This window comes from Salmo trutta, chromosome 15, assembly GCF_901001165.1.
Source record: "Salmo trutta chromosome 15, fSalTru1.1, whole genome shotgun sequence".
Taxonomy (NCBI): Eukaryota; Metazoa; Chordata; class Actinopteri; order Salmoniformes; family Salmonidae; genus Salmo; species Salmo trutta.
This window is the reverse complement of record NC_042971.1, coordinates 49,981,826-50,053,914: the sequence shown is the minus strand read 5'-3', so window position 1 is coordinate 50,053,914 and position 72,089 is coordinate 49,981,826. Positions and strand designations below refer to the sequence as shown.

General features: G+C 42.0%; 2 protein-coding genes and 1 pseudogene across 2 annotated transcripts; 1 reads left to right on the top strand and 2 right to left on the bottom strand.

Moving 5' to 3' along the window:
- Window positions 1-9,193: 9,193 nt before the first annotated feature.
- Window positions 9,194-10,530, top strand: LOC115148329 (relaxin-3 receptor 1-like). The gene has a single exon (XM_029690253.1). The coding sequence runs from the start codon at window positions 9,194-9,196 to the stop codon at window positions 10,454-10,456; it is 1,263 nt and encodes a 420-aa protein (XP_029546113.1). The 3' UTR covers window positions 10,457-10,530.
- An 18,866-nt stretch (window positions 10,531-29,396) lies between these two features.
- Window positions 29,397-50,537, bottom strand: LOC115148328 (membrane-associated transporter protein-like; annotated as a pseudogene).
- A 7,231-nt stretch (window positions 50,538-57,768) lies between these two features.
- LOC115148327 (alpha-methylacyl-CoA racemase-like) lies at window positions 57,769-62,250 on the bottom strand. Its single transcript, XM_029690252.1, has 3 exons — window positions 62,241-62,250; window positions 61,362-61,499; window positions 57,769-58,363 (listed from the first exon to the last, which is right to left on the bottom strand). Exons 1-3 carry the CDS (start codon window positions 62,248-62,250, stop codon window positions 58,182-58,184), a joined length of 330 nt encoding a protein of 109 aa, XP_029546112.1. The 3' UTR covers window positions 57,769-58,181.
- Between the last annotated feature and the right edge of the window lie 9,839 nt (window positions 62,251-72,089).

The window sequence follows — 72,089 nt, the reverse complement described above, 5'->3', positions numbered from 1 at the left end:
GGTCCAGAGCCTCCAGCGGCGGTCCAGAGCCTCCAGCAGCGGTCGGCAGTCCAGAGCCTCCAGCGGGGGTTCCCAGTCCGGAACCTTCTGCGACGATCTATGGTCCAGAGTCTCCGGCGACAACCCACAGTCCGGTTCCTCCAGCGACGATCCACGGTCCGGTTCCTCCGGCGATGATCCACGGTCCGGAGCTTCCGGCGACGATCCCCGCACCAGAGTCGCCACGAAGATGGCGGATCCGCGAGCGGAGCGGGGTCTACGTCCCGCACCGGAGCTGCCACCGAGGCTAGATGCCCCCCCGGACCCTCCCCTATAGAGTCAGGTTTTGCGGCCGGAGTCCGCACCTTCGGGGTCGGGTACTGTCACGCCCTGACCTTAGATCCCTTTTATTCTCTATTTGGTTAGGTCAAGGTGTGACTAGGGTGGACAATCTATGTTTTCTATTTCTTTGTTGGCCGGGTAGGGTTCTCAATCAGAGGCAGCTGTCTATCGTTGTCTCTGCTTGGGGATCATACTTAGGCAGCCTTTTTCCACCTTTAGTTTGTGGGATCTTGTTTTTGTACTGTTGCTTTCCAGCCCTACAGAACTGTTGCGTTTAGTTTTTTGTGTATTTGTTGTTTTTTCGGGGTCATCAATAAAAGTAAGATGTACGCCTACCACGCTGCACCTCGGTCCGATCCTTCCATCGACGAACATAACAAGGGATTACAAAAAAACAGTAACTGTAATCCATTACATTACCAGCAAAAATATTGTAATCAGATTACAGATACTTTTGAAAAACTAGATTACTTTTAAATTGAGAAAGGATGTCTGCGGAAAAAAATCTTTGACACTTCTCTGATTTCTCAATGACATTCAAATCAGCATTGAAAAAAAGGGCAATTTTAAGTTTGTTCCACCTGAGCGAGTCTGACCACAAGTCAAAGACCACTACGATGACACACAAAATGTGTTTGATGGAACGCGGGAAAAGAACAGGACAAGGCTTTTGTAGGCTACAGTCCAAGCTATGTCTTCCAATGGTATGACTGCTGTCAGCATCCAAAGATTATCCAACTTGAATAAATGCTTGGAGATATGAATGAAAGCAGTGGTTTAGTCTACGGCAATACAGATATCACTTATTATTGATATCCAGTGGCGGATTTAGGTATAGGCGACATGGGCAGCCACCCGGGGCGGCATCTTGCCGGGGGTGGCACGTGGTGCCCGCACAAAAAAAATGGAATGGTGACATTTGCGCAATCGGTTTTCTATCGCTCATTTGCATGTCACGTCAATGATATCATGTCACCATGTGGGCTGTGTTCAATTAACCCTGTCGGAGCAGGTGCCCTGATTCTAGTTTGTGAGCTAGGCAGGCTACTGACTGGGAAGGTCTCCCACTCCAAAGTACGAGATGGGGAGGGGGGTGGGGGTAGGTTGACCTCAGGTCTCCCCACTGGAAGCCGAGGTAGGGGGAGCGGGGGAATCTATCAAATAGCGCACCTCTAACTTTGTACAGTACTAATGCAATTAGTAAAATCAGTCACAGTACGAAATTATACCAAATAAACCACAATTCATTCATAATACCGTGAATATATAGTTTCACAGACATATTGCTGCATTTTTTTCTGGTTTGTGCGAAATCGTGAAGAATAATATAAAACCAGTCTGCACACCACCAAGGTGAATTACTTTAGTCTTTGACTCTTGGTTGACAGTGTTGGGGGATGGGTAATGTATTGATGCTCGAGTGCCTAATCAACACAAATTTGTTCCTATTTGTCTTTGTTACTTCTTTTTAATATTTTTTAGTATATATATTGTTTTATATTTGTATAGTTTTAAATGATTTGTGTTGTTCCAAATGTCTGAATAAAAATGACAGTTAGTGCAGAATGGTGTTTTTGGGGGGGGGTTCGCCCAGGGAGCCATACAAGCTAGAACCGCCACTGACTACATACAGTAGCGCACTGATGTGAATCACACTGCTGCTCTCTCATTTAACTATTTGCACATTACTGATTGTGGTTGTTGTGGATGGCTGTTTCAAATCTAAATGTGTTTTTGAACACAATAATTGTTGAATTCAAGAAGTTTAAGCTGCCTGTCAATCATTGTTTTTGACACCAGTGGACAGCCAGTGAAAAAACGCGCTCTTGCAACAGCTGCATAGTGCGGTTCCAAGCCTATGGAATAAAAATGGGGCTTTTCATGCTCTATCTAATTCATGCTGATCGAAATAATAATGGACTCATGCTCAAACTTGCACACTTTTGATAGACTTAAAAGAGCAATCCGTAATTGCTACATACATTTTTAGACTTATAAATTATATATATATATATATATATATGTGTATATGTATATATATGTATATATATATATATGTATATATATGTATATATATATACTTATATATATACTTATATATACATATATGCTTGTTTTATAAAATATAAGCTTGTTTTATTCCAATGTTTGTAAACATTATAAATGTAAACAAGCACTGTATAGCCTCATAACATGGTTAAAACAATACTTTTTATATCATGGATGGTCAGTCCTATTAATCTGAAAGTGGTTACATTTCTCCAGGCCCATCTCTCAGCTTTTTACTAAAACAGAGGCGGTATAATCGTTTTGTTATTGTTTCATCTGTGGATTTGCCCTCTAAACAGCTGCATATTATCAAGATATCAAAGTGTCACCAACAAAAAGGTAAACAATAGGCCTCTAGCAAATGCAGCATTTGGCATTCTTTTTTCACATGTAAATAGCACTTTTCAGTAGTGCTCAAAGCATGCCATTCCATGAGCACAGCATTTATTTTTCAACTTGAATCAATGAGCCCAATCAGTACTCCATAACAACAAAATCACAAACAACAGAGTAGGGCTGGCTAATAAGTCCTTAGTTTTGGGGTCATGCTCATGTAAAACAACTTGGCTAATCTATACTTACATATTTCCAAGTCCTATTCTTGAAGATCAAGGGTTATAACATTTTTTGGAAGGACTGGAATACTGATAGACTTTGGATTTTAATGTAAAGATTAATCATATTATTTAATCGTATTATTATATGTAGTAGAAAGCGATGGGTTAGAAGAAGCCTACTGTACATAACCAACCCATAAAGTAAAATGTGACATCCATATATGGCCAGCTATGTAAACTTTAACATTGATGTATCCTGCAATAGATGACATTCAATTGGCAACATACATCTTTGTCTTCTAATGCCTCTTAAGGGGAAAGTAATGTAATTACGTTACTGAGTTTGGGTAATCCAAAAGTTACGTTACTGATTACAATTTTGGACAGGTAACTAGTAACTGTAACAGATTACATCTAGAAAGTAACCTACCCAACCCTGTGTACACTTACAGTTTGTGTCACAGTAAAGGCCTTATGTCTCCACAGGTGACAAGGGGCTTTATGCAAGTAAGAGCGCCAAAGCCCTTATTCTGGGTCTAATGATGTGAGACCCTCAATAAGTATTGTGGTAAAAATAAGAAAATAAAAATGATTTCCTACTAAGCAGAAGACAAATTGATTCGACTGAGTATGTGTATTCAAAGCAAGCAAGTACAATTGAAGGAAAGTAACTTATTTTAAGTTGCAATGCCTCAAGAGTATGTGACAGAGGTTGGCAGGTGACAGTGACAGAAAAGAGGATTGCTGGATGTGAACTATTGTTAGAGCCCATTCTGAAGAGGAGATGGTAAACGATAACAAACATGCCTTCAAGTGAGACACACACCTACACAATACACCAAGTGTGTGTGTGTGTGTGTGTGTGTGTGTGTGTGTGTGTGTGTGTGTGTGTGTGTGTGTGTGTGTGTGTGTGTGTGTGTGTGTGTGTGTGTGTGTGTGTGTGTGAGAAAGCAAAAGAGATGTGGGGGTCTTGATATGGACTTTGGACATGTGTTTCTACCATCGAGGAGCAGGTCTCATGCATGTTTTTCTCCCCGGGGCTAAATCAAAGCTTTTTATTCAGAGGTGAATATAACCACACTGTGCCGCTCAAAGGTTTTACCAGCAAAGCACAGTTCTCTGTTAACCCATAAGTTAACCTTTCGCTTTGTTTTATTTGAAAAACAACTGCTTTCTTCTTCTTTCAACTCTTACTTTTCATCACTGCTCAAAGTACAACAGAAAGGACAAACCACCCATAGCCACGGGAAGTAGGGGTGCTGAGGGTGCTGCAGCACCCCTGAAAAATCGTGATATAAAATATATATACAGTGCATTCAGAGCGTGTTCTACAGTTTGTTAGATCACAGCCTTATTATAAAATGTATTAAATTAATAATGAGGGTAGCTGAGCAAGACAAAATACTTATGTGCTTTTGAACGGGGTATGAATCAACTGTTTCCGGTGAGTATCAAGAATGGTCCACCACCCAAAGGACATCTAGCCAACTTGACACAACTGTGGAAAGTATTGGAGTCAACATGGGCCAGCATCCCTGTAGAACTCTTTGACACCTTGTCAATATTAGGAAGGTGTTCCTAATGTTTGGTATACTCAGCGTATATAAATGGTTTGTATAGACAATATGGACAGATATGAATAGATAAGGTGTGTACAGCTGTAGTTATATAGGATGAGCCATGACAGACGACAGTATACTCATAAACAGTGGGTAAAACAGTATGTAAACATTATTAAAGTGACCAGTGTTCAACGACTCTATTTACAGTGCATTCAGGAAGTATTCAGACCCATTACATTTTTGCACATTTTGCTACATTATAGCCTTATTCTAAAATTGATTAAATCGTTTTTTTTTATTCATTAAAAAAAAATGTCTAAGCAGTCTACACACAATAGCCCATGACAAAGTGAAAACAGTTTTTTTGAAAATGTGCAAATGTATAAAAAAACTAAAACAGAAATACCTTATTTACATAAGTATTCAGACCCTTTGCTATGAGACTCGAAATTGATCTCAGGTGCATCCTGTTTCCATTGATCAAATCAAATCAAACGTATTTATATAGCCCTTCTTACATCAGCTGATATCTCAAAGTGCTGTACAGAATCAAATCAAATCAAATCAAATGTATTTATATAGCCCTTCTTACATCAGCTGATATCTCAAAGTGCTGTACAGAAACCCAGCCTAAAACCCCAAACAGCAAGCAATGCAGGTGTAGAAGCACGGTGGCTAGGAAAAACTCCCTAGAAAGGCCAAAACCTAGGAAGAAACCTAGAGAGGAACCAGGCTATGAGGGGTGGCCAGTCCTCTTCTGGCTGTGCCGGGTGGAGATTATAACAGCACATGGCCTAGATGTTAAAATGTTCATAAATGACCAGCATGGTCAAATAATAATAATCATAGTAGTTGTCGAGGGTGCAACAAGTCAGTAACACAAGAGTGTCAGTTCGCTTTTTCATAGCCGATCTTTGAGAGTATCTCTACCGCTCCTGCTGTCTCTAGAGAGTTGAAAACAGCAGGTCTGGGACAGGTAGCACGTCCGGTGAATAGGTCAGGGTTCCAGCAGGTCTAGGACAGCAGGTCTGGGACAGGTAGCACGTCCGGTGAACAGGTCAGGGTTCCATAGCTGCAGGCAGAACAGTTGGAACTGGAGCAGCAGCACGGCCAGGTGAACTGGGGACAGCAAGGAGTCATCAAGCCAGGTAGTCCTGAGGCATGGTCCTAGGGCTCAGGTCCTCCGAGAGAGAGAAAGAAAGAAAGAAAGAAAGAAAGAAAGAAAGAAAGAAAGAAAGAAAGAAAGAAAGAAAGAAAGAAAGAAAGAAAGAAAGAATTAGAGAGAGCATATTTAACCTCTCTCGGGTATGTGGGACGAAATCGTCCCACCTAGTCAACAGCCAGTGAAATCGAGTGGCGCGATATTCAAAAACCTTAAAAATGCTATAACTTAAATTTCTCAAACATATGACTATTTTACACCATTTTAAAGACAAGACTCTCGTTAATCTAACCACATTGTCCGATTTCAAAAAGGCTTTACAACGAAAGCAAAACATTACATAATGTCAGGAGAGTACCCAGCCAGAAATAATCACACACCCATTTTTCAAGCTAGCATATAATGTCACAAAAACCAAAACCACAGCTAAATGCAGCACTAACCTTTGATGAGCTTCATCAGATGACACTCCTAGGACATTATGTTATACAATACATGCATGTTTTGTTCAATCAAGTTCATATTTATATCAAAAACCAGCTTTTTACATTAGCATGTGACGTTCAGAACTAGCAAACATACCGAAAACTTCCGGTGAATTTACTAAATTACTCACGATAAACGTTCACAAAAAACATAACAATTATTTTAAGAATTATAGATACAGAACTCCTTTATGCAATCGCGGTGTCAGATTTTAACCTCTATGTCCCACCTACTCAACAGCCAGTGTAATCCTGTGGCGCGATATTCAAATACCTTAGAAATGCTATTACTTCAATTTCTCAAACATATGACTATTTTACACCATTTTAAAGACAAGACTCTCGTTAATCTAACCACACTGTCCGATTTCAAAAAGGCTTTACAACTAAAGCAAAACATTAGATTATGTCAGCAGAGTACCCAGCCAGAAATAATCAGACACCCATTTTTCAAGCTAGCATATAATGTCACATAAACCCAAACCACAGCTAAATGCAGCACGAACCTTTGATGATCTTCATCAGATGACACTCCTAGGACATTATGTTATACAATACATGCATGTTTTGTTCAATCAAGTTCATATTTATATCAAAAACCAGCTTTTTACATTAGCATGTGACGTTCAGAACTAGCATACCCACCGCAAACTTCCGGTGAATTTACTAAATTACTCACGATAAACGTTGACAAAAAACATAACAATTATTTTAAGAATTATAGATACAGAACTCCTTTATGCAATCGCGGTGTCAGATTTTAAAATAGCTTTTCGGTGAAAGCACATTTTGCAATATTCTGAGTAGATAGCCCGGCCATCATGGCTAGCTATTTTGACACCCACCAAGTTTGGCACTCACCAAACTCAGATTTACTATAAGAAAAATTGGATTACCTTTGCTGTTCTTCGTCAGAATGCACTCCCAGGACTTCTACTTCAACAACAAATGTTGTTTTGGTTAGAAATAATCCATAGTTATATCCAAATAGCTTCGTTTTGTTCGTGCGTTCAAGTCACTATCTGAAGGGTGACGCGCCGGCGCGTTTCGTGACAAAAAAAATTCTAAATATTCCATTACCGTACTTCGAAGCATGTCAAACGCTGTTTAAAATCAATTTTTATGCGATTTTTCTCGTAATATAGCGATAATATTCCAACCGGGAGACGTTGTATCCGTTCAAACACTGAAAGAAGAAAATGGAGTCATCACATGCACGCGCGCACCAGTGTCATTGTTCTCAGAAGTACCACTCTCCAAAACCCCTGCTGTTTTTCGCCCAGAGACTGCAGAGTTATCATTCCACGTTCTGGCGCCTTCCTAGAGCCAATGAAAGCCTTAGAAAATGTCACGTTACAGCAGAGATCCTGTATTTTCGATAAAGAGGCTACAGAAGGCCAAGAAATGGTCAGACAGGGCACTTCCCATATAGAATCTTCTCAGGTTTTGGCCTGCCATATGAGTTCTGTTATACTCACAGACACCATTAAAACAGTTTTAGAAACTTTAGGGTGTTTTCTATCCAAATCTACTAATTATATGCATATTCTAGTTTCTGGGCAGGAGTAATAACCAGATTAAATCGGGTACGTTTTTATCCGTCCGTGAAAATACTGCCCCCTATCCCAAACAGGTTAACCGGCATAATATCTATTGTCAAAATGAATACGCCACCGCAAAATGTCTGAAATTCAATACATGCCATAGATAATTTTGCCTTCAGGTATCAACATTTTTTAAAACAAATTATTTAATAAAATATTGAATTTCGCCTGAATACCACATTCATGAATGGCTAAAAAGGCAGTCAAAAAATAAATAAATAGGATTTGAAGTGTCTGTCCAATATCTAGGACATTTTTGGGTTTTCTTGGACATATATTTAACCCTTTATTTTGTTGGCACAAAACTACCTCCATATTTCCATTCGTTTGTATGGATTACCTTCAGAAGGATTGTACCATCGTGTTCGTGAGAATCTCCCCTTTCCATAGTGGGGTCATATTAGTTTGTAGCTCAAACGGTTCATACGCTACAGACAGAAGTTGCCATATCAGCTTTACCAACTTCAGACGAGTCCCGAGACACGTGTTGGAGACGTAGAGCAGGGCGACGTGCCTGGTAAAACATGAGGAGGATAAAGATAATTATTGTTTTATTATCTCACTTCATCAAATCAATCAACTGCATTATATGTAGTAATGCCTTTTGCATCAGCATTTGTCAAAAAGGGGTTTACAGTTGATGATTGAGATAACATTTTTATTTATAATCAAAATAAATGTATGTAATGTACTGGAAAGCCTAACTGGAAGGCATGGCTCTCACACAACTGCAGATCACGTGGCAGTGGAATTGAAGCCACAAACTTACGTTTACCTCATACGTTTTGCAGGTGATATGGAGCGCTCCAGGATTAACGGCAGAGTAATACAATTATGGGTCTATGATATAATGCATGAGCTCAAATGGTTTATGACTCCATTTTCGTTCCATTAAAGATGTACTGCAGCGGGGAGAAGAGATTTGGATAGATCCATTTGATTTGGATAGATCCATTGTCGCTCATGTAAGCAAACTACCTAAAACCAGCACTGCGGACAGCGCCATAAGTGCACGTGCGTAAAAAGGCACATCGTCCAATCCCTGCGGAGATGTTTAAATAAGACACGTCCCAGGTAGATCCTTTCAAGTCATACCCCACTTAACACACAGAGGAAGGGTCCCTTCATTTCCTCATGATGATATAACCGTTCACACAATATTAATGCTTTTACGCATTATGTTTCACTGATAAAACATGAATAATTTAGTTTTTTTATTCAAAACTTGATAATGGATACACGTATGAAAACATTTTTACTTTTGTTAGTTGCCATCTGGGATCGCGATTCGACCATTTCAAAGCGGATTTGGCATCTCGTAGGTTGTTGTGTGTGTTTCAGCAAGACGCAACAAGAACACTACCCATAACATTGTGAGAGAGACCAAGCTGCAGCAGGTGCGTCTCTACACTTGGGATACCCATAACATCCGAGGCAACTGTCAGGACATGAGATGGATTTTCTGAGCGGCAGCAGTGCGGGGCTGAGGTCGGAGATGCATGGGGAACAAACCGAGGAAGGTTCAGGATTATATCCTGTTTCTGACTTGAACTTCTCTTTCATGCTTAACGAAACGAACCAGTCCTTTGGAGAGTACGCTCACTTGTCTGATTTGGACAAAAGTGATTTATTCGGGGATGGATCCGCCGTCCTGAGAATAATAATCTCTGTGATTTACTCTGTGGTTTGTACCTTGGGGTTGATAGGAAACATCCTTGTCTTATACCTCATGAAGTCTAAACAAGTATGGAAGAAATCGTCCATTGACCTTTTCGTGACGAGTTTAGCGTTGACTGATTTCCAGTTTGTATTAACTCTTCCTTTTTGGGCAGTGGAGAACGCTTTGGACTTCACCTGGCTTTTTGGAAAAGCCATGTGCAAGATAGTGTCTTACGTGACAGCGATGAATATGTACGCAAGTGTGTTTTTCCTGACTTCTATGAGTGTGGCACGGTACTGGTCGGTTGCATCGGCTCTCAAGAGCAGGCGGCGCCGTCACCGCTGCTGCTCCGCGCGCTTTATGAGCATTGTCATATGGGTTGCTGCTATTTCCGCAGCTTTGCCCCATGCGGTGTTCTCCACAACGGCGACTGTCTCCAACGAGGAACTGTGCCTTGTTAAATTTCCAGACACTGTTGACGCACAATTCTGGCTTGGACTTTACCATAGCCAAAAAGTACTGATCGGGTTTCTAATCCCGTTGGGGATCATCTCCGTCTGCTACCTGCTGCTTTTGCGGTTCATCACATCCAGGAATGTGAACACCTCCAGCGCAAAGAGACGCTCCAAAGTAACAAGATCTGTGACTATAGTGGTTCTGTCATTCTTCCTCTGTTGGTTGCCGAACCAGGCACTAACGGCGTGGGGGATTCTCATAAAACTCAACGTTGTGCATTTCAGTTGGGCATATTACACCACGCAGGCATATGTATTCCCAGTGTCTGTCTGTTTGGCGCACTCTAACAGCTGTCTAAACCCCATATTGTATTGTCTAATGAGAAGAGAGTTCAGAAAGGCTTTGAAAAAACTTTTTTGGCAAATAACTTATCCATCCGTGACCAACATGAGACCATTTACGGCGACGACCAAGCCAGAGCAAGACGAGCATGGACACGCGTTGGTACCGTTAAGTCCGGCAGAGCCAGCTTTGGTTTTCTATCCACCTGGTGTTGTCATTTACAATGGGAGAAACAATATGCTCCCGAACAGTACGTAGCCTACCAAGCTGTCAACGGTGCCAAGTCGACGTGTTTGCATGTATTAATGTGTTGATCGATTTATTAATTAATTAAATATGTAAACATGTATTTATTTATTTCTATCAACACTATTTTTGTCAATTTTACGCATCAGTGAGAAGTGACATGCCCTGGACTGATTGAAGCCAAAACTTGCCTAGACAGATTCAGAAATGTGTTGTAGAGACCTTTTCCAATGCCATTCAATCATCTTCGAAATGTATTTCATAGATGCACATCATTCATGTGTAAAATCAGTCAGTCGGTTAATCTTATGTAAATTGTGGGCTTTAATGTATATGTGTGGCACATCAAAATAAAGACCTGGATCATCTTGACATACACAGCTTGATAGATTACAACTGTGATGTGGTAAATAAATCTTACACATGCTCCTTGGTTTTACATGACTTGCACTGCCTTTTTACAATTACTGTGATATATCTAACCGGTAGTAGGGATTGTATTCAGTTGTGCAGAATCTATTTAAGTTGTGCAAAGATGTTATAAGTCAGTAATTGAAGTGGAAACAAACAGTGGGCTATCTTAGCCTTTTCTCTCCCCCCCACATTTATTTGAATGTCCTGTCCTTCAATGTCTTTCAGAGTTCAATTTAGAGGCGCAGTGTGTGAGATAGTTATTTCACATCACTTGTAATCAGCACTATTATAAGAGCATACACCAGCAGTTAGTCCTTTATTCTGAGCTAATTGCTTCTAGGAAAAATTGGCATGCCAGAGGTGTGCAGTGACCTGTAAAATTGCTTGTGAAAGGTGGGGGGTTGACAGACATCTACTCACTCTGCACCAACTATAAAGAGCACTGCAAGGGGCACATCATTGACAATAACCCTCAGGGCAGACCGCATGACATACTGCATCTCTGTGCATGCATACCATGCAATAAACTGCACAATACATGCTTCTGTGTAAATCTCTTTCAGAGGTGTTACATTTCTTAATTTGTATTAATTACATTTCGATTTATGTGCTTGGCAGAATTCATCTGGAGCCACTTGGTTCACGGATTAGTCTTTAATAGATGGATTGATGTTGGAGAGTAGTCAGGTTAAAAGCCTCGCCTGAGGGCACAACATTAGAATGTCTCATATGTTTTCATCAATACCTTTTTGAGAACATCGACACCAGAAGAGAGGGAGGTGGAATGGAAATCATTGATCTGCACACAGCTAGTTCTGCCTTGCTCAGTAACATATACAGTTGAAGTCGGATGTCTGCATACACTTAGGATGGTGTCATTAAAACTCGTTTTTCAACCACTCCACAAATGTCTTGTTAACAAACTATAGTTATGGCAAGTCGGTTAGGACATCTACTTTGTTCATGACACAAGTAATTTTTTCAACATTTGTTTACAGACACATTATTTCACATATATTTCACTGTATCACAATTCCAGTGGGTCAGAAGTTTACATACACTAAGTTGACTGTGCCTTTAGACAGCTTGGAAAATTGCAGAAAATGATATCATGGCTTTAGAAGCTTCTGATAGGCTAATTGACATCATTTGAGTCAATTGGAGGTGTATCTGTGAATGTATTTCAAGGCCTACCTTCAAACTCAGTGCATCTTTGCTTGACATCATGGGAAAATCAAAAGAAATTGTAAAATAAATAAAAATTGTAGACCTCCACAAGTTTGGTTAATCATGGGAGCACTTTCCAAACGCCTGAAGGTACCACGTTCATCTGTACAAACAATAGTACGCAAGTATAAACACCATGGGACCATGCAGCCTCATACCGCTCAGGAAGGAGACGGGTTCGGTCTCCTAGAGACAAACATACTTTGGTGCGAAAAGTGCAAATCAGTCCCAGAACAACAGCAAAGGACCTTGTGAAGAGGCTGGAGGAAACAGCTACAAAGGTATCTTCATCCACAGTAAAACAAGTCCTATATCGACATAACCTGACAGGCCACTCAGCAAGGAAGAAGCCACTGCTCCAAAACTACCATAAAAAAGCCAGACTACGGTTTGCAACTGCACACGGGGACAAAGATTGTTCTTTTTGGAGAAATGTCCTCTGGTCTGATGAAACAAAAACAGAACTGTTCGGCCAAAATTACCATCGTTATGTTTGGAGGAAAAAGGGGGAGGCTTGCAAGCCGAAGAACACCATCCCAACCGTGAAGCACGCGGGTGGCAGCATCATGTTGTGGGGGTGCTTTGCTCTAGGAGGGACTGGTGCACTTCACAAAATAGATGACATCATGAGGAAGGACAATTATGTGGATATATTGAAGCAACATCTCAAGACATCAGTCAGGAAGTTAAAACTTGGTCGCAAATGGGTCTTCCAAATGGACAATGAACCCAATCATACTTCCAAAGTTGTGGCAAAACAGCTTAAGGACAACAAAGTCAAGGTATTGGAGTGGCCATCACAAAGCCCTGACCTCAATCCTATAGAAAATTTGTGAGCAGAACTGAAAATGTGTCTGCGAGCAAGGAGGCCTACAAACCTGACTCAGTTACACCAGCTCTGTCAGGAGGAATGGGCCAAAATTCACCCAACTTATTGTGGGAAGCTTGTGGAAGGCTACCCAAAATGTTTGACCCAAGTTAAACAATTTAAAGGCAATGCTACCAAATACTAATTGAGTGTATGTAAACTTCTGACCCACTGGGAATGTGATGAAAGAAATTTCAGCTGAAATAAATCATTATGTTTACTATTATTCTGACATTTCACATTCTTAAAATAAAGTGGTGATCCTAACTGACCTAAGACAGGGATTTTTACTAGGATTAAATGTCAGGAATTGTGAAAACTGAGTTTAAATGTATTTGGCTAAGGTGTACATAAACTCCCAACTTCAACTGTATAATGCAGCTTTTGAAGCCATTCACAAAACCCTTCAAAGGCTTTAAAGAATAGAGGGAGACCAGGTTTAAGGGTCTTCGTAAATATCTTTATTAAAAGAGATTATTCTACATATCTGATGAAGAGGGCGATGAACAGACAACCAAGTAGAGACATTGTTGATGTGAAGAGGACCACCACAATTACACTTCTTGCCATGTTGACCAACAGCCCAGTCCCGCCCCTACGATGTCTGAGCCAGCTGCACAATCCACGCCGGTGCCTCGATCCTGTCCAGCAGGATTACCTTTCCCCAGGTTCCTCTGCACCTGGTGGAACGATGGAAGACGTGCCATTTTTATACGTTTAATGTCACAAGAGGAAAGAATTAATTTCAGAAATTCCATAAGAAACACTCTCACACTCAAGTGTGCACACAAATATGCACACACGCACACACACATATGCACACATGAGCGAGCATGCACACACACACATGCACACTCAACAAAATGTATTCATGACAAACGTATTCACAGTTCGCACTATAAAACATGTAGTGAAAAGCATGTGGTAAAACTGAAGGGAATGGGAGACGTGGTGACACAATACTTGAATAAGAGTGGCTGGGGAAGAGTCTTGTGAATATGACTGGTAAGCAGAATTAGAAGCAATGCCTCATCTCCAAATCAATAAACTAGTTAACACAAATCCCCTTCATGTCCTGCTCTATACTGTAGGTGTCACATCTGCTCCTGTTCCTCCCCTCCAGCGTACGGCGTCGGCAGAATATTAACCACCGGTCCTGGGATTCATCATTACGCACACCTGGCACTCATCATTACGTGTACCTGGGAATCATTATCATTATGATTCACACCTGGACTCCATTACCTTCATAATTTCCTCCTCTTTATATGTCAGTCCCCATTTCACTTACCAGTTTGTATTGTTCTTGTGTATCGATGTCCTGCCTTATGTTAGTGTTGTGTTCTTGGTTTTGTTGTTTTATTAAAACGTTTCACCTGCTTCCGACTCACCGCCCCATCATTACAATAGGGAGTAAATAGATTGATAACACAATAGATTACTAGGCAATGGAGCTGAAACACGATGAGATATTTAGTTTGAAATAAATCAGTGTAATTGACTAATCTATCAGAGGGGAGAGTGGAAAACAGGCACATTAACAAATGTGTGCTCTATGGTAGTGAAATTGAGGATTTGTGTTTATTTATTTAACCTTTATTTAACTAGGCAAGTCAGTTAAGAACAAATTCTTATTTACAATGACGGCCTACCCCGGCCAAACCAGGACAATGCTGGGCCAATTGTGCGCTGCACTATGGGACTCCGAAGCACGGACGGATGTGATACAGCCTGGATTCGAACCAGGGACTGTAGCGACGCCTCTTGCACTGAGCTGCAGTGCCTTAGACCGCTGACCACCAGGGAGCAAGGGTGGGAAAATCTTTTGCTTTGTCACTTATGGACTTTTTTGGAATCGTTCCATCTGTTTTATTATGCAGTATTAGTATTTCCCCAATTTATAGTTAAAGCAGTGATTTAGGGATTATCTCTACTGAAATTAATCAGCCTCGTGCATCGGCAGACTGGACTACAGTTAGTCATTTGGGACTTTATTGCGGTGCATTATGTTCTCAGGTGGATAATACAGATAATTTAAGATAGTATGGGTAAAATAGTAGACATCTTTAAACTCAGGAGAGTTTTGTTCCAAATTTGAATTTGATCGAAATAATTTAGATTATGCTAATTACATTTCAAAGAAAATGGAAAGTATGATTTTTCATTGAGATATATTACCATAATCAATCTAAATGATTTAGATCAAATTCAGATTTGGATCAAAACTGTCCTAAGTTTATAGATATTTTCACTAACCAGTGAAAAGTGCTGTCCAGAGATGTCCTTACTGAAGGTGACAGGAAGGGTTGACTATAAAGTAAAATGCAGATTAGCTGAAGTTAATCTCATTAATCACTTTTTCCATCCAAAGCCAAACCTTTCCCTATTTACATCCTGAAAGGCTGTGTTCACTTCTAAACCAAAACACTAATAGAAAAGCATTATGTCTTAGCGAGGCCTGTTTCACATCTGGGTAGTTCCATGTCATTTCAGAAAATCATGACACCCACCACTTCTGATTGTTCTGAAATCGTTTCTGTAGTTAGAAACCGATAAGATTAGCATTTCTGCAATGTTATTTTATTGAAATATAATATAAAATATAATTGGCCATTTTAATAGGATTCATATAACATTCAATAAATATAGTACCTATCATCCGAATTGGGCCAAACTTTTTTCTGACAATGAGTAAGACATGAAGCATCTAAAGAAATGGTGAAAAGCCATCCATGGACCCCGCATGCTAATCCCACCCCAACAACAAGTATATATACACTGAACAAAAATATAAACGCAACATGTAATCATTTAAAAGATTTGACTGAGTTCATATAAGGAAATCGTCAAAATTCATTAGGCCCAAATCTACGGATTTCACATGACTGGGAAAACCAGTCAGTATCTGCTATGACCACCATTTGTCACATGCAGCGCGACACACACTTGAGTTTGTTTGAGTTTATTTTATTTTTACAGGGACAGTGCACATTAATCAACGTTTCAGTAAAGGTGCCGGTTTTAGCCAGCCGGCTAATTTTCAACCGCAGTCCCTGGGCAGGTTATTAAAAACAATTACAATATAGACAATCATAGAACAGTGAGCACACGCAGAGTAACATAGGACAAGCAAGACATAGCATACAGACAGAGCAACATAGGACAAGCAAGATGTAGCATACAGACAGAGCAACATAGAACAAAAAGCAACAAGACAAAATCCATAAAAACAAAGTGTTTCCACACCTCACAAGCTACAGACAACAGACAACATGGAAAGCGGCAATACACAGCTAGGGATTATGTTCACAAATCTGATTGACCTTTAGCCATGTCTTCATGCATTTTGTGAAAGTGTGATATGTGGTGCAGTTATGTGTGTCTGATGGCAGTGTATTCCAGACATGGGACGCTCTCACAGAGAAAGCGGATTTACTAAAGGTGCTTTTCCTTAAGGGAACTATACAGTCACCTCTCATGGCAGACCTTGTGGATCTGCTGCCATATGTTTGGATTTTCTGTTTAACAAAAGTACTGAGTGGAGGGGGAGCTAGGCCATTTAGGATCTTGAATACAAGACATGCGTCGGTGTATTGCACCAGATTTTCCCAACTCAGGAGCTCATGCTTTCTGAGGATGTAACAGTGATGATGGCTATTGGGCTTCCTATCGAGCACTTTGAGAGCCTGTTTGTAGACAGACTGAATAGGTTTTAATGTTGTATAGCAAGCTTGGGTCCAACTAGTCAAGCAGTATGTTAAGTGGGGGAGTATCATCGATTTGAAGTACAGTCTTGCTACCTCTGTGGTCAAACAATTTCGTATAAATCGGAAATTAGCTAGGTTGAATTTGGTTATTTGAATTACCTTTTTCACATGCTTTTTAAAAGAGAGGTTGGAATCAAGTATGATTCCAAGGTACTTAAAATCAGATATCACCTGGAGCTTCTCCCCTGACACATTGACATCTGGCTCAGTAGCATCTGTTGCCCTCTTTGTGAAGAACATGCAAACAGTTTTTTTCACATTGAGATGCAAACACGAGTCACTGAGCCACTTTGTAACCTGGACCATTACAGTAGTGAGTTCTTGTGCAGCTTGTTGTTTGCTCTTTGCATGCACATATATCACTGTATCATCTGCATACATTTGAACTTCAGACCCAGTGCAGACGGAAGGCAGATCATTAATGTACAGGCTGAACAAGAGGGGCCCCAGTATTGACCCTTGGGGCACGCCCACATCATAGCTAAGAGTGGGCAACAGCTCATTGCTCACTCTGACGCTGAGTTCTGCCTTCAAGGTATGATTTCATCCATCTCAAGGCATCGGGGGAAAAGTTGAACTTGGACAATTTTGTGATGAGAATCTCATGGTTAACAGTATCGAAAGCCTTCCTTAGGTCCAGAAACACAGCCCCAACAACGCCCCCTTTGTCCATCTTGGACTTCACATTTTCCAGAAGAAAGCAGTTGGCCGTTTCTGTGGAGTGTTTCGCTCTGAAGCCAAACTGCATGGAGTGTAATGTGAAGGGGCTGTTGTTGAGGTGGGAAATCAGTTGTTCTGCTACACACTTTTCAACAACCTTCGACACTACAGGTAGTATACTAATGGGCCTGTAGTTACTCACGTCAGCAGGGTCGCCCGATTTAAAGATGGCCGTTATTATGGCTGACTTCCATACCCTTGGAAACACCCCCAGACCAATAGATGTGTTGGTGACCTTAGTAATGGGGCCAATGAGTGACTCTTTGTAGTTTTTAAGAAAGGTAGAGTCCAGCCCAAACACATCTTTGGATTTAGAGTTCTTTAGTGAGCTAATCACCTTGTTCACCTTTGACTCAGAAACTTCACACAGCATAGTTGATCAGGCTGTTGATTGTGTCCTGTGGAATGTTGTCCCACTCCTTTTCAATGGCTGTGTGAAGTTGCTGGATATTGGGGGGAACTGGAATACGCTGCCGTACACGTCAATCCAGAGCATCCAAACATGCTCAATGGGTGACATGTCTAATGAGTATGCAGGCCATGGAAGAAATGGGACATTTTAGCTTCCAGGAATTGAGTACAGATCCTTGCAACATGGGGCCATGCATTATCATGCTGGAACATGAGGTGATGGTGGTGGATGAATGGCACGATAATGGGCCTCAGGATCTAGTCACGGTATCTCTGTGCATTCAAATTGCCATCGTTAAAATGCAATTGTGTTCATTGTCCGTAGCTTATACCTGCCCATACCATAGCCCCACCACCACCACCACCACCATTGGGCACTCTGTTCAAAACTTTGACATCAGCAAACCCCTTGCCCACACGATGCCATGCACGTGCTCTGCGGTTGTGAGGCCGGTTGGACTTACTACCAAATTCTCTAAAACGACATTGGAGGTGGCATATGGTAGATAAATTAACATGAAATTATCTGGCAACAGCTCTGGTGGACATTCCTGCAGTCAGCATGCCAATTGCGAGCTCCCTCAAAACTTGAGACATCTGTGGCATTGTGTTGTGTGACAAAATTGCACATTTTAGAGTGGCCTTTTATTGTCCCCCAGCACAAGGTGCACCTGTGTAATGATCATGCTGTTTAATTAGCTTTTTGATATGACACACCTGTCAGGTGGATGGATTATCTTGGCAAAGAAGAAATGCTCACTAACGGGGATGTAAACAAATTTGTGCACAATATTTGAGAGAAATAAGCTTTTGTGCATATGGAACTTTTCTGGAACCTTATATTTTAGCTCATAAAACATGGGACCAACACTTACCATGTTGCGTTTATATTTTTCTTCAGTGTAGTATTAGTTTGCTATGTCTGACAAGTAGTATGTAGCTGTGGCCAATAGTATTATTTCTTCATCCTGCGTCCTGTATTCTCAGTGAGTTGTGGGATTTGTTTTCCTCTGTTCATTGAAATGAGTCATTGAAGATACTATGTTTATGTCCCATCCTACATTCTGATATTAGGGATAGTTCACCCAAATTACAAAATTACATAGGTTTCCTTAAGTGGCACAAATCCAATGCAAGTGAATGGTACTGTACCTACTGTAAATTAGCATTTTCGTGCTTCATATCCAAATCATCTATAAGTAACACAATTGAGTTACACAATACATTTTTAAATACTTTTTGATGATTTGTATATGAAGCATGAACACAATAATATACAGTGCATTTAGAAAGTATTTAGACCCCTTCCCTTTTTCCACATTGTTACATTACAGCCTTAATCTACAATGGATACAATTATTTTTTTCTCTCATCAATCTACACACAATACCCCTTAATGGCAAAGCGAAAACAGGTTATGAATTTGAGCAAATTTATAAAAAATCTAAACAGAAATACCTTACTTACGTAAGTATTAATACCCTTTGCTATGAGAGTCAACATTTTGCTCAGGTGCATCTTGTTTCCATTGATCATCCTTGAGATGTTTCTACAACTTGATTGGAGTCCACCTGTGTTAAATTAAATTGATTGGACATGATTTGGAAAGGCACACACCTGTCTAAAACAGGATTGTGTCGAGGCATAGTCCTGGGGAAGGGGACCAAAAACATTTCTGCAACATTGAAGGTCCCCAAGAACACAGTGGCCTCCATCATTCTTAAATGGAAGAAGTTTGGAACCACCAAGACTCTTCCGAGAACTGGCCACCCGGCCAAACTGAGCAATCGGGGGAGAAGGGCCGTGGTCAGGGAGGTTACCAAGAACCTGATGGTCACTCTGAGAGATGTCCAGAGTTCCTCTGTGGAGATGGGAGAACCTTCCAGAAGGACAACCATCTCTGCAGCACTCCACTAATCAGGCCTTTATGGCCACTCCTCAGTAAAAGGCACATGACAGTTCGCTTGGAGTTTGCCAAAAGCCACCTAATGGACTCTGACCTTAAGAAACAGGATTCTGTGGTCTGATGAAACCAAGATTGAATTCTTTGGCCTGAATGCCAAGTGTCACGACTGGAGGAAACCTGGCAGCATCCCTACGGTGAAGCATGGTGGTGGCACCATTAATCTGTGGGGATATTTTTCAGCGGCAGGGATTGGGAGACTAGTCAGGATTGAGGGAAAGATTAACAGAGGAAAGTTCAGAGAGATCATTGATGGAAACCTTCTCCAGAGCGCTCAGGACCTCGGACTGGGGCAAAGATTCACCTTCCAACAGGACTACGAGCCTAAGCACAGATCCAAGACAACGCAGGAGTGGCTTCGGGGCAAGTCTCTGAATGTCCTTGAGTGGCCCAGCCAGAGCCCGGAATTGAACCCAATCAAACATCTCTGGAGAGACTTGAAAATAGTTGTGCAGCGACACTCCCCATCTATCCTGACAGAGCTTGAGAGGATCTGCAGAGAAGAATGGGAGAAACTCCCCAAATATAATCAAGCTTGTAGCGTCATATTGAAGAAGACTCGAGGCTGTAATCGCTGCCAAATGTGCTTCAACAAAGTACTGAGTAAAGGGTCTGAATGCTTATGTAAATGGGATATTTAATTTTTTATTTTTTATAAATTAGCAAAAATGTCTAAAAACCTGTTTTTTCTTTGTCATTATGGGGTATTGTGTGTAGATTGATGAGGGGGGAAAGTATTGAATCCATTTAAGAGTAAGGTTGTGACGTAACAAAATGTGGAAAAAGTCAAGGGGTCTGAATACCTTCCAAATGCACTTTATGTACAGTTGACTTGCGAAACAACATTTGAAACAGTGGCCAACAAAAGTATCAGATTTTCACCTAATAGAGGGACCACCACCATCTATTGGTCAGAACCTGGTAATATCAGGATGTGGGGTGGGACATAAACCTAACAACTTCAATTACTAATTTCTCTGAACATCACCAAATTCACTGAGAATATGTTACATAGGGTGAAGAAATAATACGCTGAGCTGCAGCTTCATACTACTTGTCAGACATAGTGAACTGATACTATATACTCGTTGTTATGGTAGGATTGGCATGGGGTGTCCGTGGGTGGCTTTCAACATTTCTTTGGATTCCTAACTCATTGTTAGAAAAATCGGATGTTAGGTACAATATTTATTAAATATTATATGAATGCTATATATTAAAATGGCCATTTTAGGTGCAATCAATTAGCTTAATTTCTCAGAGATCTAATTATATTTTGACAAAATAATGTTGCAGGAATGCTAATCTTATCTGTTTCTAACAGAAACGATTTCAGAACAATCTGAGATGGTGGGTGTTGAAATCCTCTTTCTTGTACTTTTTCAGCTGGGATGACCCATCTGTGGTAAAGGTAAAGGGTCAATCAGCAGTTGCCACATACATTTTTGGACTTATGAATTAATGATATGTACCCATTGATTCTTGAAGAATATAACTTATATATGCCTCATGAGTGTAGTCCATCAGAACCCCAAATAACAGCTTGTTTTATTTCAACGTTTTTAAAAAAAGAAAATATTAACAAACACTATATAGCCTTAAAACATGGTTAAAACAATAATTGTGATATCATCCATAGCTCTGTCTATGAATTTGAGTGGTTAAATTTCTCCAGCCCCATCCCTCAGCTTTTTACCGAACCAGGGCCGGGGAGACGGCTTTGTTATTGTTTCTACAGCTGATTGCTGATTTAAGGAGAGGAAGAGGTTGTCCTGTGTGTCTGTAGAGAGGGGAGGGTATTTGGAACGTGTGTCTGTTGTGAAGGCCACACCTGCTCTTAGCATAGGTCACATACTGACCAACAAATTGTTGATCACTCAGCATTGACAGGCTCAGCAGGTAACGCTGAACTATGGCCAGACTAATATAGTCATGTGAATTGGGAGTGGGGAGATGGGGGTTGGAAGGACAGAAAGTCAACCATCTCACGGAGATCGAAAGTAACAATGTAATCACGAGCAGCTCTAGTGATGCACTTGGGTCCACTCTGTCATCTCACTGTATTAAGACACATTTGGATTTACTCCAGCATAGCTTTTATGCCATGGGTAGAGATGAAAATGTCACTCCTCACCACTCCTTGTCTTATAATATAGGGTGATTCTATGCCAGCATGGCCTCAAAAACATTTTCACATAGAAACATTCATGGGTAGGAAGGATGTTTGATATACTTTTTACATTTGTAACAAACAGGTTTTTTAGAAAATCATGATGAAAGTAGCCATTTTAGGCCCTTTTTAGACCTATACATGTAAGACCCAATGATCCTTGAACAGTACATGATACAGACAATACCTTCGTGTCATTATACTCCTAATAGTGTCCTCTAAAATATAGAGTATTGCTACATTCTGAAATACAATTTTACACGTTAATTTGTTCAAAATGAAAGTATTAATATTAACAGGGGTGCAACTTCCGCTGGGGACAGGGGGCGGGGGGGGACATGACCCCCCACATTCTAAAATTGCATTTTTGTCTACCCCAGTTTTATCATTGCACTGTGATACCAGAAGCGCCATTGGTGTGCTTTAGGACCATGTAGATGCGTCAGAGCAGTCGGGTAGGCTGTTTGCCGGTTTCAGCAAGCTGGACAGATTTAGTACCACGCGGACACCACAGAGCGTGCGGATAGGCTGTGTGAAGGCAAATCTTCTGAAAGACACTCTGCAGCTGCTGTCGCTGTGTGTGTTGAGCATTTTCTCTTAGTTGTAAAAGCGAGCAGAGCAGAAACTGGCTACTCTTTATTTGACTGATGTAGCTGGCAAGGTAACTGCTGAACTAGTAGTGTAACTGACATGTAACTTTAGCTATGGTGATGTGTCACTACAGACACCGTGGTTCGAATCCAGGCTGTATCACAACCAGCTGTGATTGGGAGTCACATAGGGCGGTGCACAATTGGCCCAGCATCGTCCAGGTTTGGCCGGTGTAGGCTGTCATTGTAAATAAGAATTTGTTCTTAACTGACTTGCCTAGTTAAATAAAGGTTAATTAAAATAAATATATAAAAAATTCCTCTGCTGAAGGTGTAAAACACATAATGGGACACATTTGCACGTTATCATCTTGTGAAGGCTGGCTGAATTCTCACAAAGAGCATGTTCTTTTATCTCAGCATGTCTACCGATTCAACCTTCTCCCTGTTTTTGTTTGCTTGGAAATGATGATACTGGAGACTGTTATTATAAGAAATTGTGTAACCTAGCATTTATTGCATATTAGAAATGCATTGCCATTAATTGAAAGGCTGGTTGTCCTCCCACAATGTCACGATGGATGGCAGAAATGTCAAGTTAAGTATCACACGAGACCTGTTTGATTTGCGCCTGTCTCAGTGGACTAATCCATTGACGAAGCCGCGGGGATGACAAGGACCAAGAATATGGGGATTGTGGCTCAGATGCACAAGGTACGTCTCTCTCCAGGATGTGCTCACTACCTCCTTTTTGTGCGTATTCATTGTTTCATAACTTCATTGTGTGCATTGTTTGCTGTCTATCAATTCCCCATTACATATATTTATTTATTTTTTATTTATTTTATTTTTATTTCACCTTTATTTAACCAGGTAGGCAAGTTGAGAACAAGTTCTCATTTACAATTGCGACCTGGCCAAGATAAAGCAAAGCAGTTCGACACATACAACAACAGAGTTACACATGGAGTAAAACAAACATACAGTCAATAATACAGTAGAAAAATAAGTCTATATACAATGTGAGCAAATGAGGTGAGATAAGGGAGGTAAAGGCAAAAAAGGCCATGGTGGCAAAGTAAATACAATATAGCAAGTAAAACACTGGAATGGTAGATTTGTAGTGGAAGAAAGTGCAAAGTAGAAATAGAAATAATGGGGTGCAAAGGAGCAAAATAAATAAATAAATAAGTACAGTAGGGGAAGTGGTAGTTGTTTGGGCTAAATTATAGATGGGCTATGTACAGGTGCAGTGATCTGTGAGCTGCTCTGACAGCTGGTGCTTAAAGCTAGTGAGGGAGATAAGTGTTTCCAGTTTCAGAGATTTTTGTAGTTTGTTCCAGTCATTGGCAGCAGAGAACTGGAAGGAGAGATGGCCAAAGGAGGAATTGGCTTTGGGGGTGACCAGAGAGATATACCTGCTGGAGCGCGTGCTACAGGTGGGTGCTGCTATGGTGACCAGTGAGCTGAGATAAGAGGGGACTTTACCTAGCAGGGTCTTGTAGATGACCAGTGGGTTTGGCAACGAGTATGAAGCGAGGGCCATCCAACGAGAGCGTACAGGTCGCAGTGGTGGGTAGTATATGGGGCTTTGGTGAGAAAACGGATGGCACTGTGATAGACTGCATCCAGTTTATTGAGTAGGGTATTGGAGACTATTTTGTAAATGACATCGCCGAAGTTGAGGACCGGTAGGATGGTCAGTTTTACGAGGGTATGTTTGGCAGCATGAGTGAAGGATGCTTTGTTGCGAAATAGGAAGCCAATTCTAGATTTAACTTTGGATTGGAGATGTTTGATGTGAGTCTGGAAGGAGAGTTTGCAGTCTAACCAGACACCTAGGTATTTCTAGTTGTCCACATATTCTAAGTCAGAACCGTCCAGAGTAGTGATGCTGGACGGGCGGGCAGGTGCAGGCAGCGATCGGTTGAAGAGCATGCATTTAGTTTTACTTGTATTTAAGAGCAGTTGGAGGCCACGGAAGGAGAGTTGTATGGCATTGAAGCTCATCTGGAGGGTTGTTAACACAGTGTCCAAAGAAGGGCCAGAAGTATACAGAATGGTGTCGTCTGCGTAGAGGTGTATCAGAGACTCACCAGCAGCAAGAGCGACATCATTGATGTATACAGAGAAAAGAGTCGGCCGAAGAATTGAACCCTGTGGCACCCCAATAGAGACTGCCAGAGGCCCGGACAACAGGCCATCCGATTTGACACATTGAACTTTATCAGAGAAGTAGTTGGTAAACCAGGCGAGGCAATCATTTGAGAAACCAAGGCTATTGAGTCTGTCGATGAGGATGTGGTGATTGACAGAGTCGAAAGCCTTGGCCATATCACCTAGCCTACATTTACTGTTAATGCCCATCATTTCTAATCTGCAATGTTTGTTTGGTTACGGTCATTTCTGTTAATGCATTCAATATAGTATTATCAGGGCCTAAAATTTACTTTTTGGTCCACCAGCCACTGTGTCCAGTAGAAAATTACACCAACAAAACAAAACAAAAATGGGTGAGCATGCTTTGTAATGTTTCTAAAACAATAAATGCATTACTAATAAGAAGTAATGTGGTATATTGTTTAACAGACGAGACAAAAAATGTCACCTGTCCCTGTAAGGGCGGGAGGTTACCGTGGTAACACAACTTGAGTCATTCTCCTGTGAGATTGAGAGTCTGACTGCGTCAAAGATTTTTATAGCTAAACCAAGATAGACCCCAGCCTGTCGTTTCCAATGGGAACAAATGAATCATCGTGGGCAGGACAAGCAAGGAGGTCCTATTAGCCCGTTCTAGCATACATCTGCATATTGCCATTAGGGAACGCTTACTCTGTGAAGTGCACGTGTGCAACAACTAAATTCGCCTTTGCACTCCTTCTAAACAACGCGATTTTTAAAACATTTGGCAAAAGTTAAAGTTTTCAAAACGTAGTCAACTCTGTTCATAACAGATTTTATTTTTGGGAACAGAAAACTGTATTGAGATCAGATGTTTCATCGATGAGAACATTTGCAGAATGTTGGCCAAAATCCATCTTCTCCCACTGCTAATCAAATCAAATTTATTTGTCAAATACACATGGTTAGCAGGTGTTAATGCAAGTGTAGCGAAATGCTTGTGCTTCTAGTTCTGACCATGCAGTAATATCTAACAAGTAATATAACCTAACAATTTCACAACAACTACCTTATACACACAAGTGTAAAGGAACGAATATGAATATGTACATAAAAATATATAAATGAGTGATGGCCGAACGGCATAGGCAAGATGCAGTAGATGGTATAGAGTACAGTATATACATATGAGATGAGCAATGCAGGGTATGAAAACATTATATGACGTGACATTGTTTAAAGTGGCTAGTGATACATTACATCAAGATGGCAAGATGCAGTAGATGGTATAGCGTACAGTATATACATAAGAGATGAGGAATGTAGGGTAAGTAAACATTATATAATATAAAGTGGCGAGTGATAAATTGATTACATACATTTGACCATTATTAAAGTGGGTGGAGTTGAGTCAGTATGTTGGCAGCAGCCACTCAATGTTAGTGATGGCTGTTTAACCTGTTGGGGATAGGGGGCAGTATTTTCACGGCCGGATAAAAAACGTACCCGATTTAAACTGGTTACTACTCTTGCCCAGAAACGAGAATATGCATATAATTAGTACATTTGGATAGACAACACTCTAAAGTTTCTAAAACTGTTTGAATGATGTCTGTGAGTATAACAGAACTCATATGGCAGGCAAAAACCTGAGAAGATTCCATACAGGAAGTGCCCTGTCTGACAATTTTTGGTCCTTCTGTTGCATCTCTATCGAAAATACAGCATCTGTGCTGTAACGTGACACTTTCTAAGGCTTCCATTGGCCCTCTAAAGCCGCCAGAAAGTGGAATGGGGTGTCTGCTGTCTCTGGGCAAAGTACAGCAGCAGAGTTTTTGAGTGGTCAGCCTGGGGACAGTGAGACTGAGATGTGCGTTCACGAGACTTCTCCATTTTTTTTCTTTCAGCCTTTGATTGAATACAATGATGCACTATTGTAAAGTGGTTGTTCCACTGGATATCATAAGGTGAATGCACCAATTTGTATGTCGCTCTGGATAAGAGCGTCTGCTAAATGACGTAAATGTAAATGTAAATGTCTGTAAACACATAAGCCAGCTGGGCTGCGCATGCTCTGAGGACGCGGCCGGGGATGCCGTCTGGGCCTGCAGCCTTGCGAGGGTTAACATGTTTAAATGTTTTACTCACGTTGGCTACAGTGAAGGAGAGCCTGCAGGTTTTGGTAGCGGGCCGTGTCAGTGGCACTGTATTGTCCTCAAAGAGAGCAAAAAAGTTGTTCAGTCTGTCTGGGAGCAAGGCATCGTGATCCGCGACAGGGCTGGTTTTTCTTTTGTAGTCCGTGATTGACTGTAGACCCTGCCACATACCTCTCGTGTCTGAGCCATTGAATTGTGACTCCACTTTGTCTCTATACTGACGCTTAGCTTGTTTGATTGCCTTGCGGAGGGAATAGCTACACTGTTTGTATTCGGTCATGTTTCCGGTCACCTTGCCCTGAATAATAGCAGTGGTTCGCGCTTTCAGTTCTGCGCAAATGCTGCCATCAATCCACGGTTTCTGGTTGGGGAATGTTTTAATAGACGCTGTGGGTACAACATCACCGATGCACTTGTTAATGAACTCGCACACCGAATCAGTGTATTCGTCAATGTTGTTGTTCGACGCAATGCTGAACATATCCCAGTTGAATAAACCTGAGGGCGGGAGCTTCCTATTTTAGTTTCTGTCTATAGGCTGGGAGCAACAAAATGGAGTCGTGGTCAGCTTTTCCAAAGGGAGGGCGGGGGAGGGCCTTATATGCGTCGCGGAAGTTAGAATAACAATGATCCAGGGTTTTGCTACCCCTGGTAGCACAATCAATATGCTGATAGAATTTGGGGAGCCTAGTTTTCAGATTAGCCTTGTTAAAATCCCTGGCTACAATAAATCAAATCAAATGTATTTATATAGCCCTTCTTACATCAGCTGATATCTCAAAGTGCTGTACAGAAACCCAGCCTAAAACCCCAAACAGCAAGCAATGCAGGTGTAGAAGCACGGTGGCTAGGAAAAACTCCCTAGAAAGGCCAAAACCTAGGAAGAAAGAGATATACACGACTGTGATTATGATCGAAGAGAATTCTCTTGGTAGATTATGTGGTCGGCATTTCATAGTGAGGAATTCTAAGTCAGGTGAACAAAAGGACTTGAGTTCCTGTATACTGGGCTTCCTCTCATTACCATATTGGGTAGAGAGTGGAAACTCCAATCGGATGATTCACATTTACACATCCAGTGAAATATCTATCTCATTGTTCTATCTGTGGCCGCGTTGTCTTCTCTTCCCTAGCAGTTGAAACTCAAACATTGAAAAACAACCTAGCTTGTGAACAAAACAATGTAAATAGCCAAGAAACACAAGGACAAAGTCTCATTGCAGTAGACTTTTGTTTCAAGTAAATTATACCAACTGTCATGCCTGTGCACAGCGCTTCTAAAAACAAATATTCACTCAGCTCTTCAAGTGTGGACAGCCCCTAGCCAGGCAGTGTTGCAGCTCGAGGTGGGATAGGCTGTAGGATTTTTAGTTCTTTGACTTTGTAATTTAACAAGCATTGGAGCACCTTAAATACTGTAAACTGTTATGGTCAAAACATATTGCTAAGATAGGGAGAGGTCTGTCTGTAATAAAGCGCTCCTCTACTTTCTTGACATTGCTATCAACAAAACAAGACCTACAGGCCATAGTTTTGTTGCACCCGGACTACTGTCCAGTCATATGGTCAAGTGCCACAAAGAGGGACATAGGCAAATTACAATTGGCCCTGAACAGAGCAGCACGGCTGATCCTTAAATGTACACGGAGAGCTAACATTAATAATATGCATGTCAATCTCTCCTGGCTCAAAGTGGATGTAGAAAAGGGTCTAAAAGGGCCTAGAATGGCCACTCTCAGCATGATTTTCCCAAACATTGTTTGTGTTACAAATGTAAAAAGCAAGATACACATCATTCCTGACAATTAAGTTTTTATGTGAGAACTGCCAAAACAATCTGTGATACCCCAAAATATTTTCGGGCCAAGCTGTCAGGTAAATTCCCTCTTCTTTGGAGGGTGATGGGTATTGATTTAGACAGTTTTGGAATAAACTCAAAAGAAATGAGGGTAAAAAATTATTTGGCATAGATGATATTGAAGTATTCCACGGACACCAAGATTACATTTGCTATGTGAATTACAAGTGATTTATGGCACTTTGGACAGAAACCAGAATATAGAGGCAATCAATAAAGAGAATTGGAAAGTACCTTTACACCTCCATCAAAAGGAAAAGGGGAGTTCATGTCACGACTCCCACCGAAGGTAGCGCCCCCTCCTGCTCGGGTGGCGCTCGGCGGTCGTCGTCACCGGCCTACTAGCTGCCACTGATTCCTTTTGTTTTCCCCTTTCTGTTATTGTTTGCACCTGTCATTAGTTGGGTTGATTAGCGGGGCTATATTAGCTAGTTGGCCCGCCTGCTCTTTGTGCGGGATTGTTTATCTGTGTGTTGCTTCGTTACGCGCTGTATGTATTTGGCGCTAGTGCGTGGTTTTGCGCTCACTGCGTTTTGTCCCCTGTGTTTGGGGCACTTAGATTTTTGTGTGCGCTCAGTTCGCTATTTGGGGTGGCTGGTGTTTTGCTGTGTCGCGCATTAAAAGCTATCACCCTTATCGCTGCTTCCTGCGTCTGATTCCTCCTCCACTACGCCCAAGCCTTACAGTTCACCTCTCCACTGTGATAAATGACATGTGGTGAGCATTCAAGTTTAAAAGGGCAGCTGTGCGCATCACTACATATTTGAGCTGCAGACAGGTGGTGGATGAGGTTTGCAAACTCTACACATTATTAACTTTTAATGTAAGCATTTACAGCTTCAGAATGCACAATCCACTGTCAGTTCCATGATAACGATCTGGAGGTGAGAGACTAGCCTGGTCCGATATCTGTTTGTAAAGTCTTGCCAACTCTTATGATCATTGTAGTTGGACAAACAAGTGGGACCAGGCTGTGTGTGTGTGTGGGTGAGTGTGAGTGAGAGAGAGAGAGAGAGAGAGAAACTGATCTCCTCCTGCCGATCGTACTCTGAGATGAGGTTGAAGGGGATGGTGTGGGATACACAAAGTATCCCACGAAGTAGAGCCCCTTCAGATCAACGCAGGGCCGCAGCAGCCTCTGGACATCTGAAGACACATCAGACCAAGTAAGACTTTTTTTTACAGTATATTCTAATGTATAAGAACACGCAACATGTCTAAGAAGACTGCAGGTATAACTAAATAGATAGTGCTCCTTATTACTTTGCTTACCTTGTGTCAAAAATGTAAATGCCAGTGAATAAACAAACATTGGTAATTCAGTTACATGGAATGACGATGACCTGCTGTTCTGCTTACTGGCATTGGATCTAATGCATGCAAATGTGTCATTATTCTCCATAGACAGAAGATCAATTTTGTTTGTTCTCCATGCTCTACTTTCAGTGATTGGAGTTTAACTATAAGACAAGTAAGTCTTAATTAAATCAATTACCGAACAATAATCAAATTCTAAGCATCTGCTATGCACTTATGCAGTGAATGATTGAATACGTTCTGTGCTGTGACTTAGCTTAAGGGTATACGTTATTACATCCGTGTGTGTCACACAACATATACCACAGTCGCCAAGCAGGCTCGGAGCAAAGTTCTGTGGAAAGTTCCCTGTGTTGGTTGGACATGAGCAGACAAGATATGAACTCATAAGCTTTAGAATGAGGAGTGAAGCATACAGTAAGTCTCTTTACAACAAAATAAACATTCACAAAGGATATTAGCTATGGCTCTATTGTGGACATTGGATGACTACAATTACATTTATGTTTTAGTCATTTAGTAGACATTCTTATCCAGAACAACATACAGGAGCATTTAGGGTTAAGTGCCTTGCTCAAGGTCACATCTCCATGCTCACCAATCAGCTTAGGGATTCAAACCAGCAACCTTTCAGTTACTGGCCCAATGTTCTTAACCACTAGGCTACCTGTCAATAATGTCTTACTTATGTATGCTGCGACACAACAGGAATAAAGAGCAGAGTGTCACGCTCTGACCTAGGAGAGCTGTGTTTTCTCTGTTTAGCTAGGCCAGGGTGTGATAGGTGGGTGGGCATTCTATGTTTTGTGTTCTATGTTTTGGCCGGGTATGGTTTCCAATCAGAGGCAGGTGTCTATCGTTGTCTCTGATTGGAAGCCATACTTAGGCAGCCTGTTTTTCCTTTGTTTTTTGTGGGTAGTTGCTTTCTGTTTTGTTGTAAGTACCTGGCGGAACTGTCAGCTGTCATTTTCGTTATATTTGTAAAGTGTTCATTTTTGGCATTAAAATACGAGATGAACATATTCCACGCTGCACCTTGGTCTACTCATTTCGACACCTGTGACAGAACTACCCACCACAAGAAGACCAAGCAGCGTGCACTCTCCAGGAGGAGGAGCGGGACCAAGCAGTATGGCTCAGAGGAGTGGACCTGGGAGGAGATCCTAGATGGGGCAGGACCCTGGACAAGGCCTGGGGAGTATCGCCGTCCGCAATGGGAGATAGAGGCAGCGAAGGCGGAATGGCGATACTGGGAGGAACGGCTAGGCAAGCAACAACGGAAGCCCGAGAGGCAGCGCCCCAAAATATTTTGGGGGGGGCACATGGGTAGATTGGCTAAGGCGGGTTTAAGACTTGCACCGAGCCCGGTGCGCTCGGTGCAAGCTCCTCACCGTTGCCGTGCTAGAGTTGGCCGGCAGCCAGGGAGAAGTGCACCGGCTCAACGTATCTGGTCTACAGTGCGTCTCTTCGGCCCAGGTGATCCTGCACCTGCTCTATGCACGGTACCCCTCATTCACCAGCACAGCCCAGTTTGTCTTGTACCAGCGCTCCGCCCTTGCCGGGCTGTAGTCAACATCGAGCCAGGACGAGTTGTGCCAGCCCTAAGCGCCAGACCTCCAGTGCGCCTCCAAGGCCCAGTGTACCCTGTGCCTGCTTTGCGCACTCTCCCTCTAGTGCGCCACCATAGCCCAGTACGTCCTGTGCCTGCTCCTCACACTCTTCCTCCAGTACGCCTCCATAGCCCAGTATGGCCGGTGCCTGCTTTGAGCACGCAGTCCTCAGTGCGTCTCCCCAGTCTGGTGAGACCGGTTCCAGCTCCCCGTAGGAAGCCTCCAGTGATGATCAATGGTCCGAAGCCTCCAGTGATAATCCATGGCACGAAGCCTCCAGTGATGATCCATGGCCCGGAGCCTGTAGGGATGATCCATGGCACAAAGCATCCAGTGATGATCCATGGCCCGGAGCCTGTAGGGATGATCCATGGCACGAAGCCTCCAGTGATGATCCATGGCCCGGAGCCTGTAGGGATGATCCATGGCCTGGAGCCTCCAGTGATGATCCATGGCACAAAGCCTCCAGTGATGATCCATGGCGTGGAACCAGTAGTGAAGATCCATGGCACGGAGCCTGCAGCGAAGGTACCCAGTCCGGAACCTCCAGCGACGCTCCTCAGTCCGGAGCCTCCAGCGACGCTCCCCAGTCCAGAGCCTTCAGCAGCGGTCTGCAACCCGGAGTCTTCAGCGACAGTCTGCAGCCCGGAGTCTTCAGCGACGGCCTGCAGCCCGGAGTCTTCAGCGGCGGTCTGCAGCCCGGAGTCTTCAGCGGCGGCCTGCAGCCCGGAGTCATACTTAGGCAGCCTGTCTTTCCTTTGTTTTGTGTGGGTAGTTGCTTTCTGTTTTGTTGTAAGTACCTGACACAACTGTCGGCTGTCATTTTCGTTATACACTGCTCAAAAAAATAAAGGGAACACTAAAATAACACATCCTAGATCTGAATGAATGAAATAATCTTATTAAATACTTTTTCTTTACATAGTTGAATGTGCTGACAACAAAATCACACGAAAATAATCAATGGAAATTCAATTTATCAACCCATGGAGGTCTGGATTTGGAGTCACACTCAAAATTAAAGTGGAAAACCACACTACAGGCTGATCCAACTTTGATGTAATGTCCTTAAAACAAGTCAAAGTGAGGCTCAGTAGTGTGTGTGGCCTCCACGTGCCTGTATGCCCTCCCTACAACACCTGGGCATGCTCCTGATGAGGTGGCGGATGGTCTCCTGAGGGCTCTCCTCCCAGACCTGGACTTAAGCATCCGCCAACTCCTGGACAGTCTGTGGTGCAACGTGGCGTTGGTGGATGGAGTCCATAGCATCAATGCCTTCCTCTTGCAGGAACTGCTGACACACTCCAGCCACATGAGGTCTAGCATTGTCTTGCATTAGGAGGAACCCAGGGCCAACCGCACCAGCATATGGTCTCACAAGGGGTCTGAGGATCTCATCTCGGTACGTAATGGCAGTCAGGCTACCTCTGGCGAGCACATGGAGGGCTGTGCGGCCCCCCAAAGAAATTCCACCCCACACCATGACTGACCCACCGCCAAACCGGTCATGCTGGAGGATGTTGCAGGCAGCAGAACGTTCTCCACGGCGTCTCCAGACTCTGTCACGTCTGTCACATGTGCTCAGTGTGAACCCGCTTTCATCTGTGAAGAGCACAGGGCGCCAGTGGCGAATTTGCCAATCTTGGTGTTCTCTGACAAATGCCAAATGTCCTGCACGGTGTTGGGCTGTAAGCACAACCCCCACCTGTGGACGTCGGGCCCTCATACCACCCTCATGGAGTCTGTTTCTAACCGTTTGAGCAGACACATGCACATTTGTGGCCTGCTGGAGGTAATTTTGCAGGGCTCTGGCAGTGCTCCTCCTGCTCCTCCTTGCACAAAGGCGGAGGTAGCGGTCCTGCTGCTGGGTTGTTATCCTCCTATGGCCTCCTCCACGTCTCCTGATGTACTGGTCTGTCTCCTGGTAGCGCCTCCATGCTCTGGACACTACGCTGACAGACACAGCAAACCTTCTTGCCACAGCTCGCATTGTCCTGGATGAGCTGCACTACCTGAGCCACTTGTGTGGGTTGTAGACTCCGTCTCATGCTACCACTAGAGTGAAAGCACCGCCAGCATTCAAAAGTGACCAAAGCATCAGCCACGAAGCATAGGAACTGAGAAGTGGTCTGTGGTCACCACCTGCAGAACCACTCCTTTATTGGGGGTGTCTTGCTAATTGCCTATAATTTCCACCTGTTGTCTATTCCATTTGCACAACAGCATGTGAAATTTATTGTCAATCAGTGTTGTTTCCTAAGTGGACAGTTTGATTTCACAGAAGTGTGATTGACTTGGAGTTACATTGTGTTGTTTAAGTGTTCCCTTTATTTTTTTAGCAATATATTTGTAAAGTGTTCATTTTTGGCATTAAAATACAAGATGAACATATTCCACGCTGCACCTTGGTCTACTCATTTCGACACCTGTGACAAGGAGACAGAGTTGATACAGAGACCCCAGCATCCAATCTCCACCCGTCTCTCATACTGCTCATAGGCTGTAGAGTTATGGTCCGCATACGGGTTGCCCTTCTACACAATGTGTGTGTCATCACACACAAATAACTCAACCATTATTGGACCCACTTTATGATAATTACATGCACAATGGAGACAAAGTCCCCACCACAGCTGAATATGAATTGAACTAGTTACTTACTTAAATGTGGTGTTCTATTCAATATGTTTCTCCAATCTCTACCCACTCCTCTGACATATAATCAATAAATGGTGATTGAGGGTTAAGATAAAGCCAGTGCCTGCATGAAGTGATGGAGGACGATGATGTATTTATCTTATAATGCATGTGCTGTACAGTAGCTTGTAACAGTTAACAAGCTCCATCCCATTTGTTACTATAGCTGCCAAAGCCTGTGTCAACGTCACAAACCACATCTGCCACTGCTCTCTATTGATACAGTCAAAGCACGGTATGTTTAGGTCTGACCTGCTGCTTAGTTTGCCTCAGTCTCAACCACTAAATCACCACCACCACCGTGTGACTGCAGCCTGCGTAAGAGCAGTCATCAGCATGCAGATCAGATCAGACCTGATCACTATCAATCCGGTCTGTCAATGTCTTCATTACAGAGCAATTAATAGTTGGGCACACAGAACCAAATCAGCCAAGGCTGTGACGAGAGACTACCCACCAATCAGGGCATGTTGTGATGGTGCTAAATAAATAGACAGGAAGCCTTTTAATGAACACAGTGATGAACCTCGATCGCATAGTGGAGTGAAAACATTAAGTTCTCTTATGACCACTGTCAAATAAGGGTAATCATTAGTAGTCCGAGTGATATAATTAGTTTGTCCTTTAATGGTCTCTCTCTTTCCCTCTCTCCCTCTCTCTCTGTCCCATGAAGTCTGTAAAGAAGAGCATGCTGCAGAGGAAGGCGGTCCATCCCAGCAGGTAAGTGACACAGAGACAGCGGTAATGACTGGGAATGTTAATCATAGCCAGCAGACAGGACTTCAGTGTTATCCTCTTCTTCTGCAGGCAGACACAGGATAGAGACACACGCATGGCAGATCATTAGATCATGAGACTTCAGAGGGTCTCACATGGGACAGCAGGGAGTCAGTGAATGTCAAGAACAGAGGAAATAAAAAAAATAACAAGGAACAGCAGGGTGTCGGATAAGAATAAAGACGTCAGATGAAAGCTACTAGCTAATGACAGATACACTAGCCTTATGCTGTAAAAATGATGTTTTAACAAGTCAGGAAGAGAAGGAATTTAAAAAAGAAAACATTTAAAGAAATGTGTGAGAAAAAAATGTAAAACCATGTGCTCTTTCTTTAAGCATGTTCTGGTTTAATATACTGTAGTTCTGTGCTCTGTAGGATTCAACGTTTTTCTATTGCTTAAGTGTACACAGATTGTCATGACATCATACATTTATTCGAATCATCATCCCAAAATACATTCTCCATAAACCTTTTCTAGGAATGCTTCTGCAAAATCAAAATGAATATGAGAATCTATATGGTTGCACCAAAGTACCCTGTCTGGCTACTGTGATAATGGAGGACCTTGCCTGCTATAATAGTCTCCTTTAGCAAGGATACATAGAAATTCTTTCCTGACTCTTTTCATAGAATTTTGAATGACTTCTGCAAAGTCATCATTCATTTCCAGCTATATTTACACACTGGGCATACATATCCATCATCATTAAATGACCATTGTTAAATTGAATTGTTGAATGCTAGTCTGAGTTTCAATGAAACTCTTTCAGAGCACTGGTTTGAATGACTGTCTGGCCTTAGAGATCATATCATTCATTTAATTCCAGGATGTGAGCTACCTATACATGTAATACAGTATAATGGCCGTTTCAATTACTTTATTTGTGTGTACGAGGTGACATTATAACCTTTTTTAATTTTATTTCACCTTATTTAACCAGCTAGGCCAGTTGAGAACAAGTTCTCATTTACAACTGTGAACTGACCAAGATAAAGCAAAGCAGTGCGACAAAAACATCAACACAGAGTGACACTTTCAATGGCTGTCTTACACCCTGATGACTGCCTGGTCTCATCAACATCAAGGTATCCATGCATGTTATCCAGCTGCCGCCGGTAACTAAGAATAACTACATGACCCTTGTCCTCTAACAATCCTCCCATCTCGCAATGACTGGGGAGTGGTCACCATTGCCACACACCAGAGCTAATTTCAATGCTACACATGTAGGATCTTAATTTTACCTGAATTATAACAGCAAAATAATCCTGCAGCAAGAGGATTTTAACATGTAGTCCATAATGTTGTTTGATCAGTGGTTAGGCTATTAGCTGGTCAAAATTAGTCTAGATGAAAAGTGGAATTCTGTTAATATAACCGTGTGTTAGTGCCAGTGGGGATTTTATCATCTAAATCTTGGTGGGGCAAACTCCCTAAAATGTTTTTTGATGCATGCCAGCGAAGCCACTACACAACACTAAACAATACATTAATTGGACTAGTATGGTGACAAACAGTGCCCACAAACTGTTAGGGCCTACATAAAGCTGTCCCACAGCAGAGCTTTCTTTTCAGCACCATGGAGTGAATCCTTACCACTGCTACACCTGGCTATCAGCAGAACCTTGTCTGGCAGCGAAACAGTTCATTCAGCCTCAATTACCGGCCTTGTAAAAAACATAGCTGATATGGTTGACTTGCTTAAAGAAATGTGGTTTCTACTGACAATTGAGCTGTACAAACTATGGAATAAGGGGATGCCGAGCGGATAAGAGGCAATCCGTAATTTTGACTAAGACATTAATGAGCGAGCTAGGAAGGACGTAGTCAATATAACTATTTATTCAGGACTTTTGAAATGTACAGCGACAGAATTCAGAACACGGGCCGTTCTTACAGTATTCTCCCTGTACGCCAAGTCAGAACTGTAGGATAAATAAAGGGGCATATAAGCAGACAATGAAAGCTCTTAAAATATTCAACGATTCCATTTCCCTAACACAGGCTATAGGCTACATGTGCATCACCAAGTCAGAACAGTAGGGTAAGTGATGAGGGGGAAAGATTATTAGGGTGAGGCACATTGTCACGATCGTCGTACAGAGCGGACCAAGGCGCAGCGTGATTAGAGTTCCACATCTTTTATTTAAGTGAAACTTCTACAAAACAATAAACCAACAACGAAACGTGAAAGTAGTGGTGCAACATGCACATACACAAAACAATATCCCACAAAGCAGGTGGGAACAATGACACCTTAAGTATGATCCCCAATTAGAGACAACAAACATCAGCTGCCTCTAATTGGGAACCATACCAAGAGCACCAACATAGAAATGAAAAGACTAGAACACCCCCTAGTCACGCCCTGACCTACAACACCATAGAGAACCAAGGGCTCTCTATGGTCAGGGCGTTGTTATTGTGTTACTTTTAATAAAATGTTTTTGTTTATTTAGCAAATATTTTTTAACTCTATTTCTTGAACTGCATGGTTGGTTAAAGGCTTGTAAGTAAGCATTTCACGGTAAGGTTGTATTCACGGTAAGGTTGTACCTGTTGTATTCGGCGCATGTGACAAATAACATTTTATTTGAAGTCAGGATTTCATACTGTACACTGGAAAACAAATACAAATAATAATATGCAAAGTACAATTGTAACGCTACCAGCTGCAATAAGATTTTGAGTTTGCTCAACAAAACATTTTGTTGAGCAAACGCACAACAAAAAGTTAGTGTGTGACATTTTTGTTGAGCAAACTCACAATCCTATTGCAGCTGGTGCCTTACAATTGTAAATTGAATCAACAACTGTTTTCCCCCACAGTGTAGAGAATGTCAGCCAGACTAGACTCCTTCCTGTGTCTATGACAGACCTCTTTGTTAGGTTGTTTGGAGCTGGATGTGACTGAATCGGCCTCTGTCAGGGCAGAGAATGAACAAGGCCGGAGGTCTGGTTCCAACTCTTTGGACATGGAACCATGCAGGGATCCACAGCAACCACTGCTACAGTTTGTGATGAGGAGGGCATTGGGGTGTAACGAGTCCAAACTACCGTCCTTGACCAGGGGTGTCTCTTGGATGCTGAGATGCACAATGAGGAATACCGTCCAGGTCAGAGCAGAGAAGAAGTAGATGACCTGGTACTCTGACCCCAGCAGTCGGCCCAGGGACGAGTGACCCCAGTCCATGGCTCCCATGAGGTACCCAAAGGCACCCCCTAGCCCTGCAACAGACAAAAGGCACAATACCGATTGGTTATCAGGTCAGGTGATGGGTGTCCAAGGCCACTAGTAATAGCCCAGGTCCTATGTGGCTCAGTTGGTAGAGCATGGCGTGGTTCCCACGGGGGACCGGTATGAAAATGTATGCACTCACTACTGTAAATTGCTCTGGATAAGTGTGTCTGCTAAATTATGTAAATGTAAGCAATCATCAGATAGTGTACTCACTATCTTCATGGAAATTGTCAAAATCACCTCAGGCAAATGTTTTTAAATACAATACAATTCCTGGATTGCATATGATCATCTGCAAAAACATTTGCCTGTGGTGGTTGTACCATGAATATGATGCGTGCTGTATTAATACCCACAAGGTCTGATTTATAAAAGAATGCTTCTTACATCTGAACGTAAAGCTCATGTCACAATCCAATGTTGAGGCTGGGTTATCTCAGAGAACCTGAGAGTAATGATAAATATGTTTTGTCACGTAGTATGTGTGATCCTGCACACAGATAAGTGGCTTGTTCTGTTAGACATATCCCAATAATCTGGACATATGTTCCCTCAATTCTTACACCAGCACCCTACAATGAGAAACCTGTAAATCAATCTTTCTCATAAATTGTGCAGCACTTTTGAGTGTGTCAAACTAGGATTGGATGTCAAGTATCTGCCTGCATTAAGTCTGGACACACAGTATGTTCCCTAAATGTTGCATCCTACCTATAAGAAACCTGCTTGCAAATTAAACGTTCTCATAAATTACTAATTTTGTGTACCATGAATGTCACTGCACTACTCCCTGACTATAATATCAAAAACCCTCTCTAGAGCCATATATAGAGAAAGACATGGTAGGCTATATATGTATGTACTGTATAAATTGTATCACTGGCCCCCTCTAGGGAACTTTCAATAAATTCCCTGGTTTCCTAGAAATCCTGGTTGGAGAATTCTAGATTTCCTGGCATTTATCGAACGTTCCCAGAATTTTGCAACCCTAGCCCCTTCCTTCCATTATGGTAAACGGTATGGTATTGCAGAGAAACTAGTACAACTTTATCCATTTTGTATCCATCTAAAGAAGCAGTTTAGAAAAAGTCACATCTGCATTACCGTAAAAAAAAGAAAAAAAAAGGTCTCAAACAACCGGGCAACAGCATACATTTCAGCCTGTTGCCTGTTTCAAATAAACACAGTCTACATGAATTGTTTACAAGTTTACCATTAATTACCATGAATTGTTGAGGTTGTATGTTTGATTTGTTACATTAAATAATTGAGTAACTACAACAACAACAAAAAATGGTGGCAATCATCTGTTTTTATTGCCAGTAAGAAACTGCTAGCCAATGGCTGCTAACAGCTGAGAAAGGGAAAGGGGATACCTAGTCAGTTGTACAACTGGATGCATTCAACTGAAATGTGTCTTGAACTGCTAGCTACAGTAACTGCCAAGAATAAAAACAGTCAACAACTTTGGGAGTACAGACCCTTATAAATTGGCCGAAAATGCAGAGTCATAGATGAAAATATGTCAAGGAATTTAAGTTTTACAGAATTCTAATTTGATCGTTGGAGATACAGGGCGAGTGAGAATTAATGGATATAAAACCAAAGACCATAAATCCCATTAACATTCCACATGCTCAAAAAGAATACATTTCACTAATCTCTAAAAACATCTAGAGATGGAAACAACTCTAGTTCTAAAATAATAATCAATAGATACTTCAAAGCTCTTGGACATGGCCTTTTTCAACACAATATGAAATGTTTTGGTTTCTTTATTTGTATATTTCCATGCATTTAGCCACTAATTGACTTGAGTTGTCACCTCTAAATTCACAGGCTAATACATGTTTGTGAGTTGTGAGGGTAGTCAAAATGAAGGTCAAGGAATATCTTTTGTTCAGGCCGTGTGACTGCAAAGCTAATGAACAACACAAAAGACAAATATCATTACAACCATCCTCTCTGTATGAAGAAAACACACACACACACACCTCCACATACCAGAGCTACGGTGACTAGCAGGTCATGTGCCACCCCTCTCTCAATTCCAAACCATGACTAATCTGCTGGATTAGGGCCTACTATACACAAACTCACACCACCCTGTGCCGGCTTCCCTGCCATCAATGAGTCCACTTACTCGCTCGCTAGTACACTGAAATACCTCCACACATGCTTGTTCACTCACGCAATCACAGACTGACTAACTGAGTGAGCTCTGAGGGTTGTGTACTGTATACTCATGACTAAAATGACTTCTAAAATGTCAAAATAATCACAACTGCATGATAACAAAGGAAACATTTTATTTTTTCATTAGTCCACTGTTAATACAGTCCCAGCAAGTTTTCAAGAAGCAAAGTGTCACTTGCCACACCATCATGATGATGCAAATACCCCATCATGGTGATGCAAAACACATCATCATCATGATGATGCAAAACCCACCATCATCATGATGATGCAAAACCCACCATCATGATGATGCAAAACCCACCATCATCATGATGATGCAAAACACACCATCATCATGATGATGCAAAACACACCATCATCATGATGATGCAAAACACTCCATCATGGTGATGATGCAAAACACATCATCATGATGATTCAAAACACATCATCATCATGATGATGCAAAACACATCATCATGATGATGATGCAAAACACACCATCATCATGATGATGCAAAACCCACCATCATGATGATGCAAAACACATCATGATGTGGCGGCAGATAGCCTTGTGGTTAGAGCGTTGGGCCAGTTACCGAAAGGTTACTGGATCGAATTCCAGAGTTGACAAGGTAAAAATCTGTCATTCTGCCCCTGAACAAGGCATTTAACCCACTGTTCTCTGGTAGGCCGTCATTGTAAATAAGAATTTGTTCTCTCTACACTGGCTTCCTGCTTGGGCTGATTTCAAGGTTTTAGTGCTGATCAACAAAGCATTACATGGGCTTGCTCCTACCCATCTTTCCAATTTGGTCCTGCCGTACAAACCAACATGTATGCTACGATCACAAGACGCAGGCCTCCTTACCGTCCCTAGAATTTCTAAGCAAACAGCTGGAGGCAGGGCTTTCTCCTATAGAGCTCAATTTTTATGGAATGTTCTTCCTGATCTTCCTGTCCATGTGAGAGACGCAGGCTCGGTCTCGACCTTTAAGTCTTTATTGAAGACTCATCTCTTCATCTTGCCGTCTCTGCTGGCCGGTTCCCCTCTCTCCACTGGGATTCTCTGCCTCTAACCCTATTACGGGGACTGAGTCGCTGGCTTACTGGTGCTTTTCCATGCCGTCTCTAGGAGGGATGTGTCACTTGAGTGGGTTGAGTCACTGACGTGATCTTCCTGTCCGGGTTGGCGCCCCCCCTTTGTTTGTGCCATGGGGGAGATCTTCGTGGGCTATACTTGGCCTTGTCTCAGGGTTGTAGGTTGAAGATATCCCTCTAGTGGTGTGGGGGCTGTCCTTTGGCAAAGTGGGTGGGGTTATATCCTGCCTGTTTGGCCCTGTCCGGGGGTATCGTCGGACAGGGCCACAGTGTCTCCCGACACATCCTGTCCCAGCCTCCAGTATCTACGTTGCAGTAGTTTATGTGTCGGGGGGCTAGGGTCAGTCTGTTATTTCTGGAGTATTTCTCCTGTCTTATCCGGTGTCCTGTGTGAATTTAAGTATGCTCCCTCTAATTCTCTCTCTTTTTTCTCTCTTTCTCTCTCTCTTCTCTCGGAGGACCTGAGCCCTAGGACCATGCCTCAGGACTACCTGGCCTGATGACTCCTTGCTGTCCCCAGTCCACCTGGTCATGCTGCTGCTCCAGTTTCAACTGTTCTGCCTGCGGTTATGGAACCCTGCCCTGTTCACTGGACGTTCTACCTTGTCCCAGACCTTCTGTTTTGGACTCTCTCTCTCCCGCACCTGCTGTCTCTAACTCTGAATGATCGGCTATGAAAAGTCAACTGACATTTACTCCTGAGGTGCTGACCTGTTGCACCCTCTACAACCACTGTGGTTATTATTATCTGAACCTGCTAGTCGTCTATGAAAGTTTGAACATCTTGGCCATGTTCTATTATAATCTCCATCCGGCACAGACAGAAGAGGACTGGCCACCCCTCATAGCTTGGTTCCTCTAGGTTTCTTCCTAGGTTCTGGACTTTCTAGAGAGTTTTTTTCCCCTAGCCACCGTGCTTCTACATCTGCATTTCTTGCTGTTTTGGTTATTTGGCTGAGTTTCTGTACAGCCCTTTGTGACATCAGCTGATGTAAAAAGGGCTTTATAAATACATTTGATTGATTGATTGTTCTTAACTGACTTGCCTAGTTAAATGAAGGTTAAAAAAAATATATATAGGGTAGGGAAACAGACACAGCAGGGTAACAGGATCTTGAATAATCATAAATAGCTAGAATCATAAACTGACTTAGCAGAGATTACAATCTGGCAGAGTGGAAATGGCAGGACTGAGTATTTGTAGAGGTCTTGATTACAGCTGGTGAGGATCTGCTCTGGCTCCAGCACACCTGTCTCCAACCACACAATCACAAACATACAGAAAGGGACAGGGATGGAGAGAGCGTGTGTACTGGAGGAGTGGCTGCAGGTCAAGGAGACACCGGATGTCCACTAGGGGGTGTGGCAGGAGCAGATGTGACACCATCATGACGATGCAAAACACCCCATCCTAATGATGCAAAACACACCATCCTGATGATGCAAAACACACCATCATGATGATTCAAAACACACCATCATGATGATGCAAAACTATGGAACGCCGTTTGGGTCTTTGCATGTCAAAAAAGATACACGTGAAATGAAGGACGTGTCAAATAAATAAGCTTTTAATTTGACTCGTCAAATAACACAGTTCTATTATAGAATGTTGTGTGTTCTGAATTTGCACGTGCAAACTAAGCGCCACCACTACTATCAGTAGCACTGTCAAAGCTGTACATAAGAAGTCTGAAAACAAGCAAACACCAGCCACAAACAATGTGTTTTCAATACCACGTTGGTAATAAAGTATTATTTGTTCGACCACAACTTCTGGGGTAGCTAGCTAGCTTTAGCTTGGTTCCTAGCTAGAACCAATACAACCAGCCTGGAAACAATGACCAGTAGAAACTGCAGTCATTTTCATTATTCTTAGCAATGATTTAGGAATCCTTGTGTGTAAGTATTAGCTAGGTAGCCACTTGATGTTCACCTATTGAAATTGAACTTCAGTTCATGAAAATAAATAGCCTGCCAGCTACTTAACCCTGTTGCCCAAAGCTAACGTTATAAGCAGCCAGCTAGCTTCATCTGGCTAATGAGGCTCGACCGGACTGGGTTATGTGTCGTGGATCTACCCACAATAAGGGTTAGGCACAATAGGGGAATTTGCAGTTTGCCTTCAAAATTAAAGTACCTCTTTGAAAGTGATGCAGAAGGTTACAATTGGTGGAATCACGCCATATATAGACTAGATAATGTTAAACAAGGTTGGAATGTGAAGCAATGAAATTGGGCATCAGTCTACTCGGTGACACCCACAGAACACAACTGTGACGAGTTTACGCAAATATTAGCGTTGTAGCTCTTATTGCAGGACTGTGACTGTGTGAAATCGCCTCCCCAGTCAGCCTATTGTGTGTATTGACATTCATATTGCACTGTACAGCTTTTCCTAAGGATTGGGGATCAATGAAATGGGGTGTCAGTCTATTCAATACCCAATATATTTTTTCCCTACATCCTCCTCAGAGTTCAGACTCCAAAACATCCACGCAGTATTGTTTTTCCTCTGGAATAGTGTTCAATACACTTGACAATAAATGTGGCTGAATTCACACTTGTTTCAGAGTCCCGCAATAAGAGCTACGATGCTAATGTTCTCTGGGTGTCACTGAGTAGACTGATACCCCATGTCATTGATCCACAATCCATAGGTAAGGCTGTACAGTGAAATAAGTATTCCCCCAATGCAATTCTGAAGTATAATACATCCAGTGTGATTTCAACAGATTGTCAAATTAACAAATTGTCTTTTGTTGATTTTATATAAACAACATTCCAACCTCGTTTACCATTATTTATTCAATTATGCCATAATTCTACTATTTGTATTCATTTGCATCACTGTCAATTACATACTTTTGAAGACACTTCCCTTATCTCACATCATTTGCTCACATTGTATATAGTCTTATTTTTTTCTACTGTATTATTGACTGTATGTTGTTTTACTCCATGTGTAACTCTGTGTTGTTGTATGTTGTCGAACTGCTTTGCTTTATCTTGGCCAGGTCGCAATTGTAAATGAGAACTTGTTCTCAACTTGCCTACCTGGTTAAATAAAGGTGAAATAAATAAATAAATAAAAATAAAAAGTCACTATTGTGGCTAATCCTTATTGTGGCTGGCTTCACATAGATGGGTCCGACCCCCATTAATCAAATAAGAATGGTCTTATAAATTAGGGTTATTTTAGAGGATGACACCAAGCTATATAGTTACTGAAACAGATTGTCGTTTTGCTATGTTTTTGAGGAAGAACATTGTCTAGTATTTTATGACCAGCACCGTAGGTGCGCGAGTCAACTTTACCAGCGTCATAGCATACGTATCGATGAATCGTTGTGACATATGAAATGCGAGTGATTGTGTAATCAATGTGTAATAACTACATAAAAAATGTCTGAACGCATTAAATTATTATAAGATATGCAGTCATATTCAGGTTCTGATTGGTCAACAAGCTTTTTTGACACGTCAAATAGTGTTATTTGACACAACAAATAGTGTTATTTGACATGTATCTTTTTTGACACGCAAAGACCCAAATGGCGTTCCATACAAAACACACCATCATAAACTCAGCAAAAAAAGAAACATCCCTTTTTCAAGACCCTGTCTTTCAAAGATATTTTGATTTTTATGAATTAACTTCACAGATCTTCATTGTAAAGGGTTTAAACTCATGCTTGTTCAATGACCCATAAACAATTAATGAACATGCACCTGTGGAACGGTTGTTAAGACACTAACAGCTTACAGACGGAAGGCAATTAAGGTCACAGTTATGAAAACTTAGGACACTAAAAAGGCCTTTCTACTGACTCTGAAAAACACAAAAAGAAAGATGCCCAGTGTCCCTGCTCATCTGCGTGAATGTGCCTTAGGCATGCTGCAAGGAGGCATTTAGGACTGCAGATGTGGCCAGGGCAATAAATTGCAATGTCCGTACTGTGACACGCCTAAGACAGCGCTACAGGGCAACAGGACGGACAGCTGATCATCCTCGCAGTGGCAGACCACGTGTAACAACACCTGCACAGGATTGGTACATCCAAAAATCACACCTGCGGGACAGGTACAGGATAGCTGAGAGAGGCTGGACTGAGGCAGTTAATCTCAATACTATGCCTTACAGGGAAGACATCCTCCTACCTCATGTGGTACCCTTACTGCAGGCTCATCCTGACATGACCCTCCAGCATGACAATGCCACCAGCCATACTGCTCGTTCTGTGCATGATTTCCTGCAAGACAGGAATGTCAGTGTTCTGCCATGGCCAGCGAAGAGCCCGGATCTCAATCCTATTGAGTACGTCTGGGACCTGTTGGATCAGAGGGTGAGGGCTAGGGCCATTCCCCCCAGAAATGTCCTGGGACTTGCAGGTGCCTTGGTGGATGAGTGGGGTAACATCTCACAGCAAGAACTGGCAAATCTGGTGCAGTCCATGAGGAGGAGATGCACTGCATTACTTAATGCAGCTGGTGGCCACACCAGATACTGACTGTTACTTTTGATTTTGACCCCCCCTTTGTTCAGGGACACATTATTACATTTTTGTTAGTCACATGTCTGTGGAACTTGTCCAGTTTATGTCTCAGTTGTTGAATCTTGTTATGTTCATACAAATATATACACGTTAAGTTTGATGAAAATAAACGTAGTTCACAGTACTTTTTTGTTGAGTTTATGATGCAATACACACTGTCATAATGATGCAAAACACACCATCATGATGATGCAAAACACACTATCATATGATACAAAATACACCATCATGATGCTGAAGTGACACTTTGCATCTTGAAAAGTTAACTGCTGACAAGCAAAACATTTTGAGAGTGCACTAATGAAACAAAAAACTCAAAATATTTGAGTGGTACTTTTCTTTAATAATAAATAATCACACTACACTGAACAAAAAAACAACATGCAGCAATTTCAAAGATTTTACTGAGTTACAGTTCATATAAGGAAATCAGTCAATTTAAATAAATTCATTAGGGCCTAATCTATAGATTTTACGTGACTGGTTAGGGGCGCAGCCAAGGGTGGCCTTTGGAGGCCACCTTGGGAGGCCACCTACTGCTGAGCCTGGCCCAGCCAATCAGAAGAGTTTTTCCCCACAAAAAGGGCTTCATTACAGACAGAAATACTCCTCAGTTTCATCAACTGTCCGCGTGGCTGGTCTCAAACGATCCCGCAGGTGAAGAAGCCGGATGTGGAGGTCCTGGGTTGGCGTGGTTACACGTGCTCTGCGGTTGTGGGCCGGTTGGATGTACTGCCAAATTCCAAAAAATGACGTTGGAGGCAGCTTATGGTAGACACATTAAAAATAAATTCTCTGACAACAGCGTTGGTAGACATTCCTGCAGTCAGCATGCTAATTGCATGCTCCCTCAAAACTTGAGACATCTGTGGCATTGTGTTATGTGACAAAACATTTTAGACATTTTTACACATTTTAGAGTGGCCTTTTATTGTCCCCAGCACATGGTGCACATGTGTAATGATCATGCTGTTTAAATCAGCTTCTTGATATGCCACACCTGTTAGGTGGATGGATTATCTTGGCAAAGGAGAAATGCTCACTAACAAGGATGTAAACAAATGTGTGCGCAAAAGCTGAGAGAAATAAGCTTTTTTGTGCATATGAAACATGGTGCCAACACTTTACATGTTGTGTTTGTATTTTTGTTCAGTATAAATACATATAAAAGTAAACCTATATCAATCCAGACAGCATATATGTCAGCCAATCAACCCAACACCAGGTTCTGACAAAGTGGGAGGGAGGCTACTGCATGTCATCAGCCATTGCTTACCAGTGAGAAGGGTGTGGTAGTGCAGTCCTCTTTCTTTGTCTATGTACGAGCAGACATCAAAGAGGTAGGCCTTGACTGTCCCATCGAGGACGTTTGCTGCAAAGTCAAATAGCACCACTCCAAACATGACTATGATGATGGCCCATATCTTCTTCAGTGACCTTTCCTGTACTAATGCTGCAAAAGAGGAGAAAGACAGGAGAATACCTCTTCATCTCAAGTTATGTCACAGATTACTCATTAATATCACTTTCAATAACTGAAATACTTCTGAATGCTCTGTGTTTGATTTTGGTGGGGTATTGCAGCTGAATATTTTTAATTTGCCTTAGGAGATATGTCTTTCCCTCAGCAATTAGTTTGAAGACACAGAACAGCCTCAATTTGTAGGGGCATAGACTGTCGAAAGCGTTCCACAGGGATGCTGGCCTGTGTTGACTCCAATGCTTCCTACAGTTGTGTCAAGTTGGCTGGATGTCTATTGGGTGGTGGACCATTCTTGATACACACAGGTAACTGTTGAGCGTGAAAAACCCAGCAAGGTTGCAGTTCTTGACACACTCAAACCGGTGCGCCTAGCACCTACTACCATACCCCATTCAAAGGCATTTGGTCTTGCCCATTCACCCTCTGAATGGCACACACACAATCCATGTCTCAATTGTCTCAAGGCTTAAAAATCCTTCCTTAACCAGTCTCCTCCCCTTCATCTACACTGATTGAAGTGGATTTAGCAAGTGACATCAATAGGGGATCATAGTTTTCACCTGGATTCACTGGGTCAGTCTACAGTATGTCATGGAAAGAGCAGGTGTTCCTAATGTTTTGTACCCTCAGTGTATATTACAGGGCTTCTGAGGTAAACAGTGAGTCAGTGGATTTGTTAACACCTTGATATCAAGTAAACACATTTGATCATCATGATACTTACTGTTTCATCAAGTGCATGATTGGGGCTAATACAACCATTAATTCACCACATAGGAGGGAATAGTTTGTTTTGAAACCACATGCATTGTGTTGGAACAAAATGTAAAGGCCATTTTAAAATCCAAACTCCATTAGAAATAGTTTTCAATTTGCATTTCAAAAAAAGAAACTCAATCTGAAAAACAACACATTGCCAGCATGACTGTCTGGCTAGAAAAACAACTCCTAATCAATTTTATGTTAATACCCCCCATCTAACACTGCATAAATATTAGTATTAGTCGTCAAAAGAGTTATTTAGTGTTCATGCTCATCAAAAATAAATACTGTAGTGAATCAGATTGTCATAATCATGTTGTGCACAGTGGAGCACAAATAAACGGAATAATGTCCTTTATCATGGGAGAGAAACAAATGCCTGACAGATTGCAATGGCAATAAAACCTAAACAGCGGCATTCAAGTTTTGGTGATTACAAATCACATAGCAAATCCCAGTTGGGTGTTGTGTTGAAGTCTTATTAGGATTGTCAGATGCATTGTGGCTTAGGTTTTGATCTCAGAGAAATACAAGAACTTTCATGAAAGCTTAGTTTCATCCACTGTAGGAAAATCACAATATATTGTACTGTAGCTAACACATAACGGCCCAGTGGCATTATGATTTTATCCCAGATTACAATTAACTATATCACAGATCACATTTTACAACAGTGTTGAAGACCGGTCCTTGCTATCTGGGATCATTGGTACGTCCCTACCCAATTTATGTTGACATTTTAAATGGTTATGGTAAGTGTTAAGGTTAGGGTAAGGGTAGGGACACCCCAAGGGTTAGGGTAAGGAAATCCCAAGGATCCCGAATAGCACTAACTGTTGAAGAATGGAGATAATCATCTTAACAAAAGTACTGTAAATGTCCACACTTTGTATTGTACAGTATTATTACAGAGAAGGTGAAATCCGGCATAACTATTTTGAGGATATCAAACAACAAAGTAGGCATTCACTGAAAACAAAAATGTTAGGTTGTCAGGTCTATGTACAATACTGTTGCAAAAGCAAATACAATCCCTTATCGAGTGAATGCATTTACAGTAGTATTCTACTTTAATTTATACATTTCGATCCACAAGAACAGCTAAAATATTTAAAGTATTTGACATATGTACTTGACCCAGGACTTCCCAGCTTACCATACACCCCAAAAAATGAAACAACCTCTTTTCAGAAATTCAGTCTATCTACATGGATATGAAAATGAACAATGAAAAGAAGTATGGGCTAAACACGTACGTCTCAGTATTTGCAGGTGTAAGGATATGCCATCTCTTGCATTCCTATTCTTTGCAGGTGTTGAGAGACTCCAGTTCCTCTCAGGATTTTGTCCACATCTCAGTGAGGTGGTTTCTATAATTGTTCTTGTTCAAGGTCACTATTGAGCTTTCTGGAATAATTGCTGAAAATCTTGTGCAATCAACTTGGTGGAGGGAAATGGCCCAGTGGAAATAACAGGAACATTTAACCTTCTGTCTAGACACACTGAGGAAACCCTCTCATTACTGGTTATGAAACACATTAAACTGCCAGACAAACAGCCCAGGCAAAATCCCAGAAGAAAACCTGGTTCAATCCGCTTTCCAACAAAACGCATCACACGGGTTGATTTCTGTATTTTTTAAGTTACATACTGTATTGTGAAAACTTGATTGCTGACAAGCAAAACATTTTGGGACTTTGTTTTTGAGTGGAATTTTCCTTTAAACAAAATACCTTTCTCTGAGCAAATGTATTAGTATCAAAAAATATTTAAAAAAATTTTTAGCATACAGAATAGCTCAGTATTTGTATTATTTATTTTATACACAGTCTTTTTTGCTCAATCATTTCAGAGGTGACAGTACATTTTCTATAAAACATTGAAACAGCCCATTAGGCGAAAGTTTAAATTAAATATATTAAGTATGTCTCTGTAACAAAACGTTCTTTGAGATAGACATGGGAATATGAGCCCTGAAAGTATTTTGGTTTCTCATACCCAAGCTGCCCAACTCCATAACCACTATTAACAAAACAAAGACTAGTTCTAGAACAGTATGTCTGATAGCCATGGGCTCTCACCTGATACGACTGCATCTCCATTGAGAAAACAAGGTTATTCAGTTTATAATACGTCATAATACTGTATTTCTCCTGACACTAGCTAGCTCGTCCTGCCACAGTCATGTGGGACGTTGAGGCAATTCACAGAGTTTCTCTTGGGAGCCCTGCCCGCCACTCCTCTCCCGTCCTTCTGCGCCCCGTCAGAGGAACCTGAGGAGGCGTCAGAGGGGCTCAACCCAGGGAGGCAGTCAGATGCTTAGAGTCGGACAGATTAAAAGGCCACATTCTAAACAGACCTTGAGTCCTTGGGACACTAACGTAGTCATATTGTGTTCCAGAGTTAAACATTCCAATGAGTGAGTCCTACACATTGTTAGTAGTTGATGTTACTCTTCAATAACACAGACCCCAAAGCAAATCAGGGGGAGGAAACTAGGTTTACTCAAAGAGAACAAATCATGCGGTAGGTAGATGTTTATTCTCCCCTGTCCTCAGTGATTCTCTTCAGAGTGATTCTCTTCAGTGTGATTCTCTCCACAGAACAAAGGGACCGGATGTACTTTATAACCCAGCCCTAGCCTGTGGTTGACCAATTAGAATTCCTTGCAGTAAAACTGGGCCAATGGCCAAATAACAAGTATCCTATTTCAGGTTCAACATATAAACAATTTGGACCAATGAGAACTTGCCATGTATCTAGGAGTCCCGGACTGAAATCCTCCCATGTCTCTGACCCATTGATATTACAGAAAAAACACTATTTCCATTGATTGTTAGTACTCTATTGACCTCTCGTCCTCTGCGTTGTGTATTTATCTTCGAAATGTTCTTACAATACGGTCACTTGTTTGAGGGGACAATAGATAGACTACTTTGAGGGGAGGAAGTGAACATTCTTAACTAACCATGAGGGACCACATTGATGAGTTATGCTAGAGGCATTTGAAACAGTATAATTGTGAACTGTACTTCAAACACAACCTCTACGGTCTTTGACTTACCTTTATGGATGAAGCGAACATTCTTATCAAGGTGGTTCATCAGGTCATTGTCTTGTGTCAGATACAGTAAGAGACGAGCAATGCGTAGGAGTGACGCCACTCGTCAGAAGACAATTCCATCAGGCTACAGTAGATACATTATGCTAGTTGCACTTGAAACAGTGAGATTGTGTACAAACACACCATCTCTATGGTAATTTAGTTTCCTTTATGCCCTGTTTGGCATGTCAAAACTGATAATGTGCAGAAGAAAAATGTATTCAAGGTCAGTATTTACTCTGCAGTTTTAGAATTATATTAAATGTTATGGTTTATAAAGGTGGAAAGGCAAAGCAGGGGTAATCTTAATAGTAGTTACATTATACTCTATGAAGGATATGCTCAAAGCAGGGATTGTGAAATGGGATTCCGGAATTCCAACAGGTGGCTCCTAATCCAATGGAATCAGATTAGGAGGGAGGTGAAACTTTACATTATCCATCTCTAAGTAGTATAGTAAAAAAAAAATGGGGGAAATTAAAAAAGGTTTCCATCCATTGTAGATGAAAATCCTTAGTATATTATCAGTTTACAACTTGTTGATTGTTATATAGTTTATGCATGTAGCAATTATATTCCTGCCCTAAAGCTACAGTTTGGGGTGATAATTATATAATCAAATAGCATTATAGGCTTCAGAACATCATGCATTACATTGATCTAACAGTAGTACTACACAGTTAAATAATCAAGAAACATAACCTTAAAGTATTTTAATACAAATTGTCAAAAAATATTATTAATAAAGGTGCCCATTCATCTTTCAAAAATTATAGATAAAATACAGGCAGCTCAGTAAAAACCTGAGAATATCATACTAAGACAATTCAGAGGCACATTGACACAATCATGTAGAATCATCATTAACCTTAGGTCAATATTATGACTAATAGGAAAGAGTACTTACAGTCAAGGGTCATCACTCTCTCCTCCTTCTGTTTGCCCCTAGTCTCGTAATTACATATTGCCATTGCTATTAACACAATTACAATGGAATGGTACAGTACAAACCCTTAATGAGTCAACAGGGCTTACAGTAGATAGAAGATGTTCTCAGGAAAATTAATTAACTACTGAAGCAATTAGAGGAACACTATTACTACAAAATCTGTGAGCTAAATACAACAATAACAATTATATGAATTAATTGCATTTGCAGTGCAATTCATTCAAGGGATCCAAGTACTTCATGCTTGAGTCGCACCCATACCAGCAACGCATGGCGCACCATGTATCAAATACGGTTGACTAACTGTTAAACACTGGAAGCATATATTGAGAGCCGTATGTGTTTTTCTTAAGGGGGGGGGGGCAGTAGAAGGAGAAAGGCCTGGCTACAACTTTGCTTTGGCTGCGTTACACTCAATAATACCAGCTGAGAGCAACTGTTTTTCCTCTGGTGGTTTGAATCCAGACTCCTCTAGAACGGGACGTGTGTGTTCCCCTATGAAGGGGTCCCGGGTCAGGCAGGGGTCAGCAGGGGTGCGGGACAGGACAGGTGCGGGGCTCGGGGTCACCTCTCCTGGTTGTGGGGTGGGAGATCACCTCGTCAACAGAGAGGTGATTTTACATTACGTCCGTCCCATCGAACATGCGACCACACTCCTACCTGGGTCTTAGTGGCAGACTGCTAAGTGAAGATCTGCCTCAGCTCTGGCCAATCACAGAAGCTCATCTGGGGAGGAAGATTGACAGCATCCAATCCCAGGCCTAGAAAAAGTGATATGCAAATGATAAGATATGAGGAACACAAATATATGTATGCAGTAGAGCTGGGGTGTCAAACTGGTAACTCTAATGAACTTATCCTTAGCAGCAAGACTCTGGGTCTTCCTTTCCTGTCTTCGTAAGAACCAGTTTCATCATAGCACTTGATGGTTTTTGCACTTGAAGAAACTTTCAAAGTTCTTGAAATTTTCCGGATTGACTGACCTTCATGTCTTACAGTAATGATGGACTGTCATTTCTCTTTGCTTATTTGAGCTGTTCTTGCCATGATATGGACTTGGTCTTTTACCAAATAGGGCTATCTTCTGTATACCAACCCTACCTTGTCACAACACAACTGATTGGCTCAAACGCATTAAGGATAGAAATTGCACAATTAACTTTTAATAAGGCACACCTGTTATTTGAAATGCATTCCATGGGACTACCTCATGAAACTGGTTGAGAGAATGCCAAGAGTGTGCAAAGCTGTCATCAAGGCAAAGTGTGGCTATCGGGAACAGAGATATGCTACCGTAGAGAAAGAGGCCCTAGCCATTAACCTGTCTGGGAAACTGGGACGCTTGCGTCCCACCCTAGTCAACAGCCAGTGGAAATGCGTCGCGCGAAATACAAATACCTCATAAATGCTATAACTTCAATTTCTCAAACATATGACTATTTTACACCATTTTATAGATACACCTCTCCTGAATCGAACCACGTTGTCAGATTTCAAAAAGGCTTTACAGCAAAAGCAAAACATTAGATTATGTTAGGAGAGTACCCTGACAAAAAAAATCACACTGCCATTTTCAAAGCAACTAGCATGCATCACAAATACCCAAAACACAGTTAAATGCAGCACTAACCTTTGACAATCTTCATCAGATGACACTCCTAGGACATCATGTTACACAATACATGCATTTTTTGTTCGATAAAGTTCACATTTATATATAAAAACAGCATTTTACATCGGTGCATGACGTTCAGAAAATATTTTCCCCCAAATGATTCTGGTGAATCAGCGCTACAATTTACGAAATTACTATTCGAAAACATTGTTAAAATGTAATATTGTCATTCAAAGAATTATAGATTAACATCTCGTGAATGCAACCGCATTGCCAGATTTAAAAATAACTTTACTGGGAAATCACACTTTGCAATAAACGAGGTGGTATGCTCAGAAAAATAGGCTAGGCGATACAGATTAGCGCCATCTTGGAACCATCTAAAATCAAATATACTATTGTAAATATTCCCTTACCTTTGATTATCTTCATCAGAAGGCACTTCCAGGAATCCCAGGTCCACAACAAATGTAGTTTTGTTCGAAAAAGTTAACAGTTTATGTCCCAATAGCTCCTTCTTGTTAGCGCGTTCCGAAGGCTACTCATAATGTACTGAAGCCCGCGGGACTTGTCGCCACAAAATAGTAAAAAAAATATATTTACGTTCGTTCAAACATGTCAAACGTTGTATAACATAAATCTTTAGGGCCTTTTTCAACCAGAGCTTCAATAATATTCAAGGCGGACGATTGCATTGTCTTACTAAACGTTTCGGAAGATGAGGCTACCCATTTGATGATCTTCATCAGATGACACTCCTAGGACATTATGTTATACAATACATGCATGTTTTGTTCAATCAAGTTCATATTTATATCAAAAAACAGCTTTTTACATTAGCATGTTTTGTTCAGAACTAGCATACCCACCGCAAACTTCCGGTGAATTTACTAAATTACTCACGATTAACGTTGACAAAAAACATAACAATTATTTTAAGAATTATAGATACAGAACTCCTTTATGCAATTGCGGTGTCAAATTTTAAAATAGCTTTTCGGTGAAAGCACATTTTGCAATATTCTGAGTAGATAGCCCGGCCATCACGGCTAGCTAATTTGACACCCACCAAGTTTGGCCCTCACCAAACTCAGATTTACTATAAGAAAAATTGGATTACCTTTGCTGTTCTTCGTCAGAATGCACTCCAAAATCCCTCAATAGAGAACTTTGTTCAATCAAGAAACCAACTCCTGACTCGTTTATTCCACTTTTCTGCTTTAGAGTGATGCCAAATTACTTGGTCCGCTCACAAGAATGAACTAATTCAAAGAACAAAAAAATATATAATAATAATAATATAGGCCTAAATGCTTAAGCGCACACATTCGTTCTGACTGTCTGCTCAGACTAACAGCCTCACCTGTTGTTCCTGTCAATCAAACACGCAGTGTCAACCAATGAACCAAAGATGCGTGAGGGAGGGCCAAGCCAACTCACTCACAGTCACACACTTAGCAGCTGAGGAGAGAGAGGAAGGCCAGCTATGAAAACAACAGTTGGAAAATGAGTCAGAAGCACAGTAGCATTTGGATGTATTTTAATAATGTAGACAATGTTAGAGTTTGCCTTACCACTGACTGCTGGACATCAAGGGTAACCACTTCTTACATGTCGCTTACATGTCACTTATTTGAAGATTTTATGATGTCTAGCTGTCTTCTGGACTGCTTTGGGTTCAGCGACAGACATACCTCAGAGAACATGGCAGAGGAACTGTTGAGAGTGGCCAGAGAATGGCAAGTAGATGGAAAAGTGGTCTGTTGTGTTAGCGACAATGCAGCTAACACAACCAAAGCCATGGAAATGTTAAAATGTCTTGCCCACACAGTCAACTTGATTGTAAGAGATGCTCTGAAGGTGATAAAGCCCACTGGGGACAAAGCGAAAGCAGCTGTGGAATACTTCCACAGGAGCACAGTAGGTGCTGAAAAACGAAAGTCTACACAACGCCAGATGGGGATGCCTGAGCTAAGGCCTAAACAAGACTGCACTACATGGTGGAATTCAAAATTGTATATGTTGAAGCGATTTCTTGAGTCAAAGGATGCCATCATCTCTACCCTGGCCATTGTCAATGCACCTGTTGATGCTCTGACCCAAGAGGAATGGGAGGTGGAGGAGGTGTGCAGAGTCCTGGAACCCTTTGAGCAGGTCACTGTGGAGATCAGTGGAGAGAGGTACAGTAAGCAGTTATTACTACATCATTATTTCCTCCAGTATTATATATGTATATGAGCAGTAGATAAGAATGTAGTATCAGTAGACAAAACATGAACCTGAACTAATAAGTTACTGTTCTCTCTTTTCAGCTATGTGACAGTCTCAAAAATTATACTCCTGTGTAAGGGTCTGCAGCGAATCACAGCCAGCCGCCAGAGAGAAGCAAATGTAACCACAGGACATGTGACATAGTTGGACACCCTATGTTCATCAATGGACAGAAAGTTCCACAGAATGGAATATAATCACGTGCTATCAGAAACCGCTGCACTTGACCCCAGATTTAAGATGTTAGCCTTCAGTGACGCCAGAGCGATTGATGAGGCTCTTCAAAGAATAACCTCAGCAGCAGGAAGGGACAGTCCCATCAGTCAGCTGGCTCAGGCACCAGGGCAACAGGAAGAAGAGGGATCAGATGGAGCAGAAGCACCAGCAGTAGTGCCACAAACGTCTGCTGTTTGACGAGAGAGCAACTGGGGATGCAGCACGAAGGAATCCCTCAGCAGATGCCATAATGGAGGTCCGATCCTATTTGGAGGAGCCCCTCCTCCAAAGATCTGCAGATCCTCTGAGCTGGTGGAAGAACAAGGCCTCTGTCTACCCACGGCTTACTAAAGTCATGACAGGGAGACTCTGCATAGTGGCCACATCCGTTACCTCTGAGAGGGTCTTCTCGAAAACGGGACAAATAATTAGAAGAGAGAAGAAACCGCATCAGCCCCTCTATCTTTGGAAAAGTGCCCACAAACCCTGGAGGAAAAAGAAAGTACAAGCAAAACGTAATGTTGTTTACAGCGATCATGGAGGGGAGGTTAATATATTCATTGAAAAATAGAAATGGGGCTTCAGGCGGCATAACGTCTAGGGCTCTAACAACACATAAAATATGACAGTGAGCTGCGGCAAAAGTCAATAAAACCAAACCTTGAGCACATCCTACATCCCACCTAATCTTTTTAAACCTACCGCTTTGGGCTGGATTTGTAGCCAATGTGTAGTTCATACATGCATAATCTATGAGCAGAATGAATGACATACCTCAATTAGCCATGAAATCCCTAGTTTAAAAGCGACCGTTTTCTTGAAGCTGTGCCTCACAATTTTTCCTATATTTCTCCCCACGTGGGCCAGCACCCTAGCAATTGAAGTTCTAGCCAATCGCATTTGAGTGACATGTAGCAAGAGGCCTGCCCAGCGTTACCCAATGAGGTTGGTTGCAGGGCGGACCCAACGGCTCAGTGGTTGCAGAGAGAGAGAAAACGTGTTGCACATATGTGACCTAGTAAAATAATTTTGGGGACCACTTTTGGCTCGTGGGCACTACTTTCAGAACTGCTGGCTAAAAAGTATAAAAAAGTACCGGAGAATCTCTCTAAAATGCACATGCTACTGTACATATGAGTGCATAAAAATATCACAGTATTTTTTACTTGTGGTGCTGTTTTTTAAAAGATGAAATTGATCTGTGATTTTGCAGTGTGGAGGGGGATTGTACTTAGCTCACCACAAGACATGCTGATTGTGTTGTGATTGTGATTTCCATGTCTGAGCAGTGTTCAGGTTTCAGGAGCAGAGAAAAATGTTTGGAAGTTTCTGTTGTTGTTGAGGGCCCTGGTTCAGAGTTTTCTTCTATTAAATAAACATTATATCCTACGACATTCTTTAGGCAAAAAACAACATGCTGCAACGTACAAACCAGTATGTCTATTGTCTTATGATATGCATTATACAGATGTACCTGGAGCTACAGAACATTATTTCACTATTGGTATTTAGAAAGCATTTACTGTAGGTGTACTGAGAACAGCACTGTGGGTGTAGAAGTGGACTGAGGGTCGTTATCTGCTTAGACCTCAACTAGGCTGATCTCGTTCTCACCATGCTGGCATCAATGACCTGCCCTCTGCACAACTTGGTCCTCTCCAGCAGGGCCAGGACCACCCTGAAGGCACACGTCAGACCCCCGCCCGCAAAGTCTGCCACCAGGTTCAGAGGAGCGTAGGGCTTCTCATGGCTCCGACCCAGCATGGACAACAAGCCTGACACAGGAGGAGGGGAATACATGGAGTAAGCGAGGCAGAATTGGAGGGAGATACCTTTATGTCTGTATGGACAATGGTACAGTACATAGAAAGGAGGCTGTAAATTATCTAAAATAAACATCTAGTCTAATGGAAAGTCATTAGCTACATAATAAACCATAGTCATTGAATTTATAGCCTTCAATTATATACCAGATGATAATTGAAATATGATACATTATTAATAACAATAGGTTTGAATTAGCTGGAGTTTAAAAGATGGGTCATTCCACCAATAAAGTGCATTTTGGGCAATGTAAACCCCCCCCCCCCAAAAAAAACCCCGTTATTTCACCAAATGTTTACATTCTGTCATAAAGAGCACGTTAAAACGCATAGAAACATGGCTATAGTAAGTGGCAATTAAATGAACAGGGTTGAAGTTTTCCTCTTAAATCCACCATAACTCCCATTGTGACAGGGGGAATGGAGGGGCAAGCTGAATGCAAGCTTCCCCAAAAAATGTATTCTTAAAACATTTCTAGCCTATCTATCTATAGTTAACAGGGTTGATGTGTTATGCTCAACCTGCTCAGTCTTCCACCCCAAAACAAAAACATTTCATTGTTTCTTTTGCACATATAATTTCACAATTTTAAAACCAGAGTTCAGTTCACTTAACAGGTTAGACCTTAAAATAAGGGGAAATGTAAATGAATCACTAATCACGCAAAATAAATTATAGTCTTCAGAAACGACTTTGTCAAAGCAACAAAGTAACTAGGGCTTTACAACGATGGTGACATTACATTTTTGGGTTAAGTGGGCTAAAAATCTGATTAATTGAATCTTCCCTGTGTTCCATATTAAAGGGCACATCATTACCCCTTGACTTATTCCAAATTTTATTGTGTTACAGCTTGAATTCTCTAAAATCCTCTCACCCATCTTTTCACAATACCCAAAACTGACAAAGTGAAAACATGTTTTTACAAATGTTTGATATACAGAAATATCTATTCACCATCTTGAGTTAATACTTTGTAGAAGCACATTTGGCAGAAATGACAGCTGTGAGTTTTTCTGGGTAAGTCTAATAGTTTCCACACCTAGATTGTGAAACATTTGTCCATTATAATTTTTTCTTCAAGCTATGTCAAATTGGTTGTTGATCATTGATAGACAACCATTTTCAGGTCTTGCCATAGATTTTCAAGTAGATTTAAGACAAAACTCTAACTAGGCCACTCAGGAACATTCAGTGTCTTCTTGGTAAGCAACTCTAGTGTAGATTTGGTCTCATGTTTTAGGTTAGTGTCCTGCTGAAAGGTGAATTCCTCTCCCAGTGTCTGGTGGAAAGCAGACAAACAGGTTTTCCTCTAGGATTTTGCCAGTGTTTATCTCCATTCAGTTAATTTTTTTTATCCTGAAACACTCCCCAGTCCTTAACAATTACAAGCATACCCATAACATGATGCAGCCACCACTATGCTTGAAAATATGTAGTGGTACTCAGTTGTAAAGACACAATGGGTCCATGAAAAGCGCTATATAAGTCCCATGTATTATTATTCAGTAATGTGTTGCATTAGATTTGTCCCAAACATAACACTTTGTATTTAGGACCAAAAGTGAATTGCTTTGCCACACTTTTTGCAGTATTACTTTAGTGGCTTTAGTGCAGGATGAATGTTTTGGAATATTTTTATTCTGTACAGGCTTTCTTCTTTTCCCTCCGTCATTTAGGTTAGTATTGTGGAGTAACTATGCAGTTGTTGATCCATCCTCAGTTTTCTCCCATCACAGCCATTAAACTCTGTAACTGTTTTAAAGTCACCATTGGCCTCATGGTGCCTGTGTCTTTGTCGTGAGTGTGTATTGATACACCATCCACAGTGTAATTAAGAACTTCACCATTCTCAAATGAATATTCAATGCCTGCTTTATTTTTACCCATCTACCAATAGGTGCCCTTCTTTGCGAGGCATTGGGAAACTTCCCTGGTCTTTGTGGTTGAATCTGTGTTTGAAACTCGCTGCTCGACTGAGGTACCTTACAGATAATTGTACGTGTGGGGTACAGCGATGAGGTAGTCATTCAAAAATCATGTTAAACACTATTATTGCACACAGAGTGAGTCCATGCAACCTACTGTGTGACACATTTTTACTCCTGAACTTAGTGTATTCAGAAAGTATTCCTACCCCATCACATTTTCCACATTTTGTTACATTACAGGCTTATTCTAAAATTGAGTAAATAAACACATTTTCCTCATTAATCTACATACAACGCCCCAGAATGACGAAGTGAAAACAGGTTTTTAGAAATGTTTGCATAAAGTATTCAGCCCTTTGCTATGAGCCTCAAAATAGAGCACAGGCGCATCCAGTTTCCGTTGATCACCCTTGAGATGTTTCTACAACTTGATTGGAGTCCACCTGTGGTAAATCCAATTGATTGGACATGATTTGGAAATGCACACACCTGTCTATATAAAAGGTCCCACAGATCAGTGTATATCAGAGCAAAAAACAAGCAATGAGGTCAAAGGAATTATCCGTAGAGCGCCGAGACAGGATTGTGTCGAGGCACGGATCTGGGGAAGGGTACCAAAACATTTCTGCAGGTGCCCAATAACACAGTGGCCTCCATCATTCTTATATGGAAAATGTTTTGAACCACCAAGACTCTTCCTAGAGCTGAGCAATCAGGGAAGAAAGGGTTGAATAGTTATTGACTCAAGACATTAACTTTTCATTTTTAATTAATTTGTAAATATATATATTTTTTAAAGCAATTTAATCCATTTTAAATTCAGGCTGTAACAACAAAATGTGGAAAAAGTATTGGGGTGTGAATACTTTCTGAAGGCACTGTAACATGCTTTAAAATTCAATATTGGTACACACGTTTTCCCATATTTGATTTTCAACTGAAGCCGTTCCACATCTTATGTCACTGATGGAAAGTCAGAGAAATAATATGAGTTTTATTCCAGTGAAGTTGTTTCTACCTGACATGACGAGGTAGTTGATGTCATGGCCAGCAGCCTTGGCCCCACTTAAGCCGTAGCCAGTGAGGCATGAGTAGATCAGACGAGGGTTCTCCTTCAGTAGCTCCTCTGGACCCATGCCCAGCTTCTCCATAACTCCTACACAGAAACACAGTTAATGGAGAGGAACAGACTTTAGATACATTCAAAAAAGGAATACAAGTTCTGAGAAGCAACATGAAAATGTACCATTAGTCAGGTGCGACCTATTCAAACCAAACCAAACACCCACACCACATGCCCAGAAACAGAAGACAATGCATCACTAAGCAACTAAAGCCTCTTGGAGTCACGTAGTTGAGGTTGGGCCAGGGACACTGTCTATTTCTATAGACCCTGCACTCATAACCATCAAATAGACAGACCACTGCAAACCCTGGGAAAAATGCCCTTTCAGTACAGCCACCAGCTAATTGGGAAAGTAACTACAGCTAACCAAGCAGTCGCCATATAAATGCTTTGTTAGACTCAAAACAACCAAGATGCAGAAAGCTTAGCCTTTTTTAGGCCAAAGGAGGAGAGAAACTTAATTAATTGGAACCCGGCACAATAGTAGACCAGAAGAGTGCAATTGATTTCACTCTGGGTTTAATTGCAGGGTTTGGTAATGGCCGCTTTGACACAAATGATAGGGAAATCAGTGGACTACATTCGTTATTGGACAACGATGAAAAAAATAAAGAGCTACGTTTGCTCCCTTGATTAGCAGGGAGGACTCTGATTCCAAGGTCAAAAAAGTAGATGGACGATCACGTGATGTTACATCCCCTGAACCAGGAGTGAGTATTCAATCTATTTCTCTTCCTGTTAGACTCTTTAGTACCCATCACTCTGGCTGACTGTCCCTCATGCCCTGTGTCTACAGCGTTAGTGGATTCCGGCGCCGCGGGTAACTTTATGGGTCAGACCCTTGTCTCTGCTCTCAATATTACTACCTGCACGCTCTTCTCTCCTTTTCCGGTTCAAGGTCTCGACTGTCGGCCTCTAGGATCCGGAACCATCACACACATCACCCAACCACTCACCCTCACCGTAGAGCCCAATCACCAGGACAACATTCCCTTCATCACCAGTACACCAGTTCACAAGATCATCCTCAGCCTACCTTGGCTTCAGCGCCATAATCCTACCATCTCATGGTCGAGGATGAGAATCACCGACTGGTCACCTGAATGCCCGGAAGACCTGCTTTCCTGTCCCCTGTGGTTCCACGACGGTTGAGAGTCCTGTGGTTGCCCTCCAGCCCAACATCACGGAGGAATATCAGGATCTAAGGGAGGTATTCTCCAAGACTCGCTCTACCAGTTTCCCTCCTCATCACCCCTGGAACTGTGCCATTGACCTGTTTTCCGGTGCTACACCTCTGCGCAGACGCATCTACCCTCTGTCAGTGGCTGAGACCCAGGCCATGGAGGACTACATTCAACAGGCGCTCCAACAGGGTTTCATCCGCAGGTCCACGTCCCCTGCTTCGGCTGGTTTCTTCTTCGTGGCCAAGAGGGAGGAAGGATTACACCCTTGTATTGATTACCGTGGTCTCAATGACATCACCACGAAGTATCGGTACCCTCTCCCGCTGGTGCCGTCAGCCATCGAGCAGGTCCACGGGGCCTGGTTCTTCACCAAACTGTAGGCACTCCGCAGGTCCAATCTCATTCGCATCCGGGAGGGGGATGAGTGGAAGACGGCGTTCAGCACGATGTCTGGTCACTACAAGTACTTGGTTATGCCATTTGGCTTAGCCAATGCTCCATCAGTGGTCCAGGCATTCGGCAACGAGGTGTTCAGGGACATGCTCGGACATCAAGTGATTGTGTACATCGATGACATCCTGATCTTCTCGACCAACCTGGAGGATCACATCACTTCCGTTCGAGCAGTCCTGGAACGCCTCTTGGCTAACCACCTGTTCGTCAAGGCTGAGAAGTGCCAATTCCAGAGGGCTGTCTCCTTCTTGGGCTATCAAATCAGCCCGCAGGGAGTGAGGATGGAGGACAATAAGGTAGATGCGGTAAAGTCATGGCCAGTCCCAACCACCATCAAGGGGTTATAACGGTTTTTGGGATTTGCCAACTTTTACCGCCGCTTCATCAGGAACTTCAGTGCCGTCGCTGCCCCTCTCACCTCCCTCCTCAAGGGTGGACCTCGTAGGTCGGTTTGGTCTCAGCAGCCGGCGAGGCCTTTCACCTACCCAGATCCCATGCTACCTTTTGTGGTTGACGCAGATGCATCGGAGGTGGGTGTGGGGACAGTTTTTTCACAAAGACAGGGGGACCCACTAAAATTGTATCATTGTGCTTTCTTCTCCAAGAAACTCTCCCCTGCAGAGAGGAATTATGACATCTGGAGCTCTTTGTGGTGAAGTTGGCATTAGAGGAGTGGAGACACTGGCTTGAGGGTGCCAAGGAACCATTCGTCATCCTTACTGACCATCGGAACCTTGAGTACATATGGACGGCAAGGAGACTGAATCCGTGCCAAGCCAGGTGGGCCCTCTTCATCACCAGGTTCGACTTCACGCTGACCTATTGCCCAGGTTCTAAGAACATCAAGGCCGATGCCCTGTCTCGCATCTACGATTCGGGAGAGGCTCCTGTCCAGAAGGCACCAATAGTCCCATCCTCGCGAGTCGTGGGTCCAGTGGTTTGGGACGTAGATGTGGACATCTGCCAGGCTCTAGAGAGGGAGCCCACACCCCAGAATTGTCCTCCCGTGCGCATCTACGTTCTCACAGGGATATGGGATCGGCTGCTGACTTGGGCACACAGCTGTCATCGCTGTACATCCAGGTATTTCTCGCACCATCCATTCCATCACTGAGAAGTACTGGTGGCCCACCTTGGTGCAGGATGTTACGCAATATGTCATCTCCTGTTCCGTGTGTGCTCAAACCAAGTTCCCCCGGAATGATCCAGCAGGGAAGCTCCTGCCGCTTCACGTGCCTCAGCGACCTTGGTCCCATCTATCCATTGACTGTTACTGATCTTCCCCCTTCTGATGGTTTCACCACCATTCTGGTGGTGGTGGATAGATTCTCCAAGTCATGTCATTTAATCCCTCTTTCTGGTCTTCCCACTCCTCTCCAGGTCACTGAGGCACTCTTCCAGCAGGTCTTCCTGCGTTATGGGCTTCTGAAGGACATCGTCTCAGACCATGGCCCACAATTCACATTCCGAGTATGGAGGGCATTGGAGAAGCTCGGGGTCACGGTTAGCCTCACATCCGGGTATCGGCCTCAGTCTAACAAGCAGGTGGAGAGGATAAATCAGGAGCTGGGGAGGTTCCTGAGGCATCACTGTCAGGACCGGCAGGGTGAGTGGGCACGTTTCCTTCCTTGGGCAGAGTACGCCAAGAACTCTCTACATCACTCCTCCACTGGGTTGACCCCCTTCCAGTGTGTGTTGGGTTTCTAGCTGGCCCTGGCCCCGTGGACCCTGGGCCAGACCACGGCTCCTGTGGTAGATGAGTAGTTCCGGCTTGCGGAGGAGGTGTGGAACAATGTGCACGTGAGACTCCAGCGCGCCGTCCATCATCAGAAGGAGCAGGCAGACCGTCACCGCAGTGAGACCCCTGGGTTCCATCCTGGGGATCGCATCTGGCTCTCAACCAGGAACCTCCCACTCCACCTGCCCTGCAAGAAACTGAGCCCCCGGTTTGTGGGGCCGTTCAAGGTTCTCCGGAGGTCAATGAGGTGACATACAGGTGACAATTACCCAGTCACTACCATATCTCACCCTCTTTTCATATCTCCCTATCCCCTAGCTGATGCTGTCACTCACGACACACCTCTACCCCCCCTGGATATCGAGGGGAGCCCAGTGTACACTGTCAGATCCCTGGATCCCAGTATCTGGTGGACTGGGAGAGGTATGGCCCAGAACAGTGGTGCTGGGATCCGGTGGAGGACATTCTCGATCCCAACATCATTCGTGATTTCCACCTTCGCCGCCCGGACCGGCCCGCTCCTCGTCCTCAGGGTCGTCCCCCTGGTTGGCGTCGTCCTGCGGCTGGAGCCGCACGTCAGAAGGGAGGTACTGTCACATCTGCTCCTGCTTCTCCCCTCTGGAGTACGGCGTCACCAGAGTACTAACCACCGGTCCTGGGATTCATCATTACGCACACTGGCACTCATCATTAGGCACATCACCTGGACTCTATTACCTTCATAATTTCCTCCCCTTTGTATGTCACTCTCCCAGGTTCACTCACCAACTGGTATTTATCTTGTGTATCGGTGTTCTGCCTTAGGTTAGTGTCGATTTCCTGGTTTTGTTGTTTTATTAAAACGTTTCACCTGCTTCCGACTCACTGCCCCATCATTACAATAAACCAATAAACAGCACAGTGGGGGCGGGGGGGGGGGGTAGCATTTGATTAGTTGTTCAGCATTCTTACTTTATGGCTTGGGGGGTAGAAGCTGTTAAGGAGCCTTTGGACCTAGACTTGGCGCTCCAGTACCGCTTGCTGTGTGGTAGCAGAGAGAACAGTCTATGACTAGGGTGGCTGGAGTCTTTGTCAATTTTCAGGGCCTTCCTCTGACACCGCCTGGTATATAGGTCCTGGATGGCAGGAAGCTTGGCTCCAGTGATGTACTGGGCCGTACCCGCTACCCTCTGTAGCGCTGTGCAGTCAGATGCCAAGCAGTTGTCATACCAGGCGGTGATGCAATCAGCCAGGATGCTCTCGATGGTGCAGCTGTAGAACTTTTTGAGGATCTGAGGACCAAATCTTTTCAGTCTCCTGGGGGGAATAGGTTGTGATTGTGAGGCCAGTTGGACATACTGCCAAATTCTCTAAAACGACGTAGGAGGCGGCTTATGGCAGAGAAATGAACATAACATTTTCTGGCAACAGCTCTGGTGGACATTCCTGCAGTCAGCATGCCAATTGCACGCTCCCTCAAAACTTGAGACATCTGTGGCATTGTGCTGTGTGACAAAAAAGGCAACTCTAAATTGTGCAGTTATTGTCCCAAGTACCTGTGTAATGATCATGCTGTTTAATCAGCGTATTGATATGCCACACCTGTCAGGTGGATGGATTAACTTGGTGAAGAGAAATGCTCACTAACAGGGATGTAAAAAATATTTGCACAAAATGAGAGAAATAAGCTTTTAGTGCGCATGGAAAATATCTCAGATATTTTATTTTAGCTCATGAAACATGGGATCAACACTTACCATGTTGCATTTATATTTTTGTTCAATGTATAAATGCCTCATGAGCTTAGTTCAAATGTCATACCCATCAGAACCCAAAAGATAAGCTTGTTGTACTCCAATGTTTGTAAACAAAGTAAATGTAAACATGGTTAAAACTATAATTTTGATATCATGGATGGTCAGTCTTTCCATCCGTTGGCTCTGTCTATGAATTTGTGACAGGTTATATTTCTCCAGCCCTATCCCTTAGCTTTTTACTGAAACAAGGAGGGGGACACTTACTGCTGATTGCCGCTTTAAAGCAAATTTCCTGCAATTGAGATCCCTCAGGAGACCATCCACCACCTCATCAGGAGCATGCCCAGGCGTTGTAGGGAGGGCATACAGGCACGTGGAGGCCACACACACCTCTGACCTCATTTTGACTTGTTTTAAGGACATTACATCAAAGATGGATCAACCTGTAGTGTGGTTTTCCACTTTAATTTTGAGTGTGACTCCAAATCCAGACCTCCATGGATTGATAAATTGGATTTCCATTGATTATTTTTGTGTGATTTAAATGAAACACCAACATAGTGACTTATAAGGGTGTTTCGCCACCACAAGCTGCCAGAACAGCTTCAATGCTCCTCGACATAGATTCTACACGTGGACCTAAACAATGCCAGGAAAATACACCCCTAAACATCATTTGTATCCCTCATTTACTCAAGTCTTTCCTTTATTTTGTCAGTTATTGGTATGCCTACAGTCGGGAAGGCCGCAGTTTGGGCAGCACGTGCACAAATATAGGGCACTGATGTTGGTCGATTAGGCCTGGTTCACAGTCGGCATTCCAATTCATCCCAAAGGTGTTCGATGGGGTTGAGGTCAGGGCTCTGTGCAGGCCAGTCAAGTTCTTTCACACCAATCTCAAAAAAAAAATCTGTATGGACCTCGCTTTGTGCATGGGGGCATTGTCATGCCAAAACAGGAAAGGGCCTTCCCCAAACTGTTGCCACAAAGTGGGAAGCACAGAATTGTCTAGAATGTCATTGTATGCTGTAGCATTAACATTTCCCTTCACTGGAACTAAGAGGTCTAGCCCAAACCATGAAAAACAGCCCCAGACCTTTATTCCTCCTCCACCAAACTTTACAGTGTGCACTATGCAGTCGGGCGGGTAGCATAGGAGAAACACTGAAGTTGATACAAGGTTTTCTAAAATCTAAACATAATCAATGACTGCTGCTTCGTAGTCTAAATGATCTTTTGGCATTCTATGTAGAGAAATAGCGATGTGCCAATGTCTAAAGTATTAAATTATGTTCTCTTAACTCTATTTCATAGAAACACCTACCTTTGCTAAACAACAACAAACCATGAACAAAATATTTCTGACAATGTTACTTCCTGATGACATCCAACTCCTGATGGTGGTGCTTTGGAATTAACGTCAAACCCCGCCCATTTCTACAATTTATCTTCTTCAAAAACCTGTTGAGGCCACGGGTTAGCAATGAACCCTGAGACGGGATTGCTAGCAAGGCTGGAAATTCAAAACATCAAAAATCTAATAATTTCAATTTCTCAAACAATCAACTATTTTACACCATTTAAAAGATAAACATCTCCTTAATCTAACCACATTGTCCGATTTTCAAAGAGGCTTTACGGCAAAAGCATAAAGTTAGATTATGTTAGGACAGTACATAGCCACAAAAGTACAAACATCCATTTTCAATTCAAGGTCAGGCGTCACCAAAAGCAGAAACCAGCTAAAATTATGCACCAACCTTTGACAATCTCCATCAGATGACACTCCTAGGACATTATGTTATACAATACATGCATTTTTTGTTCCATCAAGTTCATATTTATATCCAAAAACCGCATTTTACAGTAGCTGTGAAATTCTGATTTTTTTCTTCTCTGAAATGCTACCGGTGAACAACGTTACAATTTTCAAAATTACTATTCGAAAACATTGGTAAATTATAATATTGTCATTCAAATAATTATAGTTTAACATTTCGTAAATGATACTGTCTTGCCAGATTTCAAAATAACTTTACTGGGAAATCACAAGTTGCAATAAACCAGGTGCTGTGCTAAGAACAATAAGCTAGCCTAATTAGCTTAGCATCATCTTGTAACCATGTAATATCAATAATACTATTGTCAATAATCCATTACCTTTGATTATCTTCATCCATTGGCAGTTCCAGGAATTCCAGGTCCACAACAAATGTGGTTTCTTTTGACAAAGTTCATAATTGATGTCCAAAGAACTCCAAGTTGTTCCATGTTGTTAGCGCTTCGGTGGCTACTAAAAAGTAGCGTGGGGGGGGTGTGTGAAGTCACGGCAAAAAGTTATAAAAGTTACAAAAATAATCTATTTATGTTTGTTCAAACATGTCAAACGTTGTTTAGCATCAATCTTTAGAGCCATTTTTAACGTGAAACATCAGTAATGTTTCAACCCGACCTCACCTGTGTCTAGAAAAACGTTTTTGAAAAATGTCCCGTGTCTCATGATTGCGCAGGTGCAGGCCATAATGGAAGTGACGACATCCCACGGACGTCAACTTCAATGCATTCTTATTTGCTCCCTGTTAATCATGGAAGCTTCAAACAACTTTATAAAGATCGCTGACATCTAGTGGAATCCGTAGGAGTTGCGAACTGAATCCTTTCTCACTATGGTATCTAATAAACAATGACACTAAATAGTACAGCCACAAAATTCTCATTTTTTTAAATCTATTTTTCTCAGGTTTTTGCCTGCAATATGAGTTTTGTTACACTTACAGACACCATTCAAACTGTTTTAGAAAATTCAGAGTGTTTTCAATCCGAATGTGTTAATAATATGCATATCCTAGCTTCTGAGTTGGTGTAGGAGGCAGTTAAAAATGGGCACGTATTTTTTTCAAAATTCTCAATACTGCCACCGTGGCCCGTAGAGGTTAAATTCTGATTTTAAATCTAACCCTAAACTTAACCCCAACCTTAATCACACTGCTAACTTTATGCCTAACCCTAAAAACAAAAATGAGCTTTTTGGTCTTAATTTATGATTTTTTACAATAGGCCTATAGACTATTTTTACTTTGTGGCTGTGGTAACTAGTGGAAACCGAGAATATCAGTGCCTTGGGACTGTTTGTGTTCAGGGGCACAACCTGAAAGATTTCCTGCTGTTCAATAATAATTTAAATTGCTCATTATAGGCTACATGTTCATTCTTGAAGAATATCTGATAAATGCCTAGTAAAAATGCCTTACCCTATCCCATACTAGGCTGTATTTCCCCAGCTCCATTAATCAAGTTACCAAACAAAGTGGTAGTGTCAGGGTGTTGAAATTACACATAGTGCCTTTAAGAATTTAGCCATATACAAATTGCCATCCATTTTAAAACAGTGAGTCACCATAAACAATGCTTACCAGTAGATAGCGACAATGTTTCAGTCAACCACTTATGGCTTGGATCCTATTTAAGATGTCAAAGATGACATGCTAAATCATTTAACGTCTCAAGTTTGACATTTCTTTGGCATTGCATTGATGTATACATTATGCCATCATAATTTGTGAACGCAACATTTTCTGTCATCAATAAATTGTCACCAAAACAGGCTACAGCATTTGTATCACACACTCATAAATCAATCCCAGTGAGTATACGACGTGATAAAAACGTCTTTTACGGGTTGAAATCTTGTAGGGACGTCATATAACCAGATTAAGACGTCTTCTTTATGATGTCTTTTTGAATCATGAAAAATACATCTTATTTTGGTTGATAACTGTTTTTTGGAGTACTAACGATAGATGGAAATAGTGTTTTTTCAGTAATAGGGGATTAATGATCAATGCGTCAGAGACATGGGAGGAATTTCAGTCCAGGACTCATGGCAAGTTCTCTTTGGTCAAAATTGTTTATACATTGACCCTGAAATAGGATACTTGTTATTTGGCCATTGGCTCAGTTTTATTGCAAGGAATTCTAATTGGCCAACCACAGGCTAGGGCTGGGTTATAAAGTACACCCTGTCCCTTTGTTCTGTGGAGAGAATGACTGACGACAATGACTGAAGACAGGGGAGAATGAACATCTACCTCTCTGCATAACAGATTTGAAAAAACCTATTTTCCTCCCCCTAATTTGCTTTGGGGTCTGTGTCATTGAAGAGTAACGTCAACTGCTAACACATGTCAGTGACTGGATGTATGGCATCTACAGCAGTGCTTGGCCACCCACTCAGTTACCAGTGACCTATTCTGGCACATCCCAGGGAAAGGAGAGATCAGAACCACCCCTCCTTAAATCCATACTAATTTACAGTAAGTTGTGTGCAAAAATGTTTGATACTTTGATCTTCAATGTGTATTTCCTCCTACTAACCAGCATTGTAAGAGCAAAGTTTGTACTTGCTATGCTGATGATCATAAAAGTTCTCTGCATCAGGTCTCACTAAGACTGGATTGCCCAAGAGACATGCTATTCAGCTGCTCAAGATTCTGATCTTACACTCTTAGAAAAAAATTGTGGTATCTAGAATCTGAAAGGGTTCATCGGCTGTCCCAATAGGAGAACCCTTTGAAAAACCATTTTTGTTTCCAGGTAGAACCCTTTCGACACAGGGTTCTACCTGGAACCCAAGAGAGTTCACCTATTGGGACAGCCAAAGAACCCTTTTTTTCTAAGGGTGTAGTGTAAGTAGTTCCAATTGAAATAGCACCGCTTCTAATAACATTTAATTGCATAGCAAATCAAATCCAATCCTATCTCGCATTTTTTCCCAGGTGCAAAACCCTTGTCCTGATTCTTCTCCAACACGGCTCAGGGGCATATTTGGGGACTTTTCAGAGGGCCCGCAACACTTCATGACACTTACTGTAAGCATAAAACTTTTAAATTAACAATTGGCATAATGTGGGCATGCAGGATACGACATAACAGTAACGTGCAGTAAAATATATTTAACAGTCAGAATCTACTAAAAGTGGTAGCAAAGGCATGTTTGCTCCTCTGTCCTTTCATATTGAAGTGGGACATTCATTAATTGGTAATCAATCTGAAACATTAAGAAAGAGGATTTTAAAATTTGACAGTTGGATAAGGAAAATGTTTAACACCTCTCTAAATGGTAAAGTTTTGCTTAATAATAATACATGATGTAATATTCTAACAACTTTTTATAAACACACCGCTCCATAATCCCGAGGACATTGTCCGGGACAGAGGTTCTCCAATTGAGGACAGCTTGGCAGTCTTAAAAGAAGAAAGTTATATACAAACATGTAAGTATATGTAAAGAGGCAAAGAAATATTGTATTGTTCAAAAGTTGTCTGTCATATCATTCCTGGCAGAAACAGTGTTAGAAATGGGTATAATTCGCAAATCTCTTCCTCTTCTCTGCAACTGTGCACGTGTGTGAGTTTTAGTGAACAACAGGGAGAATGAGCAAAAGAGAAATGGGAGAAACTTTACATGACTCAAATGAGGTGTCTGAATCAGGACAAGGGTTTTGCACCT

What these genes read in the sequence shown, in the direction of transcription:
- LOC115148327 (XM_029690252.1), bottom strand. An exon ending in CAACTACCTCGTCATGTCAG is followed by an intron (nt 58,364 to 61,361) that starts GTAGAAACAACT and finishes CTCCTGTGTCAG; the next exon opens with GCTTGTTGTCCATGCTGGGT.
- LOC115148329 (XM_029690253.1), top strand. Translation starts at nt 9,194, where the DNA reads ATGGATTTTCTGAGCGGCAGCAGTGCGGGGCTGAGGTCGGAGATGCAT.